Raw genomic sequence first — 72,089 nt, forward strand, 5'->3', positions numbered from 1 at the left:
CGAGCTTATCAGCGTGCAGGTAAGGAGTTTGGGGATTTCAGGCTGGGTAAGGGTTACCCCCATTGCTGGCCTGCCCCGGTTGAGCACCTAGCTGAATTCTGTGTCCTGCTGAAGGGGCGTGGCCTTTCAGTGAGGACTATCAGGGCTAGGTTAGCCGGCCTCGCCTTTCTGTCCAAGGCGGGGGGGTTTGGTGATTTTTCGGGTGATTTTCGCATCCGGAGGATGCTGGAAGGCTGGGTGAGGGAGCGACAGGGGTTCCCCTCCGACACTCGTCAGGCCCTGACGGTTCAGCAGCTGTCTCTGATTAATCAGACGTTTGACAGTCTGTGTGCCTCTCTTTACGAGGCTCGTCTGTTTAGGGCAGCGACTTGTGTTATGTTTTTTGGGGCCCTCAGGGTCAGCGAGGCAATGGCCTCCTCGCAGTCTGACTTGTCGCTCCGCGCCTTCCAGCTCGCTGATCTGACCTTTAGACAGGGGGGTGTCTCTCTTTTGGTGAGACACTCCAAGACAGATCAGTTACACAGAGGGGTTAGACTTGAACTTAGCGCAGCCACCGATAAGTCTGTTTGCCCGGTGGCTGCTTTGCAGCAATTTTGTGTTTTGCGTGGGTCAGGGCGTGGGTACCTTTTTCTACACCAGGATGGCACCCCCCTGACCCGGTATCAATTCTGGGCGATAGTGTCTAAGGCAATGTCTCAGGTAGGCATGGATCCCGCCGGCTATGGAACGCATTCGTTCCGTATCGGCGCCGCCACTAGCGCGGCACTTTCTGGTTTCCCGGCCCAACGGATTCAGGAGATCGGCCGCTGGCGGTCAGCGGCATATTTGGGTTATGTTAGGCCCGCTGAGGATTCTGGGCAGGGTTTAGGCTAGGTAACCTCTCTGTGTGTGTCCTCTTCCAGGTTCCCAGTCCAGGCAGAAACCGACGGCGCTGCTGTGTGGCCACAGCATGGTCTTCTGGGCCGGCCGCTCCGCAGCCAGAAGCGCCATCGGGACCCAGCTGTCGTTGGGACGGTGGGTCAATGTTGTTTGGATGGGCCGGAGGGGTATGCGGTGGGAGGGGCTCCTACCGACGTTGCTGGGTACTCAGCATCTCAGGGCGGTACCCGGCGCTGCTGGGCGGGTGGCTACCCAGGGTCGCGCCCAGATGGGACTGGGTGGTCGGCAGCCCATAGCCACACCCAGATGGCTGGTCTTGCACCTCGGTGGCAATGACCTGTGCCTGCTTGGCGGTCTACCGTTGATCGTCCAGGCGCGCGAAGACCTGCGGTGGCTTCGCACGGTATGGCCCACCACGCAAGTGGTGTGGTCAGAGATCCTTCCAAGGATCGTTTGGAGGGACGCCATTTCCCTTAGGGCCATACACCGGGTTAGGCGTAGGGTGAATAAGGCCGTGGGAAAAACTGTCAAAGAATTAGGTGGGGTTGTAGTGGCCCATCCCCTCATCACTGTAGATCGGCCGTGGCTTTACCGGGCCGATGGCGTTCACCTGTCAGAACAGGGGAACGCCATTTTCTTACAGGACCTGCAGAGGTCTCTGCGTGAGCTGGCGCAGATAGAGGGGGGAGTCGGGGGGCCAAGATAGAGATCTGACCCCCGCTCCGTGGCAGGTTAGGGGTGGAAATCTGGGTGGTTTCAGCAACTGCGCGTTCTCCCTTGGGCATCTTTGGGGATGATTGACAGGTTCTCTCCAAGCCCATGGTGGGTGCTACCTGCGCACTTGGGGGGAACCTGTCTTTGGGTCCCGCTATTGAAGTCCCAGGGTAGGGGTGAGCCGGCGGGACCCCCCTCATGCGAGTGTATGGCAGGGTCTCAGGTGAGGGAGAGGTCCCTCACCTGGACCAGCATCGACTACGCCCATAGTTGCCCAGGAATGTTGACCTTTTATGTCATTTCCGCCCCGGAAGTGTTTGTTTGACCCTGCAGGTCCACTGTTTCCGGGTCATAGTTGTGTATGTTGATTTATGCAAATTTATGCTAATTCATGCTAATTTAATTAATAAATTATGCAAATTTATTATAATAAAAATGACCCAAGTTTAAATCCAGCTCTTGTGTCCGAGTCGTTACTCCGTCTCTTCTGCAATATCGCCGGCTGACTTACCGGCCCCACGGCGCTGTTGCGGAAGGGCCGGGCAGACTCGGACCCTTCCGATGGCGGCCGCCATCTTGTTTTCGGCCGAAATCTCGCGAGGCGAGATTTCGGCCGAGAATGCCCTGCCCACGTGGCTGGGCATGACGTCGGGTCCGGGCGGGGCCTGCTGGCCCTATTTAAGGGACAGCAGGCCGGGAAGAAAGCCTTTTCGCCCGGACCTGGTGCTAAGAGCAGACACCCACCCGCCCTTCCCTATTTTGCAGTGTGCCTAGTGGGTCGCCTTCGGGGGCCGAATGGGAATTTTTTGCAGCCTCGCCCATTAGGCCAGGCTGTTTTTTCGCCCATTCCACACTGGGGAGATGGATGTGCGGTTAGGGGGTGTTTGCATTTAATTAGGTTAATTGGCTTACCTCTGGTCATTGGGTAGGCAGGTTAGGGGCGGAAATCTGGGTGGTTTCAGCAACTGCGCGTTCTCCCTTGGGCATCTTTGGGGATGATTGACAGGTTCTCTCCAAGCCCATGGTGGGTGCTACCTGCGCACTTCAGGGGAACCTGTCTTTGGGTCCCGCTATTGAAGTCCCAGGGTAGGGGTGAGCCGGCGGGACCCCCCTCATGCGAGTGTATGGCAGGGTCTCAGGTGAGGGAGAGGTCCCTCACCTGGACCAGCATCGACTACGCCCATAGTTGCCCAGGAATGTTGACCTTTTACGTCATTTCCGCCCCGGAAGTGTTTGTTTGACCCTGCAGGTCCACTGTTTCCGGGTCATAGTTGAGTATGTTGATTTATGCAAATTTATGCTAATTCATGCTAATTTAATTAATAAATTATGCAAATTTATTATAATAAAAATGACCCAAGTTTAAATCCAGCTCTTGTGTCCGAGTCGTTACTCCGTCTCTTCTGCAATATATGTGCAGATATGTTTTTTCTGTTGGATCACCCTGGTATATTGAAGGAACTCCATCCTTTTGATTTCATTTTTCTTCACCATGTTTTTAGAGAAATCCAGGCTATTTGTTAATCAGAAATTAAATAATAAGTTATTTCAACATTTTGAAGCTGCTCAGATCTTATTCCAGTTAGGAATTCAGAGGTTAAGAATAGATTCATGTGATATGATTATGATCTCTGACATTAGATACTACTGGTATATAATAACTATATTAATTTTTAAAAGATAAAACTGAAACACACTCAAGTTTTAAATACTTATTTCCCCATCATTTAAAATTCTAAATGGTCTCTTCACCTATAAAATGTGCTTGTTTATTTATTCATTAAATGTGTATAACATCCACCTCCCAGAAACTCTGGGTGGTTTACAATGATTTAAAACATAAAAAAGAAGAAAAGAAGAATACAAAGAAACAAAAGAAGGTAGAGATTGCAAGTCAATTGGATACAGAAAGAAAAAATTAGAAGGTTAAAAGGAGGCTTCAATATTCCTCACCAAATATCTTGGTAAAGAGCAAGGTCTTCAGGCTCCTTCAAAAAGCCAGTTTTGTATGTTATTAGGTAATAGCTCACAGTGACTTCCACTTTACATTTCCAAATTCTAGTGTGCCTATTCCTTGATGTACAAGGAATTATATTTAGTTATCTGAAATACCACGAAATTGTTATTATAATAGAGAAGACTGAATATGATTTATATTGCAAATCTGTTGCATGGACAAGCAGAAAAGAGGAGAACTCAGAAGACAGTAATCAGGAAAGACTTCCTAAGTATCGTTATCTAAGGAACATTCAGTTGTGCTTAATCCCCCAAACTACAGAAAATCAAGACCATTCTTTGCAACTAGAGGGCAATAGCAAAGGCAATTATATGAAACAGCAATATTGAACAAACTTCCATAGGATTCTTCTTAGAAGTGGGAATCATCAGTACTTTCTGCAGGATTTTGTCATAGTTTAATGACACAAATAGAAAGAAAATCATGATGTTCTTTCAATGTCTTATGTCTGGTGTAATAGAAGTAATATTAAATAGCAAAGATTAAGAATAAATTTGTTGGATCAGGTAATATATCTTTTCCAGCCTGGTAATATGTAATTTTCTTTTTCCACTAGAAAGTTCTGTAGTTCTTCTCTATAGTAATAGTAGATTTATAAACATTCAAAATACTTTATATAATCATATCAAGAGGGTGATAATAATGAGGATGATTGCAATCACATTTAACACCTTTTCTGCCCTTGCTTGGCATCCCTTACTAAGTGGACTACATGCCCTGTTCTTATTCATCATGAATGTTCACAGAATCTTGCTTTTTCAAAATGACCAAAACTGGCATTAGATTTCGTCACAACTTTTGCCTTTTTCACACATCCATGTGATGTCATTACATACATAAAACTGAGTGTCACTGGGAATTATATCGCAATTGTCATTCTGGTTGCTGACCTCTATCAATGAATGCTACTGGTCTTCAGCCTAATCTTTTGGTCAAATCTAGAAGATGATGATTTAGAACTTCTGGCAAAAGTATTTGGGTTCATTTCTAGAAGATTACTAAATAGGGCGCGAGAGAGAAATAGAAAAAGCTGCTTGTTTCAGTGTCTCCACTGCCTTCTGTCTTTTGCAGAAGGCAAAAGAAATTGCCATTCTCCATAGTGGCTGGAGACATCAGCCAGTGTAGGTTCACTTTCTTCATGATTTTTCTTGCCTTGGTCACTATGCCCGCTTTTGGCTCAGTTTTGGCTACAGTTAGGACATGTGGTCAACTCTCCTGAGTGATATATTCAACTCATCCTCTCCTTGCTCATCTTCTATCTCCTCACCAGATCTTCTCCTCCTGTTCATGAGTCATTCCTGCATTCCCAGCCCTATTAAAAAAAAACCACATGGTTTGCAGATCTGGTGATTCTATCAGTCTGCCTTCCCTAGTGCATTCCCAGGTCCACATCTAGCCTCAGCCAAGGAGCGATTTCCCATCCTGATCCCAACTGGATGAAACTGACTGCCTGGAAGTTAAGCAGTGTACACTAATCAACTGTCAGGTTTCCCTTGGAGCCATTGACCTCATCCTAGGCAGAAGACATCCTTCCACCAAGCACATTTATGCAACTATCTGGAGGACATTCTGCACCTGCTGTAGGGGTGCCCAATGCTCTCCAACAAACCTGTCAGTGGGACAGCTACTGGGTTTTGTCAGGGCGAGATTTAGTAAGGGACTATCACCCAATACCCTCAAGAGACAAGTGGCAGCCTTATCTTCCATCCTGGCTTGTGGTGATCTTCCCTTCCTCTCCCAGCCTCCCTCATCAAATGACTACTACAAGGGGCCGCACTCCGATGCCCTCCAGTAGTTCATCGTTTCCCAACTTGCGATTTAAATAAGGTCCTAGACTCATTGACCGGGGCTCCTTATGAGCCTCTCAGTGAATGCTGCTTCACAGAAAAAGTGGCCTTCCTGATGGCCATTACTTCAGCCCCCATGTTTTCAGAGCTGGCGGCTCTGTTAATCCATAAAGACCTGTGCCTGTTCTTCCCAGATAGGGTAGTACTTCGCCTTGACCCTACCTTCCTTCCCAAAATTAACTGCTGATACCACAGAGCTCAGAGGCTTAATTTGCCTAGTTTCTATGCCTGTCCCTCCCATTCTCTGGAACATCCCCTAGAAGTTGGGGAAGCTTTGCACATCTACCTGAAGCACTCTGAAGAGTGGCAAAAGTCAGAGGTTCTCTTCATCTCTTACTTTCCCTCCTCCATGGGGAAGAAGGTGTCCTCAGCCACAATTGGGAAGTGGATCCAGGACATCATAGCTAAAATGTATGACATCACAAATACTCCCCACCCTACAGGCATCACCGCCCGTTTCACTAGGAGTGCTGCGGTCTCTATGACTTGGTCCACTCCGGCCTCCCTGGAGGTGGTTTGTAGGGCTGCCACCTAGGCGTCTCTCTCAACCTTCATTAAGATGCCTTCACATCTACCGATGCAGCCTTTGGGCACAGGATCATCCAACATATTTTTCTTCAGTCAGAAACAGGATCCTAAGCATCTTCCCATGGGATTTCCAGCTTTGGCAGGTCCCAAACTGGCAGATGTCTCTACCCACTATGGAGAATCAAATGGTGTTCTTACCTGATACAATGATTCTTATACGGGGGAGACATCAGCCAGCCCTCCCGTTTAGACTTAGGCCCATGTTTACTTCCTACCAGGGGCGGGGAGAGGTGTGGAGTGTTCCTGTACTAATTCATTGCTGGGAGACCTACTCTTACAGATCTGTACATGACCCCAATCTATATTTGAATTCCTGTCCGATATTTTTTAACTTCCATACCAAGTCTACCACATATGATAAAAGAAACCAGCTGTATGGTTACATTTCCAGCAATTTCATCGATTTATTCTGAAAACATTTTTATTCTGTTGTTAAATGAGGGTCCAGGTCAATGGTTCCCAACCTTTTTTTGGCAATGCCCAACTTAAGCATGTATAAAATCCTGATGTCCCTCACTGTGACATATAATTCATACTATTCAAAAAGTGAACTCTTACTCATTTGGAGGAAGCCTAAAAAGCCATTGGTTTAAACAAGATTGTTGGAGGCAATATGCTGACTTTGTAAATTGCTTAGAGAGAGCTGTAAAAGCACTATGAAGCAGTATATAAGTCTAAGTGCTATTGCTATATTGATGACTGGACTTGGAAGACCAGTTTAGAGACAGACTATAATGGAGAAGATTTCAAAGTAGACTTGATAACACAGACTCAATTGTCATGTATATCTTTATTCACCTAGGTTATGGATTGCAATTTAATTACATTCAGGGTACCATCATGTAATGTCCTGACACTTCCTATCCACCCAATTCCACAAACCCACCAAAGTATTTTGACACTTTTGCATGAAAATTCACAAGTGTTAGAACTTGTGATATTTTGGTCTTCTCACATCGGATCCCATGAGGTCTTGGGAAAAAGCAACATAATCTCAGCAGACTAGCCAATGACATGTTGGCTATTTTAATCTTTTAAAACTTTAATTTAAAATTCCACTTCCAGTGCATGTAGCCAAAAAACAAAAGCAAACATCTGTTACCAAATATTTTATAGCACTTAATATGCTGGATATACAGTGCTATTTTTATAAATGCAAAATGTCAGTATCTTTTATAAAATGTAGCTTATTTTATTTTATTTATAATTTTAAAAAACATACACATACATACATATCAACAGCAGAGAGAGAAAGCACACAAATGTTACTGAATAAACAAACTTTATTTAAAAAGCTATTTTTAAAACATTATGTGTTACAGAGCTGGTAAATGAAGCTAATAAAACACATCTTGTCTCTGCAAGAAAGGAGATATTTCTGGATGTAAAATAATTCTTGAAGAACCTTGTAGAATTTTAACCCACATAGAATACAGATCATATATTGCAACCTATTAGATGTTGAGAATAAATCTCATGTCCTTTGTCATCTGTTAAATAAGCAAAAAGAGTAAGAGTTTTCTTCCTGTGTGATAAGACATGGTTATGGTCAAGCAACACCACATATTCTATTTAACAATTAATATGTTAACACCTGTCTCTTTTTGTTCATCAGCCATCACTGCTTTTATGTAATTAAGTCACAATCACCTCTATGGGGAGAATGGGGCCATCTGATTGGTTCAACCTTTGTTCTACTGTTCCTCATCCTAGTGGAACTATGCAATTTGCACAGGATACTTGTGGACTTTACCAAGGTGTTATGGGCAGTTCCATCAAGTCTTTTATTTTTTTGGAACAGGGAGGCAGCATTAGCCATAGACCCAATTGGTCCTGAATGATCTTTCCTGATTCATTTAACTTTAGATCTTGGAGGTTCCTGGGGTTGAACGAATGAAGCAATCCAAAAGATTCATTCCCTGAATTAGAACACTATGGCCTAATATGATGGATGATTCTGACCACATTTAAGTAACTGCTTATATTCAGCATTAAACCTTGACAATAAAAGTGGTGAAATATCACTATTTCTCTGCTCTTACTACGGTATATGCACAGATTTCCACCAGAGGCCCTGTTTAAAGTGATCCAGACTTTATTGCGTAAGTATAGTTAGAAAGAACCCATAGGAGTGGTGGGAATTTTGTAATGTAATCCATTTTTTCATAATCATTGGCTGGGGCCTGCATAATATGTAACAAGGTTGACTGGCAAGTCTCTCAAAGGCTCTAATAAAGGGCCTTCTTACTTGGCCTCAAACAGGTGTTCTTGCTGTCCAGCCCTTATTTTGATTGCTGATTGAGAGGGCTGCCACGCTTTGCTTTGAAGCCAGTGGGATCACTCTACAGCTGACTGCCAAATTGCAGAGTGTGTGTGTGTGCCAAAAAGCAGAGTCTGCAATAGAGCCTGTCAACAGCAGCTTCTCCTATCAGCAGCAGCTTTTTCTAAATGCCAAACAGCGAGTGAGCTCCTAATCTTCTCTGCTGTTCTCCTGTTAGCCACTGTCAGTGCTCATAGGCCTTCCCACATGGGCTGCTGGGCGAGTGAAGCCCTTATCCACTCTGCTGATTGTTCTGCTGTTTGAAGAAACTGATTGATCCATGGAGATCAGCAGCATCCGGCACACAAGCTCTTTAACTTCTGGTACCTTCCCTCTCGTTTATTCACGGTAGACTTCTGGTAGCTGAGAGGATTTGTCCCTCAATACTTCCAGACCCAGGTCTCTCCTCACAGAGGCCTGTCACCCATTTTGAATAAGGGCCTCATTTCTGGTCACCATTTTGAGTCACTAGATTGCCGTCCTATCACTTTACTTACTGATTCCAATGGCAGATAAGCTGCAGAAATCAGGGAAGGCCAAGGTCCAAGGACAACAGGCCTGTCCCCAGTGAAGAGGAGGTGCTTCCTAGGACTGAGTCCCTCTCAAAGGTTAGGGACCACACTCTTATTGGACCCCATTCACCAGCCCCACCATCCAGGCCTAAGGTCCATAAAACCAAGCAGGACCCAAAGGCTGTATCCAAGGCTGCCTCCACATCTAGTAAGCCCCAGGTGGATCATTCCCTACCAAGGTCTTCATCAAAAAATCAAGGGGCCTCCCAAGCAGCTATTGAACACAGACAGAGGCCAGGGTGCTCCTCAGATTCTGTTTCACTTGACAACCTGTATCTTTGATTACAAAAGGCAGATGTTCAGGGCTCACATGTCCTTGCTAGTGAACCAGAGGATAGCCAGGAGAGTGAGGTTGAGGGGGTTCCCTCTGATCCACTTTAGTTTTGAGGGGTTCAGGATAAAATGAATGAGGCCATCAGAAAGGGGGATTGATGCAGGCATTAGAGCTATGGCTGCTCCTTCCTCTTCATCTTCTCATCAGCAACAACTATCATCTGCTCATCCATCCTCTCAATATGTTGCTGATTACTATGTGTATGCCAAGAAGGAAGCAACCAGTTATGGGTCTGAAGGAGACTGGGGTTCCCTGGGGAAACTGAAGGAGGGACAGTTGTGGGAGAATCAATCACTGGAAGAGCAGCTGGGAGCCGGACAGGCTGGTCGCACCCTGCCTGATGACAAGGCTTTGGTTCCTGAAACCCCACCTGTTCTAGCCAGTGCTCTTTAGATTTCTGCTCCACAAGGCTAGGGTCACTGCCAATTTGCCTCCCTCTTCTAGGGATGCACAACAGCCTTCAGGAGCAGACTCTCTGTTTGAGACTGCCATGTCTCAGGTTGAGGTCAGTCCAGTTCCTAATGTGTTCATAGATGCCATCCTGAAACAATGGCATTTGCCTGCAGCTGGACCACTGCCCTCGATAAGAATTTTTTTTAATGTAGATACCAATCTGGCAAAGCATCTTCCTGTTCTGGCCTTATATACAGTGACCCCAAGGACCTGCTCCGGCCAGAGAACAGATGCACAGAGACAGTGCTTCAGCGTGCCCACCAGTTGGCTGAATGGGCAGTGAGGGAGTTGACAATAGCATTCTTCTTTTAGGAGTTACCAATCCAACATGCTTTTCGAAGAGCCAATGGTTGCCCCTTCTGCCAGAACAAGTAAATTACGGGCCGATCCTCCCATAGGCGGTCACCTGACATAGCTGATGGGAGGAAATCACAAAAGATGCATGGATTCGTGAGATCCTGTCATCCCTTGACAGCAAATTCCAAAAAGTGGGTCCTTATGAATGAAGCTATTCAGCACTTGTTGGATATTCGAGCCATCCAGCAGAAGCTTAAGGACCAACAGGGACAGGGCTTCTATCAGTTTTGTTCATAGTGCCCAAATCCTCAGGTAGGTGGAGAGCTATTCTCTACCTTAAATGTCTGAATAGGTTCATAGTGTATAAGAAATTCAAACTGCATACCCTGCAATCAAGCTAGCAAGTATGAGGAAGGGAGATCTGCTTACATCAATTGATCTCTTGGAGGCTTATCTCTTCCCATTCAGCCATCTCATCGCCAATACTTAAGGTTTTGTTATGCAGGGATGCATTAAGAATACTGGGCCCTTCCCTTCAGCCTGTTTTCAGCACCAAGGGTTTTTACCAAAGTCCTGTCTGTCTTGTCTGCACATTTATGCTCCATACCCATATGTGTCCAGTGTTATCTGGAAGACATTCTCATCCAATCTTCTTCTGTCTTCAGCAGAGAAGGATGTCCAGATAACCCTCTCCATCCTTAGACACCACAGGTTTCTAGTGAATCTGGGTAAGAACCAGCTGATCCCTTCCACCAGGATTACTCATCAGTAATCTATTGGAACTAGTCCAGCAAATTCTGTCTCAAACATTGGTTCTTCTGAATCTTTTGTCTTCCCTCCTAGGCAGGATTATATCTGCCATCCATATCACCCCATGAGCTCACCAGCACTCCAGAGACCTTCAATGGTTTCTCCTACCTTTTCAGTGGTCAGGACATAGCATCTCACCAGCCAGGGTCAGGATCCTATGGTCAGTCCAAAAGTCCCCCCAGTGATGGACCTCTCCTTCCATCAGCAGGGGCATTTGCTTCATGGAACCCCATAGGATTACGGTAACTACCAATGCCAGCACAATGGAGTGGGTTGCCCATGTGGGATCAGAAGTGGCCCAAGGGACCTGGTCACAAGCAGAGTCTGACCTCTGCAGAAACTGATAGGAACTGAAGGCTGTCATCCTAGTGCTGAGGCACTTTACATCCCTCCTGTCAAACAAGCATGTGCTGGTGCTCATGGGCAATGTGACCACCAAGGCTTACATAAATGGACAGGGGGTACAATTTCCCAACTTCTGATGAGGGAAGCCATGACATTGGGACTCTGGGTAGAAAGGAACCTATTGTCCCTTGCAGCAGAGCATGTCTCCAGGGTGAGCTATACGATGGCAGACTGGCTTGGCTGACATCACATCAACCCGGTGGAGTGTAGCCTACACCCACAGTCGGTGTTAGTGGGGGTCAGAGGTCATCCTTTAAGTCTCTCCCTTGTGGGGTGCCTCAGGGGTCGGTCCTCTCCCCCCTGCTTTCAATATCTACATGAAACCACTGGGTGAGATCATCCTAAGACATGGGGTGAGGTACCATCAGTATGCTGATGATACCCAGTTGTACAATCAGCGAAGCAGTGGAAGTGATGTGCCAGTGCCTGGAGGCTGTTGGGGTCTGGATGGGTGTCAACAGGCTCAAACACAACCCTGACAAGATGGAGTGACTGTGGGTTTTGCCTCCCAAGGACAATTCCATCTGTCTGTCCATTACCCGGGGGGGGAAGTATTGACCCCCTCAGAAAGGGTCCACACCATGGGCATCCTCCTCGATCCACAGCTAAGATTAGAGAATCATCTTTCAGCTGTGGTGAGGAGGACATTTGCCTAGGTTTGCCTGGTGCACCAATTGCAGCCCTATTTGGACAGGGAGTCTGTGCTCACAGTCATTCATGCCCTCATCACCTCGAGGTTCAACTACTGCAATGCTTTCTATGTGGGGCTACCTCTGAAGAAACTTCAGAAACTTCAGATTGCCCATGTCTCATTAACACTCCGCAGCCTGCATTGGCTACCGATCAGGTTCTGGTCACAATTCAAAGTGTTGGTTATGACCTATAAAGCCCTACATGGCATCAGACCAGAATACCTCCGGGACCATCTTCTGCTGATAGGTCCCACAGAGTAGGCCTTCTCTTGGCCCCATCGACTAAGCAATGTCATCTGGCGGGGCTTAGGGGAAAAGCCTTCTCTGTGATGGCTCCAGCCCTCTGGAACCAACTCCCCCGGATATCAGAACTGCCCCCATCCCCCTTGCCTTTCGTAAGTTGTTGAAAACTCACCTTTGCCGTCAGGCATGGGGAAATTGACACCTCCCCTAACTATTGCTTTATGTATGGTTTGATTGGGTTGTGTGATTATTTTATTAATAAGGGTTTTTAAATTGTGTTTTTAAATATTGGATTTGTACATTGTTTATTATTGTTGTGAGCTGCTCCGAGTTCTCGGAGAGGGACGGCATACAAATCTAATAAATTATTATTATTATTATTATTATTATTATTATTATTATTATTCAGCAAGTGGGAGATCAGACAGATTCCTAACCAACTTAGCTGTTACCTTGTCATCCAAAAGGTAGAGGAGAGAACTAGAGGAAAAGCTATACTGTATCTAATTCTTACTAATAGAGAAGAAGTAATAGAGGAAGTTGGAGTTGCCAAACCTTAGGCAAAGGTCACTATGTCATATTGGAATTCAGTAAAAATGCAAACAAGAAAATATAGCAATAGAATATAATTCAACCAGAGTGCTTCTAGGGACCAGGGAGGGCAAAAATAAATGTGTGGAGGGTTCGGGAGGCAAAAACCACCTGTATTCGTTTAACAGGCTCACGGTTGACTAAGCTGTCCATCCTTCCAAGGTCGGTAAAATGAGGACCCAGATTATTGGGGACAATATGCTTAATCCCTGTAAACTGCATAGATATGGCTGTAAAGAACTGTGAAGTGGTATATAAACAGGGGTGGGCTACTGCCTGGATGGGAGAATGCAGTGGTGTAGAGAAAATGGAGCTCCACTCTAGAGCACCCAATTTGCACTGAAAGATGTTGAAAGAAAATGCAGGGCGTCCTGCATAAGCCATGCCCACAGTGTGGTAGTAAAAAATTTGGTAGCCCTTCACTGTATATAAGTCTAAATGCAATTGCTGTTGTTATTGCTAAGATCTCAAACATTTCAATTCCTTTTTTGAGTTTAACATTTTTTGCATTTTAGCACAAGGCTGAAAAGATTATTAAAAAGTGAAGAATTTGTAAAGCACTTTGCATACAAACATACACAATTATTCTTTTCCCCTTTCTAAAGCATCTGTTTCCATCCTGCAGATAGTCTGCTTCTGCTATCATGAATCACAGCTCAAAATAAATTGGCTGATTCAGGTTTTGAAGTCTCAAGCTGATTGTGATAATGTTTCAAAACACACAATAATTATGGAAGTTGCCAAAGCCCAAATTGCTAGGGGAAAAAAAGTTCACTAAGCCGGAGATGACCAACTGCATGCAACTGTTTGAACGCCAGATGAAGCTAATTACAGTACTTCACTGCTCTCTAGCAAATGAAAACATTTTAACTATTGGTTTTTCAGGTGCCAGATGGAGGGAATGAGTCAGAATAATCTGAACCAAGCAATTACTGATGGGGAAGTTTCAAAATGTGAAATGCTAGGTCCAGAAACTTCATTTTTATGAGCCAAAGGGTACCCAACTCATATACATTCCATTATGCTTATCATTGTCCCTACTAACTCCAACAAAACCCCAGAAACCACTTTGTTCTCATTAGCTCCAATTAAAACCAGGACTTAGGTTAAAATGATCTAATAATCGTCTACATTTCAGACTATTCAATTCTACTAATTGCTCACTTATGCTCACTTCTTTTGTTTCAGCAGTGACATAAATGGAAATCAAATTCTAGTTAGTTGTACTGGCAATGAGCAGAAGAAAAAGACAGCCACAAAGACAGGGCAAACACTGGGCTTCAGAGGTGGGTTCCTACCAGTTCCAACCAGTTCTTTAGAACAGTTAGTAAAGTGGTGATGACGTCATGGAACCAGTTCTGTTGATGCTGCCATCTTGGATTTTGCTTCTGCAGATGAGCAGAAGCTATATTTTTATTGCTGCGGGTGTGCACATGTGTGCAAAGCTTATCAGTGCACCCAGCATGACCCTGAACGAAGCAGCAGCAAAATGATCCACCCTTGCTGGGCTTCTTATCATTTTAATATCATTCATTTTTCTAGCAGGTTTGGGGTAATGGTTAGGATACCTGTAAGAAATTGGGAGACTAAAATTCAAGTCCTGCCTTAGGTCCAAAGCCACCTGCATGAGTCATTTTGTCCCAGCCCCAGGACACAGGCAATAGCAAACCATTTCTAAGAAACCTTGCCAAGAAAATTGTAGGAACTACTTCAGGTAGTCATCAGGAGTCAACAAGTTGGGGAGATATGGCATCAACCTCGACCCCAGGGAAGGGGGCTCAGGTTGCTGCTACTCAATGCCAGGTCGGTGGTAAATAAAGCTCTCCTCATCTGGGATTTGATCCTGGATGAGGAGGCTGACCTGTCATGTGTGACTGAAACCTGGATGGGCCCAGAAGGAGGAGTTCCTCTTTCTAAAATTTGCCCAGCCGAGTTTCAGGTATGGCATCAGCCTCGACCCTAGGGAAGGGGGGGAGGAGTGGCTATAATAGCCAAGGAGAGTCTTTGCCTGCGTAGACTCATTGCTCCGGAAATTGCGGGTTGCGAGTCTCTCTTGATGAAGTTGGACTTAGGGGTTCAGGTGGGCTTATTTCTCACGTACCTGCCTCCCAGCTGCGTGTCAAAAGCCCTGCCTGTGCTACTCGAGGAGGTAGACGGGTTGGCGGTGGAGTTCCCCGGACTCATCGTCAACGGACTCATCGGACTCAACCTGCCGTCACTCGGCGAAACCTCTGGGTTGGCACAGGAGTTCATGGCCACCATGACAGCCGTGGACCTGACTCAAGTAGTACAGGGTCCGACTCACGAGGGAGGGCACGCACCTGACATGGTATTCCTTTCCGAGCAATTGAGTAATGGTCTGAGACTAAGGGGCTTAGAAGTATTGCCTTTGTCATGGTCAGACCATTTTCTACTATGGCTTGACTTCCTGGCTCCAATCCTCCCCCGCAGGGAGGCGGAACCAATGAAGATGTTCCGCCCCAGACGCCTGATGGACCCAGAGGGCTTTCAAACGGCGCTTGGGGTTATTCCAGAGGCACTCGTCCACAGTTCGGCGGAGTCTCTCGCAGAGGCCTGGAACAGGGCTGCGGCGGGGGCTCTTGACCGATTGCGCCTTTGCGACCTCTCCATGGCGCTAGACCCCATAGAGCCCCATGGTTCAACGAGGAGCTCCGGGAGTTGAAACGCCAAAAGAGACGTCTAGAGAAGCGATGGAGGAAGAGTAGGTCTGAATCCGACCAAACACTTGTAAGAGCTTTTATTAAGACTTACAAAGTGGCGCTCAAGGCGGCAAGATGCGCGTATCATGCCACCTTGATTGCATCAGCAGAATCCCGCCCGGCTGCTCTGTTTAGGGTGACCCGCTCCCTTCTTAACCAGGGGGGAGTTGGGGAGCCCTTACAGAGTAGTGCCGAGGATTTTAACACGTTTTTCACTGATAAAGTCGCTCGGATCCGGGCCGACCTCAACTCCAATTGTAAAACAGAGTCGACTGACAACGAGTCAGTCGAGGTGACTGGGGCACGTACTTGTCCACCTGTCTGGGAAGAGTTTGATCTGGTGACACCTGATGAAGTGGACAAGGCCATTGGAGCTGTGAGTTCTGCCACCTGTTTACTGGATCCGTGTCCCTCCTGGCTGGTTTCGGCCAGCAGGGAGGTGACGCGGAGCTGGGCCCAGGAGATTACCAACGCTTCCTTGGGGAGGGGAGTTTTTCCATCACTCTATAAAGAAGCGCTCATGCGCCCCCTCCTCAAGAAACCCTCCCTGGACCCAGCTGTGCTTAACAACTATCATCCAGTCTCCAACCTTCCCTTTATGGGGAAGGTTGTCGAGAAGGTGGTGGCGCTCCAGCTCCAGCGGTCCTTGGAAGAAGCCGATTATCTAGGTCCCCAGCAGTCGGGTTTCAGGCCCGGTTACAGCACGAAAACCGCTTTGGTCAGGTGATGGATGATCTCTGGCGGCCCAGGACAGGGGTTTATCCTCTGTCCTGGTGCTCCTTGACCTCTCAGCGGCTTTCGATACCATCGACCATGGTATCCTTCTGCACCGGCTGGAGGGGTTGGGGGTGGGAGGCACTGTTCTTCAGTGGTTCTCCTCCTACCTCTCTGGCCGGTCGCAGTCGGTGTTAATGGGGGGTCAGAGGTCGACTCCTAGGTCTCTCCCTTGTGGGGTGCCTCAGGGGTCGGTCCTCTCCCCCCTGCTATTCAACATCTACATGAAACCGCTGGGCGAGATCATCCAAGGACATGGGGTGAGGTATGACCTTTAAAGCCCTTCATGGCACTGGACCAGAATATCTCCGGGACCGCCTCCTGCCGCACGAATCCCAGCGACCGATCAGGTCCCACAGAGTGGGCCTTCTCCGGGTCCCGTCAACTAAACAATGTCGGTTGGCGGGCCCCAGGGGAAGAGCCTTCTCTGTGGCGGCACCGGCCCTCTGGAACCAACTCCCCCCGGAGATTAGAACTGCCCCTACTCTTCCTGCCTTCCGTAAACTCCTTAAAACCCACCTTTGCCGTCAGGCATGGGGGAACTGAAACATCTTCCCCTGGGCATGTTTAATTTATATATGGTATGCTTGTGTGTATGTCTGTTAGTATAGGGGGTCTTTTAAATCTTTTAATTTTGAATTTGTTAGATTATTTATGATTTGTTTCCACGTGTTGTGAGCCGCCCCGAGTCTTCGGAAAGGGGCGGCATACAAATCTAAGTAATAAAATAAATAAATAAATAAGAGTGGAAAGCATTTTTAGATTCTCCTTCCCTTTTTAAATGGTTTATTTTTGCACAGCCATTCAAACAAACGCCCTACTTGCATAACAAAGTCCGATTAAATGAATCAGGACTTAGAAAAGATACAGGACAAATATAATGTAGTGAAGTACAAGTAACTGAATCCTGCAGATTTTTATCTTACTTTTAAGTAACTCACTTTTCAAGCATGGCCAAAAGTCATTTTCTGAAAAGTGAAATTGTTTCAGTTTAAGGATGACACTTCATTAGAGCAACTGTGAAAGGGCTTGATGAAGCTAGTTTTTTAGAAACCTGAAATGCATAAAATAGAGCCAGCTGCAGATATTTTTGAAAGTCCAGGGTGAGCATACATTCAACCACAAAGCTTGTTTTCATTACCAAAACTGTGGTCTAAATCCGTTCATACAAGTTCACATCTGATTTTCAACAGTTTTCTTTGTTGAAGTAACATAAAAACTTTTTGTTGATGGCTATTATGAAACACTTAGAAATGTAGGCCTCTTATAAGTTACTCAGAGATCTGTTAATTGACTGTAATCTAATATCTATGCATCATAGCAAATTTAAAGAATTATGATAATAATAATACTTGCTGATAATTTTAGGTTTGAAAGTTAAGGTTTCTTGTTGTGAACCCCTCCGAGTCTCTGGAGAGGGGCGGCATACAAATCTATTAAATTGAATTGAATTGAGTTGAGTTGAGTTGAGTTGAGTTAAGTTAAGTTAAGTTAAGTTAAGTTAAATTAAATTAAATTAAATTAAATTAAATTAAATTATTAAATTAAATTCATTCTTTTCTTCTGCTTTCTTTGTTATCCTTGTTCTTTAGTTGTTGTTTTTATTGTTTTTGCATTGACATTTGTTTTAAAATATTTTAACAATTGTAAACTGCACACAATCATTGGTAGGTGCTGGCATTTATATTTATTATGTTAATTAGTCTTACATTGGACAGATGTTTAGACTGGACATAGAAACATAGAAACAGCAGAAAAAGATCTCATGGTCCATCTAGTCTGCCCTATTTCCTATTTCCTGTATTTTATCTTAGGATGGATATATGTTTATCCCAAGCATGTTTAAATTCAGTTACTGTAGATTTAGCAACCATGTCTGCTGGAAGTTTGTTCCAAGCATCTATGACTCTTTCAGTAAAATAATATTTTCTCATGTTGCTTCTGATCTTTCCCCTAACTAACCTCAGATTGTGTCCCCTTGTTCTTGTATTCACTTTCCTATTAAAAACATTTCCATCCTGAACCTTATTTAACCCTTTAACATATTTAAATGTTTCAATCATGTCCCCCCTTTCCCTTTTGTCCTCCAGACTATACAGATTGAGTTCATTAAGTCTTTCCTGATAAATTTTATGCTTAAGACCTTCCACTATTTTTGTAGCCTGTCTTTGGACTCATCCATTTTGTCAATATCTTTTTGTAGGTCAGGTCTCCAGAACTGAACACAGTATTCCAAATGTGGTCTCACGAGCGCTCTAAAAAGTGGGATCACAATCTCCCTCTTCCTGCTTATTATTCCTCTCGCTATGCAGTCAAGCATTCTACTTGCTTTCCCTACCATGTGACTGCAATGTTAACCCATTTTCAGACTGTCAGAAATCACTACTCCTAAATCCTTCTCTTCTGAAGTTTTTGCTAACACAGAACTGCCAATACAATACTGAGATTGAGGATTTCTTTCCCCCAAGTGCATTATTTTACATTTGGAAACATTAAACTGCAGTTTCTATTGCTTTGGTTATTTATCTAGTAAAGCTAAATCATTTATCATATTACAGATGCCTCCAGGACTTGACATTTTTGTCCAATTATCAAGTCGCTCCGATTCTCTGGAGAGGGGCGGCATACAAATTTAATAAATAATAATAATAATACTAAAGTCCTTTCCAAGGATCTGGGATAGGGCGATGTGATTGTTTGATAGTATTGTTGGAAGAAATGCCCTTCTGTTTTCAGTTCTAAGTGGGGAGAAAGAACTGAAAATGTGGAGACTACTTGGAAAGATGGTTTTAAATAGTAGATAGGACCACATGGTTTGAGGTCCTGAACAAAAAGTACATGGGTGTGTGTGACAGAGAGATTTATACTCTCTGTTGGGCTTTGAATTTGAACTTGTATTCTGATTTGTTGTCAGACTCCCATAGGGCCATGTAGGGATAACTTTGTAGGTTGTCTGTATCCCAGGTTTAGTTGAGCCTTGCTGAGTAATGAAAGGCCTTTTGGCAATTCCCCAAATATCTGGAGCACCATTGGCATTGCAAAATTACCATCAGTCAATTGTAAAAGGCAGCTTTACTTTGAATAGCTTATACTGTATTTTTAATACTGTAGGAAGTTAGCACCTACCTTCTCCTAGGAAAATGAGATATTTTAGAAAATATTAAAAGGGCAGAATGTTTCCCCTAAAAGGGAGACTAAAATGGTTCTGTCTGAAGGAGGTAGATATTTGTTATGTAGAATAGACTGCCCAATGCCTTAATGCCCCATTGACAAAGGTAGGGGGTGGCTGAGGTTCTGCCTCCCTTTTAGGGGAAACATTCTGCCCTCTTAATGTTTTCTAAAATATCTCATTTTCCTAGGAGAAGGTAGGTGCTAACTTCCTACAGTATTAAAAATATAAGCTATTCAAAGTAAAGCTGCCTTTTACAATTGACTGATGGTAATTTTGCAATGCCAATGGTGCTCCAGATATTTGGGGAATCTTTACTATTACTATAGGTACTATCTTTACTTTCTTTTTCTACAATCTTTCTTCTGTTTGCAATTTGTGATTTCCTATAGTTCTTTCTCTATTATTAGAGTTAGAAGATAGTACCATGTCTAATAATAATCTAACCTAATCTTCTATTCTGCTGTTTCCAGGTACTATAACATCCACTATCCAGTCTTTTGTTTTTCATACTGACAATTATTACATCTGGTGTGTATGCTTCCTGTTATGAGCCAAGTTTAACTTCAGAACATTTTTATCAGTAAACAGTCTTGTAAGTGTGCTTTCCCTTTCCTGTGTCTTGTTTTGGTATCCCTGAAAAAGCTGAAATATTCAAAACTGGAAAAGATGGAATCTTGTTTGTCTCCAGTATAGATACTGTTGAATATACATAAATATATCCAGCTGAGTACTAGCCCAGATTCCTCATTATTGCTAAGCTAAAGTGCTGCTTCAGGTAAAAACACAGCTATTATGTTAATGCATTTCAGTCTCATTGGCTTCAGTTGAATCAGACCAAGTCAAGTGTAATGATTCCCTTAGGCTGTGGATTAAGCTATTGATAGCACTCTTCCCAAAGATGCACAGTTAGTTGTAACAGAAACATGATGAGATCCATCCAGTATGTACATCTTGGAATTATCTTCTTGTTCATTTCCCAAAGTAAGCAGAACAGACAGTACAGTATTTGTACTGTAATTTGTTTCTTTCTGCCATCTAGTGGTGATTATTTATCACAACATTTCTAAGAAAGTTGGTAGAAATCAAGCACTGGATCTGTATTAGCAATATCTAAAATTTTCTGCTGCTTTTTCACTCCCACAGTTTAGTTGAAACTCTGAGAAGATTATGACAGAAACTCTGTTATTGTTGTTCAGCAAGAGCAACAGAGCAGTTCATCGACATATTTTTGAAGGGAGCGAAGAAAGCTTGGATTCTCATTCAATAAAAGGAATAGGACGGAATTAGTCCTCAACTTAGAAAAATTGACCCCAAAATGTCTGTTGCTAAGTGAGGCATTTGAGTGAATGTTGTCCCATTTCATGACCTTTCTTGTCATAGTTTTAAATGAAGCATTGAAACGTTTAAGTTAATGACACGGTTGCTAAGTGAATTTGGCTTACCTCTTGACTTTGCTTGTCAGAAGGTTGCAAAAGGTGATCACATGACCCCAGTCATAAATGTGAGTCAATTGCCAGGTCTCTGAATGTTAATCATGTGACCAGGGGAAACTGTGTTTCCCCCAAAATAAGACTCTGTCTTATATTTTTTTGAACCCTAAAATAAGTGCTTTGCTTTATTGTCATGCACTCAAAAGCCCAATTGGGTTTATTATCAGGGGACATCTTTTTTAGAAGAAACAGGGTATGTCTGAAAAACAGTAATAAATCATTTTTTTCATTCCTGTTGAAACTTTGATTGGTCAGTAAATGAACTGTCAAGGACTACCTGCAGTGTCAGTCCATGGTAATCAGAGTGGGGTAGCATCTTTTCAGGTGATGAAGTGAACTATAGTTCATCCTAGTTTGTACCTATTGATAAAATAGTTTAATTTTACTACCAGATTTTATTATTGTATCTGACATGTAAAAGTGTAAGAAAACAAACACATGTATGTATCTTCCCTGACTAAATACTTGACTGATTTTAGTAACCAGCCTTAAAAGTTTCCAATCACGATTCCAGGATGGTCCCTAAAGTGGCTGTTTTCCATTTACCCAAAAGTAATTTCATGTCTTAACATTTAGGCGTGTGAAAGAAAATATTTTAATTTTGTTCACTTAAAACATTTATATAATGGCAGGATTATATATTTTAAAAAATTCCCAATTTAACTTTTTTCAGCATAAGGAATTAAATCTCAGTTTTATTTAGTTGTGACATTTTCTTCTTCATATCAAGATAATACAAATGAGAATCTCTAGTATCCATAGCTCATAGAATTTTAAGGTAATTTCCATTAAACGTAGTTCTATTACAATTAATTAATATTAAAAATAAATATCTACTATATAATACAGTGGTACCTCATCTTATGAACTTAATTCGTTCCGTGACGAGGTTCGTAAGTAGAAAAGTTCGTAAGATGAAACAATGTTTCCCATAGGAATCAATGTAAAAGCAAATAATGCGTGCAAACCCAGTAGGAAAATCCAAACTTTAAGGCTTAAAATAAAGCGGCGGGCAGACAAAGTGAAGGCTAACAGAGTGGAGACAGATGGTGAAGGCTAACACCACCCCAAATTGCTCCCAAAATCACCCCTCCAGGCGCTTCCTACGCCACCCCAAATCACTCCCAAAATCACCCCTCCAAAAGCTTCTTACACCACCCCAAATTGCTCCCAAAATCACCCCTCCAAAACCTTCCTATGTTGCCCCAAATCACTCCAAAAATCACCCCTCCAAAAGCTTCTACATTGCCCCAAATCAATCCTAAAATTGCCCCTCCGAAACCTTCCTATGCCACCCAAATCGAGGTCCTAATGAAGGCAAATGGAATGAAGAAAGGCAGCAAGGAGAAACAAGGCATTTTGAAAGGAGAGGTGATTTTGGAAGACTTTGTAAGCGATTTGGGGTGGCATAGGAAGCTTTGGGGGAGCGATTTTGGAGTCAATTTGGGGCGGCATAAGAAGCTTTTGGAGGGGTTATTTTGGGAGCAATTTGGAGCAGTGTAGGAAGCTTTTGGGGGAACTGTTTTGGAGGCGATTTGGGGTGGTGTAGGAAGCGTTTGGAGGGGTTATTTTGGAGGCAAGTTGGGGTGGCATAGGAAGCTTTTGGAGGGGTGATTTTAGCAGTGAGATGGGGCAAAGGAAGTGATAGGTTAGGGGGGATTTTGGCAGCAGGATGGGGCAGCTGCAGGGAGCAGAGGAAGTGGGGTCTAGAGGGGAAAGTGGCAGGGAAATGAGGTAGTTCCAGCATTCCCCACCTCGGGACTTCAGGTGCAAGCAAAAGGAGGTGGGGAATCCCGGCGGGGGTGGCAAGCAAATGGGAAATCCCGGCAGAGGCAGTCACAAGGCAGGGGAATCCCTGTGGCAGTAAGAGAGTGCACGTGCAGTAAGAGCATTTCTGAATAGTATTTCTAATACATTCAGGAATTAATTCTCCAACTCCATCTAACTTTTTTCTGTACTTGATCTGTACAACTGAATCTAACAGATGGTATCCAGGTAATAAAGTGATCATATGCTACAATTCTATACAAAAGTAATGTAGCAAACATGTAGAGGACAGCTGGAATCATCTGCATATATATTATGTATTTTAAAAAATCAGAAAACTCACTATTCTGAAATGATTTAACTCTTCAATTTACCAACACAGGCTTAAATGTGTTTTCCACACTGAAACAATGATTTATATCTTTTAAAACTGGAACATTAAAACTTAAATAGCAACATGCAGCCAAATAATTAAACAGTTACACTATTTTGGAGAAGGGCGGCATAGAAGTCCAACAAAATAAATAAATAAATATTTGTAACGGGCATATAACTTTTAAGAATTCTTGTCTCCTCCCATTTTTTTCCTGAAAGGTCTCACCTTTTAACATCATTCATTTTCTATAATTAAATATTTCAATCTGTAATATGTTGCTTGAAGCATGTTCATTTAAATAAACAATATAGTGAAATAAAGACAAAGAAGCAGAGTAACAAAGTAGAAGGGATAGGAGATCTTCTAGTCCAACCCCCTGTTCAAGCAGGAAAGCCTGTAACATTTCAGACAAATGGCTATTCAATATTTTCTTAAAACCTCCAGTGTTGGGAGCACCCACAAATTCTGGAGGCAAGTTGTTCCACTGATTAATTGATCTGTCAGGAAATTTTCCCTTACAATAGTTCTAGGTTGGTTGTCTCCTTGATTAGTTTGTTTCTTGTTCCACCTTCAGGTACTTTGGAGCAGAGGTCCCCAACCGCCGGTCCGCGGACCGGGACCGGGCCGTTGGGGTTTTCCAGCCGGTCCGCGGCGCCGCTGCCCTCCCGGCAGAGGACATTATGCAGGACAGGGTGGGGCGTCGGGCAGGGCGGGGAGAATCAGGAGGCTCCTTTGGCGGCTGGGGGCTGCCTGGCTTTGTGATTTTGGCTGGGGGGGAGTTAGGAAGGTCTTACTTCTCCCCCCCCCAGCCAAAAACTCAAAGCCTATCTGCTGGATACGGGCGATGAGCGGGACGAGCGGCGCCGAAGCCGGTGGCTGTGGCAGCTGCTGCAAGAGGCTTCCGCGCCGCTCTGTCCCACTCATCGCCCGTATCCAGCAGATAGGCTTTGAGTTTTTGGCTGGGGGGGGGGAAGTAGGACCTTCCTAAGTCCCCCCCCCAGCCAAAAACTCAAAGCCTATCTGCTGGATACGGGCGATGAGTGGGACAGAGCGGCGCGGAAGCCTCTTGCAGCAGCTGCCACAGCCACCGGCTTCGGCGCCGCTCATCCCGCTCATTCCCCGTGTCTGGCAGAAGCTGCTGCCAGAGTGCTCTTGGCTGGCGGGATTCAAAGTGCTGGGGTGGGGGGTGTCCTGACAGCCCCCCCACCCCAGTGCTTCGCCTCCCGCTGGGACACCCCCCACCCCAGCACTTTGAATCCCGCCGGCCAAGAGCACTCGGGCAGCAGCTTCTGCCAGACACGGACAATTAGCGGGACGAGCGGCGCCGAAGCCGGTGGCTGTGGCAGCTGCTGCAAGAGGCTTCCGCGCCGATCGTCCCACCCATTGCCCGTATCCAGCAGAAGCTGCTGCCTGAGTGCTCTTGGCCGGTGGGATTCAAAGTGCTGGGGTGGGGGGTGTCCCAGCAGGAGGCAAAGCACTGGGGTGGGGGGGCTGTCGGGACACCCCCCACCCCAGCACTTTGAATCCCGCCGGCCAAGAGCACTCAGGCAGCAGCTTCTGCTGGATACGGGCGATGGGTGGGACGAGCGGCGCGGAAGCCGGTGGCTGTAGCAGCTGCTGCAAGAGGCTTCCGCGCCGCTCTGTCCCACTCATCGCCCGTATCCAGCAGATAGGCTTTGAATTTTTGGCTGGGGGGTGGAGAAGTAGGACCTTCCTAACTCCCCCCCCCAGCCAAAATCACAAAGCCAGGCAGCCCCCAGCCGCCAAAGGAGCCTCCTGATTCTCCCCGTCCTGTGGAGAAGTGTGGAGGGCTGCGTCACTAAGCTCCACCCCTCCATAACCCCACCCCCATATGACCAAAGCCCCGCCCCCCGGGCCGTGGAAAATTGCTCTAGCTTAAAGCCGGTCCCTGGTGCAAAAAAGGTTGGGGACCTCTGCTTTGGAGAATAGGTTGACTCCTTCCTCTTTATGGCAGACCCATAGATATTGGAACACTGTTTCATGTCAGCCCTTGTCCTTCTTTTCATTAAATCAGATGCACACAATTCCTGCAACCGTTCTTCATATATTTTAGCTTCCAGTCCTCTAATCATCTTTCTCTTCTCCACTCTTTCTAGAATGTCAACATCTTTTTTTATAGTGTGGTGCCAAAACTGGATGCAGTATTCCAGGTGTGGTCTTACCAAGTCATTATAAAGTGGTATTCTCATGATCTTGGATCTATACCTCTGTTAATGCATCTTAGGACTATGATGGCTTTTTTGGCAGTTGCAGCACATTGCTGGCTCATACAGTATTTCCAATGATTGTCCACTAGAACTCCAAGATCCCTCTCGCAATTGCTACTATTGAGGCTGGTGCCCCGTATTCTATACCTGTGCATTTGATTTTTCTTGCTTAAATTGTACAACCTTACTTTTTTCACCATTGGATTACATTTTATTAGGTATGGCCTACTGTTCAAATCTGTCAAAATATTTCTATATCTTCAGCCTATCTTCTGGAGTATTGGCTATTCTTGCCAGCTTGATGTCATCAGCAATTTTGATGAACTTCCCTTCTACACATAGGCACAAAACAATCTGCCAAGCTCCCGAGTTCATCTTCAAATCATGAATTGTAAATAAACATTACTTAAAAATAATAAAAATGAAATATGACTGACCACTGTAAGAATTCAGAGTGATTTCACTCTGGAAATTGTAAAATATAAAAGGTAAAAGATTGTAGCATCCTGTCTTTAATTTTTTATGTCATTTGAAATATTTCCTTGTAAATAATATTTTAGTTGATTTGGTGTAGAAGTTGAATCCTGCTTTAGGCATGAAGCCAGTTGAGTGACCTTGGGCCAATCATTCCCTGTCACCTCTAGGAAGCAGGCAATATAAAGCCACTTCTGAAATCTTAGCAAGAAAATTTCAGTGACTTGTCCAGATAATCATCAGGAGTCAAAATTGATCAAAAGGGACCAAAAGATAATAATAACAACAACAATGTGAGCTGGTCACAACACACAGTGAATACAGTGTGGGATCCTAGACCTAGAGGAATCAGATTGTCTGGTGCTCAGTATAAGTCACTGAAATATTTTAAATAAAGGATTATTCATTAGATTTATATCCTGTATTTCTTCTGAGACGTCAAAGCAATATGCATAGCACTGTCTCCTGCAATGTAGTTGCATTAAGAAATACTGTAGTTGGGCTTTCTGTAGCTCTTTGTCATTATTAATTACTAGCCAGATGGTCTACAAAATGGTTCTCTTTAATAACTGCTATGAATTCTGCATTTTGATGACTTAAACTTGCATGTGCCGCAAACTAAAAATTCAAGGCCATTTCATTGAAACAATAATCTGTAATTGTCTCATTGCCACTTTCATATTTTTATGACAATAATTTATCAACCATAGCAAGATTTGCATCCCAACTATTTGGGTACAATTAGAGGTAATTATGTTTGTTGGAATGCTTTTTAAAAAATAAATAATCTTGACTTCATAAATGAGCCTATAATAGATTTTTCTCTGTAGTCTATCGAAGTGGTCTTAGTGTCGTCTCCTAGTGTTATAGTTTCTAATGCCTTTGAGATTGTTCCAAATACTTAAAGTCCTGCATCTGTCAGGAAGATTTGTACACAGTACAATATGTATGGCTGCATTGTGACCTTCTTCTCCATTTACTCTACATGTTAGGCCAGCAATAGGAAACTTTTGGAGGGTGTGGTTATGGGTTTGGCCTTAATTATTTGGGAAGGGAAAGCCTGCAATTGGCAAAGTAACAATGAGATTACATTGCACAGTACATAGGGACTAGATTTTTTTTCTGTTTCCCTCCACCCAGTTGCAAAGTGGAATTGTCTTTCTTTTTAAATAGCTTTAAAAGTCAATGTAAATCTATTTTAAAGTTAGTTTTCAAAACTTTTTTTCCTAAAATTGTGTGAATAACTTCATAGTAGAAGGGAACTCAAATAGGCATAAAAACAGCTCCATAGGTGCAAAAATAGAAAATCTATAAAAGCAGTACATGTAAAAATAGACTGAGTAAACTAGTGCTCTAGTAATGCTTCATTTTTCTTCATGCCATGTGAATTCAAATATATGTGCTAAAGGACTATTACTATCCTTTGTTAGTATAGCTTGGATAATATATAGAAATAAAATTCACATCCCATTGAAACAAACAGACCATGTTATTGGTACACTGAGTTCAATATTGTAACTGGCAATTGGCAGCAACCTTACAAGGCTCTAGGTAGAGATCTTCTCAGCCTTAGCTACTTAAAAAACTAGGACAATTTTCAATACCAGACTGTGTAGAAGTGGAATTTGTAATCCAATGCATTTGGTATGTTTCAGACTGGGAAAAGACTTGCTATGTGGTTGCCTCTGAAATAATTTGCATGAAAAAATAAATCCCTAAAAGCATCTTGTAGCTCCCTTTTCCTCAGAGAAGTTTCATATTTTGAATAATTCCATAGTTACATGTTCTGCCAGTTCCTGGCACGAGCCTTCAATTAAATGTAAAAGTAGCAAAAACAGACACACACAGGACAAGGCAACAATAGTTTCTTTATCCAAATAAAAATAGAAGAAAACCTGTCTTTTGAATTCAAAGGGCTCACTTGTAAAAACAAACAAACTTGAATGTCGTGAAATAACAAAAACAACAAACTCAAGTCAATTAACCAGTAGCAGTGAAAACACTGCCCATTTAACAGCAGCCCTAATTACTTGAACACCACCCAACCACAGGTGGACTCTATTATCTCCTGTAATACCTCCAAAGCTGTTCTCTTCTATGCATAGCTCTACGCATGCGTGGGTCTATCACAGCTTCATCATCAGAGATAAGGAAGATAAGGAAGATGATGACTGGCTTCTTCTTGGGCTGCCTGCCAGGCCCCCCTCTGAAGGTCCCATCTCACAGTCACTCCCTTCTTCAAAGGATAATTCACTGCCCGAAGCTGTCGGCAGCAAAACAGGCCTGTGACATTTGGATGTTTCACCCACATCCATCCCCACAGTCCTTGGGGCAGGAGCTGGGCCAGAGCCAACCACAGTTACATATTGAAATATTTTATAGAATCAGGAACTGTCTAAAATAGCTATCTGACTGAATGCAATAGACAATCCCCAAGACTATGTAAATAATCTTATCTACCATGTCTTCTTAAAATGATATCTTTGATGTTGGATATTCAAATTTGGCTAGAAAATCTTCTTCCAAAGGATTTAAAAGTCCTGAATATTGACATGTGTTTATCTGAGTATAAACTATTTTACCTTTGATCAGTATCATTTTACAGCAATCAGTCCCTAAACACAATGACTTCAGAATGCTGGTATATAAGTCAGTGTTGTGGTTGGCTTCAGGCCAGCTCCTGTGGTGGCTGATTTTGATGCAGAGGAGTTGGGACTGTCTGTTCACAGAAGACCAGTCTGGCTGCAGGACGAATCAGACAGTGAACCAGAAGCAGAGACAGGGAGGGACAGGGAGCAGGAAGGGACTGGAGAGATAGAGAGGGGAATGGATTCAGTCAGCTCTCCATCCAGAGGTTCATCTGAATCAGAAGGGTCCGGAGAATGCATTATGTGTTAGAATTAAAAATATTTAAAAGTGATTTTTTTTCAATGGATTATATCATTCCTTTATCATGATAAGTAGAAGACAACTATCACAAAGAGTATATGACCTTCTATTTGTTTATTCCTTCAGATTGAAAGACCTGCTAAACAAATCTCAAAAATATTTTTCCGATCCGTATTATATTCAGAAGATGACAATAAAATTCTATGATATTTCTTTTGCATAATTAAAATCTCTAAAATTAGTATTTTACTATAGAAACAATTGTTATCATATTGTGAATTTACTGTATTAAATATATTGCTATGTGCTCAAAATTATATGATGTGAAGTCCAAAAGAAAAAAATTGGTATTGACTAAAAAAAATACAACATTGGAGACAAATTAGATAGTAATAAATAAGTTGATGACAAGCCATCATTTTCAGCTCCAGGTGACCATATAGAAAGATTTGTCTCCATGACAATCTATACCTAATCTGTTCTTTCAGGTGTCCCAATGGCACACTTATGTCAATTGCAGATGAGTTCATCCACCTTGATGAAGTCCATCCACTTCTTTTCTTTCCTTCCACCATTCCAGCACTAAATCCTTCTCCAGATAGTTAGGATTTCCATATAATTTACTTATTTATTTATTTATTTACTTACTTACTTACTTACTTACTTACTTACTTACTTACTTACTTACTTACTTATTTATTTATTAGATTTGTATGCCGCCCCTCTCCATAGACTTGGGACGGCTAACAACAGTAATAAAACAGCGTATGACAAATCTAATATTTAAAATAACTAAAAATCCTTATTAAAACCAAGCATACACACAAACATACCATGCATAAATTGTATAGGCCTAGGGGGAAAGGAGTATCTCAATTCACCCATGCCTAACGACAGAGGTGGGTTTTAAGAAGCTTACGAAAGGCGAGGAGGGTGAGGGCAATTCTGCTCTCTGGGAGGAGCTGGTTCCAGAGGGTCGGGGCCGCCACAGAGAAGACTCTTCCCCTGGGTCCCACCAAACGACATTGTTTGGTTGACAGGACCTGGAGACGGCCAACTCTGTAGGACCTTACTGGTCCCTGGGATTTGTGCGGCAGAAGGCGGTCCTGGAGATATTCTGGTCCAATGCCATGAAAGGCTTTATAGGTCATAACCAACACTTTGAATTGTGACTAGAAACTGATCAGCAACCAATGCAGTCTGCAACCAATTACAGTGTTGGTGTAACATGGCAATATTTAGGGAACCCCATGATTGCTCTCGCAGCTGCATTCTTCACGATCTGAAGTTTCCGAACACTTTTCAAAGGTAGAGAGCATTACAGTAGTCGAGCCTCGAGGTGATGAGGGCATGAGTGACTGTGAGCAGTGACTCCCGGTTCAAGTAGGGCCACAACTGGTGCACCAGGCAAACCTGGGGAAAAGCCCCCTTCGCCACAGCTGAAAGATGTTTCTCTAATGTGAGCTGTGGATTGAGGAGGATGCCCAAGTTGCAAACCCTCTCTGAGGGGGTCAATGATTCCCCCCCCCCCGGGTGATGGATGGACAGATGGAATTGTCCCTGGGAGGGAAAACCCACAGCCACTCCATCTTATCAGGGTTGAGTTTGAGTCTGTTGACACCCATCCAGACCCCAACAGCCTCAAGGCACTGGCATATCACATCCACTGCTTTGTTTACTGGACATGGGGTGAAGATATACAACTGGGCATCATCCGCATACTGATGATACCTCACCCCATGCACTTGGATGATCTCGCCCAGCAGTTTCATGTAGATGTAAAATAGCAGGGGGGAGAGGACCAATGCGAGGCACCCCGCAAGGGAGAAACCTAGAGGTTGACCTCTGACACCCCACTAACACCAACTGTGACCGACCGGAGAGGTAGGAGGAGAACCACTGAAGAACAGTGCCTCCCACTCCCAACCCCTCCAGCCGGCGCAGAAGGATACCATGGTCGAAGGTATCGAAAGCTGCTGAGAGGTTGAGAAGCACCAGGACAGAGGATTAACCCCTGTCCCAGACCCGCCAGAGATCATCCATCAACGCAACTAAAGCAATTTCCATGCTGTAGCCGGGCCTGAATCCTGACTGCTGAGGGCCTAGATAATTGGCTTCTTACAAGAACTGCTGGAGCGCCACCACCTTCTCAACAATCTTCCCCATAAAGGGAAGGTTGGAGACTGGCCAATAGTTGTTAAGAATGGCTGGGTCCAGGCAAGGCTTCGTGAGGAGGGGGTACACAAGTGCCTCCTTGTAAGCATCTGGAAAGGACCCCCTCCTCAAAGAAGCATTGACAATCTCCTGGACCCAGCTCCGTGTCACCTCCCTGCTGGCCGAAACCAGCCAGGAGGGACACAGACCCAGTAAACAGGTGGCGGAACTCACACCTCCAATGGCCTTGTCCACTTCATCAGGTCTCACCAGATCAAACTCTTCCCAGATAGATGGACAAGTACGGACCCCAGTCACCTCGACTGACTCATTGTCAGTCGACTCTGTTATCCAATTGGAGTCAAGGTCCGCCCGGATCCAAGCTATTTTATCAGCAAAAAATGTGTTAAAATCCTCGGCACTACTCTATAAGGGCTCCCCAACTCCCCCCTGGTTAAGAAGGGAGCAGGTCACCATAAACAGAGTGGCCGGGCGGGATTCCGCTGATGCAATCAAGGCGGCATGATACGTGCATCTTGCCGCCTTGAGCGCCACTTTGTAAGTCTTAATATGAACTCTTACAAGTGTTCGATTGGATTCGGACTTACTTTTCCTCGATCACTTCTCTATACCTCTCTTCTGGCATTTCAACTCCCGGAGCTCCTTGTTGAGCCACGGAGCTCTACAGGGTCTAGTGCCACGGAGAGGTCACAATGGCAAAATCCAGTCGAGAGCCTCCACTGCAGCCTTGTTCCAGGCCTCAGCAAGAGACTCTGCAAAACTGTGGACGAGTGCATCTAGAATAACCCCAAGCACCCTTTGAAAGCCCTCTAGGTCCATCAGGCGTCTGGGGTGGAATCACCTAGTCAGTTCCCCCTCCCTGTGGGAAAGGATTGGAGCCAGGAAGTCAAGCCGCAGTAGAAAATGGTCTGAACATGACAAAGGCAACACTTCTAAGCCCCTTAGTCTCAGACCATTACTCAGTTGCTCAGAGAGGAATACCATGTCAGGTGCATGCCCCCTCTCGTGAGTCGGACCCTGTACTACTTGAGTCAGGTCCACGGCTGTCATGGTGGCCATGAATTCCTGTGTTAGCCCAGAGGTTTTGCTGAGTGATGGTAGGTTAAAGTCCCCCAAGACAATAAGACTGGGGAACCCCACCGCCAGCCCGGCTACCTCCTCGAGCAGCACAGGCAGAGCTGTTGACACGCAGCTGGGAGACAGGTACGTGAGTAACAAGCCCACCTGAACCCCTAAGTCCAACTTCACCAGGAGGGGACTCACAGGCCACAATCTCTGGAGCAACGAGTCTAGGCAGGCAAAGACTCTCCTTGGCTATTATAGCCACTCCTCCCCCCCTTCCCTGGGGTCGAGGCTGATGCCATACCTGAAACTCGGCTGGGCAAATTTTAGAAAGAGGAACTCCTCCTTCTGGGCCCATCCAGGTTTCAGTCACACATGACAGGTCAGCCTCCTCATCCAGGATCAAATCCCAGATGAGGAGAGCTTTATTTACCACCGACCTGGCATTGAGTAGCAGCAACCTGAGCCCAGGACCAGAATTACACTCATCACCAGTGCCCAGGGTTGAGCTCATGGAGCCAGAACAAGGGATTGTTATTAAGCAGCGATCCCTCATTCCCCTGGAACGGCTAGCTCTGTGGCTCCCACCATATCTGCCTCTCCCCAGCAACACCAGGATATTCCAACCCTCTGTCACTTCAGAGAAAGATGCCCCTCCCCTCCTGCCTCTCCAGTGTCAGGTGTGCCAAACCTTTCATTCATACCGTATCCATTCACCTCATCCATACCATAATCCCACCCACCCACCCCATCCACCCCATCCATCCCACCTACCCTCAGAGGAAGAAGGGCTGCTCCTTCAAGCCCCAATGCAACAGCCGGCCAGCATTCGAGCCGCCAACCATTATTTCTTTCAAAAAACAATTTGCCCTAGTTACTGGAATATGTTTTTTTGTATGCCTGTTTCCCAAAGCTTTGCAGGTGAGAATTTAAATCGGCATTATCTATGTTTCAGCTAAGTTTATGCAAGCTATAGGAACTATTAATTATTGAAAACATTGGATTATCAGGAATAGCATATATTAAGTATATGGCTAACTAATTGTCTAACTTGAGAGAATTCTCACCTCTCTCAATTAGGTCTGTGAACCAAAATTTATTAGTTTAGTTATATTATTTAGATATATGCATTATAGATCTAAATTAAAGCATTGGTTATGCTATTTACAAATGCATAGTCATGTAACCAAGAAAAAATAAGAATGGATTCCATACAGGTAAGTTGCTTACTTGTTAAACTTTTAATATTTTGACAGACATCTTAAAACTATAATAGAATCACATTACTGATTAAATAGATAATAACACTAATAATAGATAAAATAGTTAAATAGATAATAACACTAATAATAGATAAAATAGTTAATTTGCAACATTGTCAGCTTGAACTGCAAGATGGGGGCAAATAAATTTGATAAATAAAATAAACATTCTGCACCCAGGTTGGTAGAAGTTAACCTGTTTGTGATCAAAATTACTGAATTTCCTATTAGCTTTTTGATGTTCTCAAAAGAAAGCACCAGTTCAATTTCAACACAGATTTCAATTTGTTGTGGAATCATACTACATGAGTACTGGTATTCTACTTTATAGTTGTTATTATAGACCAATCTTTGTCAAGCTGCTATCCCAAAGGTATTGGGTCCTTCAGAATTACAAAACCTTTGAACATTCCATTCTCAAAACATCTATTTCTTGATGGTTTAAGAAATAAACAAAGATCAAATCCTGAAAACATTGAGAACCAAGTAAGACTAACAATAAAAAAGGGAGCTTAGAAAAATAATTACAGAAGCTTTAAAATAATAAAAATATCTTAATATTCAATAGAAAAAATATCAACTGTCACAATCAAACAGCCTGATACAGGCAATAATACACCTTCCTCCATTATTCCTTAATATTATTCCAAATAGCAAGGTATTTGTAATTTGGCAAATCTGGCAAATGAGATTAGTGGGCTCAGTTTGCTTGCATTAGAAATCTGTGTAATTGATATAGACAAAGCACTCAAGCATCCATAACAAAGGTTCCTGCTTGGTAAATTTCCCCTGGGCTATTTTAAGCTACCATTGACCTTGTTTTTCAACTCTGTCCTCTTATCAGTCACATTCACACATCAGCTTGAATTTCCTAAATCAGTTTCCTATTAAATGTCATTCATACTCCTTCCCCATGCAAGATTGTCAAGGTTTCTCAAAGGTTTTTCAAACTTCCAGTGGGGGGTGTATGTGTATGTGTATTTTTTTCCTGAGTGCCAGTTCTAGTTCACTGAAACTTGTTGGTGAGAGGGAAATTAAAGTTCCAGCCTGGCAAGGACACTTGAAGAACTAAGAAGCATATCCACACTTGGTGATAGAATAATTAATTACAATTAGGAAACATACAATTCAGACTGGTAATTGTTCAATTACACCTGCAGAAGACAGGTCACAAATTAATTTTCTCCTAAAGAGTTAGTTAAAAAGATCAGGATAGTTTTCTTTCCATCCATTGAAGGCAATGGATTTGCTAGACCAGAGGTGGCATGACCAGCGCTTGATGCATCTGACCCCAGACTGCAAGTTTGACATGCCTGGTTTAAATAGTCTTGAAAGCTACATTTTCCAGAGACACTTTTTCAATCCTTTCTTCCACAGAAGATTCTGTAGAAGTGATGTCACCTCCCTCTAGTGAATTACAGCTTGACTTAGATTCTCCTGAAGGCACAAATGTACCATGGAAAAAATTTCCCTGGCTCAACACTCATTAGAGAAATCAAGTATCAGAAATACTGAGTGTTTTTTTTTAGTGTCAATTATAATGGTCTTTGGAGAGATTAGATTTAACCTTAGTAATAATGATGACAAAGCTAAACTATAAAGCTATCATACAGGATTTGATCAAATGTTTTCCATACATTCAGGTACATACATGGTGTTTATATTGAATGTATTTTCCCCTGATCTTCAAATAAGCTTTCAAAATATTCCATAAGCACATTAAAATTAACAAATGATAAAAAGACAAGCCCAAATTATTTACATATTTTTGCTGATAATGAAAAGAAAGGGACATTACTATAGATCTATTTCAGGCTTGTTTGCCCTCATCAGGTAGGCACACCCTTACTGGGATTTGAACCTGGGGCTCTGCCTTAGAAGGTCGTCTCCTGTATCAGCTTGTACCAGAGAAGGGTTATGAGTGATATTTTTTATCAAGTCATCCTGATATATGGAAGGAGCATATAGCTTCTTTTTTGCCTCTCGGCCCCACTAGGGGCCATATTCCAAGGCAGATAAGGTTTTTTATTATTATTATAGCCAACAACTATAATCTATAAGTGTAACATATTTTTGCTGATAATGAAAAGGAAGGGAGACTACTATAGATCTGTTTCAGGCTTTTTTACCTCATCAGGTAGCCACACCCTTACTGGGATTTGAACCTGGGGCTCTGCCTTGTAAGACAGGCTAGGCTACAGGATGGTCTCCTGTATTAGCCTGCACCCGTGTATATTTAACATTTATGAAATGATGAATATGGTTTTAATGTTGAAGGGAGAGATGTTTGTTTGTTTGTTTGTTTGTTTGTTCGTTCGTTCGTTCATTTGTTTTCTATGCTGCTCAATCCCTTGGGACTCAGGGCAGCTTACAACAATATAAAAGCACAATATAATACAATATAGTAGAATAAGTTAATATTATACTAAACACATTAAAATAAAAACAATAAAATCTTGTTATAAACCCACAACAATCCAATCAACCAAAACATACATACCTATCCTATTAACACAATTCGATCATTACAGATAGTAGTATTCATGACCCCCAGGCCTGCCAGCAAAGCCAGGTCTTCACAGCCTTTCATAAAGCCATTAGGATGGGAGCAGTACAGACATCAGGGAGGGGAAGGAGTTGATTCCATCAATAACCTATGTTATGCTGATTATATTATCATACTAGCAGAAAACCCAGAGGATCTGTAAACCCTAGTACTGGAGGTGAAAAAAATGAAGTAAAATAAGTAAAATTAAATATAAAGAAGATAATAATGTAATAATACAAATAATGTCAATAGATAGAATAAGCAGTCTTAGAATTGGCAATGAAGATAACATAGTGGTGGGTAGATTCTGTTTAGCATTGAATAGAGCAGCCAAAAAAGCCTTGGAAAACATATGTAAAGTTAAGAATGACTTAATGGAATGCAATCAAACAATTAATATGCATTTTGAACACTGGTTACTTCAACTTTCTATTAAGGTAAAACATAAATCTCTGATTAAGGTAAAAGCTTTTGGATGGCATTGCTCTTGAAAGGAACAATTCTTTAATGTTACAAATAAAATTGGAAACATTCATATGTCCAAAATAAAATATAACCTAAATGCAGTCCATGATTTTGCAGCCATAACATAATACCTAAAACTTCTCAAAACAAAAACATAAGCTACTATACTTTTGGATACTGATTTTTAAAATTCCTAAATGATGAATGGTTTCCCATTTAGAGTTGGTGACTATTTTCTGAAATAGTTTTTAAATGGATTTCTTTGTTCCAGAACATTAGTAGAATGATTCTCAATTTTTAACAAGAAGAACATTACCAACTTTTAAATTGTTCTATATTTCGACTATGTCTAAATTAATCTATTTTTATTAAGGCAGTGATTAGGTGATAAAAGCACAATAATAATATTTAGAAAATAACTCAGGATATTTATATGTCAGTGGTGTGCGTTAAACTGAATTCATAGCTATATCCCGTATCTAAACAATTTGGCTTGTAGCATTTATTTACAAGACTAGGACTAAGGACATTTTTTGCTGAAATATAAAAAAAAACCATATACATTTTTAAGTATAGGGAATATTCATTGACTGCCTTGTTCTGTAGGTTTGCTGAATAGTCTTTTGTGCACTATGACCTTGGTTGTTTCCTTGCAGACATTTCGTTACCCCAACTAAGTAACATGGTCAGTCTAGTCTAGCACTGATGATGTTGCCTAGTTTGGGCAATGAAATATCTGCAAGAAAACCACCGAGTTCAGAGAACATCAAAGAGCCCTCCGTTCAACCTGAACCTACAAATATTCTCTTTTATTGTAGATTTATTGATGATCCTCAAACATTTAAACTGGTCACAGCATCCCAGATCATTGCCATTTGCAATCTTCACAATAGACTTCTGACAAGCAAAGTCAATGGGGAAGCTGGCAGGAAGTTGCAAGTCATGGTTATATGATGTCACATGTAATGACCCATAGTGATTCACTTAAAAGATGCAATAGAACCAACATACGTCTAGCACAGTCACAGGACGTTTTACTTAACAACTGTATTGAATAGCAAATGAGTTGCTAGTCCCAATTGCAGTCAATGAAGAAGGACTATCATTATCAGTTCCACATATCCTCAATTTTGCAAATTAATTAGTTATATATAATCATATTAGTTACTGCCAAATTGTGCTTTACCCCTTTCTAATTTATAGCCAGTATTTCATTTGTGTGCTTTTTGCAGAGTTCTGGCCGACTGTGAAGGAATGTTTCTTCTTTGAATACACATAGTTGGATAATTAAAGTTAGTGAAGAAGCTAATTAAATAAAAAGATGTTGAGATGGAATTAGAGTGAAAATCTTTAAATTCACACAACATCTAAAAATAGATTTTGAAGTCTTTCTTGAAGCTTCACCTCCAACAGGTATTTGCAGATGCTTGATTTTAAAAGCATATAATTAAATTTGCAGTTTCCTATTGTGCTATATTAAATTTACATTTATAAACCAATATTGATAGAGCCTTCATGTTTTTCTACTTCAAAGTTCCAAGAGAGCTATAGGCAAAAAAAAATTGCATTCAAATCACACATTGTCTAATTTAAATTTAAAAATCCATTAATTTCAATGGATTTATTTTAAAAATTTAGCTTGAACCTAGGCTAAAACATCTAAAACAAAAGATTTGCATATATTCCATGTTACTGGTAAAATAATGTGAATAAAATATATAAAATGTTCAGACAGAAATTCATAACTGCTACATTAGACTGGTCATGTGCTGTAACTTGTGGAATCATAGCTATGTTTGCACTAAATACCGTATTTTTTGGTGTATAAGATGCACCTTTTTACTTCAAACAAAGGGCATCAAAAAGGGGGTGCGTCTTATACACCAAATGCTGCCCAGGCTGCCTGGCAGCCCTCGGCGGGAAGCTGATATCTTGGCTCCGGTGATGCCCCTGAAGATGGGAGATTGGGGTGGGGGCTGATGGAGCTGATCCCCCTCCCACCTGGAGTGTGGACATGACCCTCCCAAAGGGAAGCCGCCGGAGCCACCTCAGCAGTTGCCACCGCCACTGCCTTGTTCCTCCAGGGAATGTCACGTCCACACCCCAGGCACCCACCACCACCATGGAATCGTGAGGCTGAGGAGGTTGGCAAACAGGTCCTGAAGGGGCAGAGCCATCACTCGCACCAGCGCCATATTCTTGGGGGTCCCTGTAGCAGTGGCTGAAACCTTGTTCCTCTAGCTGGCAGGAACAAGGTAGGTGTGCCACCCAAGTTAGCCAGTCCCAGCAGATCTCTGGCCGAGCTCCACCCCATGACTCCGGTTTCAGCCGCTCCTCCAAAAGAACCCCCAAGAACATGGTGCTGGTGCGGGCAACAGCTCTGCCCCTTTAGGGCCTGTTCACCAACATCCTCAGCCTCACAATTCGGCAGCAGTGGTGGCAGTGGGTGCCTGGGGCATGGATATGACATTCCCAGTGCTGCTGCTTCTCTAAGAAAAGCCACCGGGCCGCCTCAGCAGTTGTTGCCACTGCCTTGTTCCTTTGGGGAATGTCATCTCCAGAGCTTTTTGGCCTGCCAGGAGGGTACCTCGACCAATGCCTGCCGGTTGCCCCCTTGCCTCTCCCTCCCTACTTCCCTGGCCCTAAGGGGGCTTTATAGAAGTGGTGAATTGTGCCCCATTGCCTGCCTGCCGCACATGGATGGGCTCAGTAAAGCCCCCTCCCTCGCAAGCCCACTGCCCGGCTGGGTCTCTAGCTTACAGCACACAGCCCGATCCATCTGCCACTGCAGCGGGCAATGCTTGGCTAAGGCAGGGACCGCTTGGCTGAGGGGGGAATGTTTCTGGGCAAGCAGGCCACTGCTGCTACACCCCAAGCCTCCTCCTCAGCCTCTAGGTAGATTCCTCCTGGGATGGGGAAGGCAGAGTCCACTCATGGCTGCCTGGAACAACCATCTGCCGGCTCTCATTTTCCTTTGCCAGGAATGCTGCTTTCTCAAGAAGGCAGGGATTCCGGAATCGAACCGACTCCAGATTAAAATGAAGCTGGACTGTGGCCTTCAAAGTGAGGGCAGTTGGCATCTGCATTGCTCATTTGGCATTCTTGAAGAGAAGATGAGCTCTTGAGAAAGGGTCCCCAGCAGACGGGGTTGCTGAAATGTGGAGTGACACGATCCCTGCAAGTTCAGAGAAGGATTCAGTATATCCTCTCGGATTCAGCAAAAGTTGCCTCCCTCTTCAGTTCTGATTCAGGGGTTGCTGAACTGAATGGACTTGCAGCTTTTATCTGGGAGGAGGGCTTCTCATGGCATAGGCTGGCCGGGGGATTCTGAGAGTTGAAGTCTACATAGCTTACAGTGGCTAAGATTAAGAAGCAAGGGTCTCTAACTCCCAGAGTTCCTCAGCCAGCAAAGGTGGCTGAGGAACTCTGGGAGTTGTAATCCACAAGTCTTAAAAGTTGCAAGATTGGAGATCCCTGCTGTAGAAACACTCCTTTTAAGGAGTATTTCAGGTTTATCATCATCACCATGTATTTCCATGCACTTCAGTTGTAAAAATTGGAGTAGTCAAGAGAGGGGTCTTTGAAAACCTCAAGGTATAGTAGTAATATTCCATCCTTCCATCCTTCCGAAGTGGGTAAAATGAGGACCCGGATTGTGGGGGCAATATGCTGGCTCTGTTAAAAAGTGCTATTGCTAACTTGTTGTAAGCCGCCCTGAGTCTAAGGAAAAGGGCGGCATTAAAAAAATGAATAAATAAATAATTAAGGCAACCTCAGCAGGGAAGTGTAATTGTAAATGATTCTACCACTAGCCATTTCTGTAACTAAAGGAACAACTAACAAAATTAATTGTCCTCGTCTGTTTGGTTTGTTTGTCGGTTTGTTTGTTGGTTTGTTAGTTTGTTTGAGTTAGGGGTGCAAGGGTCTTCAAACCTGGCAAGTTTAAGGCTTGTGGATTTCAATTCCTATTTCTGAACTAGCATGACTGGTGGAGGAATTCTGGGAGTTGAAGTCCACAAGTCTTGAAGCTGTCAAGTTTGAATTTTGTAAAATGTTTACATGGTTTTAAAAAGTATACATGGTTGTAAAAGTATTCTGCTACACTGGTATTTTATTAAACAATATAATACTACACCATTTGGTTCAGAATACTTTTTTCCTTGTTTTCCCCTTCTAAAATCTAGTTGTGTCTTATACACCAGTGCGTCTTATACACCGAAAAATATGGTACATGTTGGACAGAGGTAAAAAATAAACAAGATTTCCCCCCCAAAAAATGAAATATGGTAGTTACAATATATTACTGTGTTTCCCCGAAAATAAGTCCAGGTCTTATTTTATTCTATTTTTGGACCAAAAGACCCCTTATTTTCAGGTTCTTATTTTGTGCCTACCTACACACTCCTTCCCACCATCTCCCACTATCTGCTCGCCTGTGGCCACAACCATCTACAGGGCTTCCCAGGGCAAATGCACTTTTTGCCCTGATGGAGAAATGACAGAGACACAAGCCTCCTGCAAACCTCCCATGAGCCAGGCAGCCATGCAGCACATCTGGATAGTCTGTCTTCTCCCACTATGCATCTGCCTCCACGCTCAGACTTATTTAGATTTACTGAGACTTATTATGCTATGTCTGTTCCGGTAATTTCACATTACCAACCAGAGCATAAAAAACTTTCGCCAGACCAATCCTTGAATACTGTCTGGAACCCACACCGCATTTCAGACATAAACACTCTAGAAAATGCCCAGATATACTTTACTAGAAGAGCCCTCCACTCCTCCACTCGCAACAGTATACCCTATGCAACCAGACTTACAATCCTAGGTTTAGAAAGCTTAGAACTACGTTGCCTTGAACACGACCTAAGCATAACCCATAAAATCATCTGCTACAAAGTCCTTCCTGTCAATGACTACTTCAGCTTCAACCACAATAACACACAAGCACACAATATATAGAAACTTAAAGTAAACTGCTCCAAACTCGACTGCAGGAAATACGACTTTATTAACCAAGTAGTTAATGCATGGAACTCACTACCTGACTCTGTAGTATCATCACCTAACCTCCAAAACTTTACCCTTAGACTATCCACTGTTGACCTCTCCCAATTCCTAAGGGGTGTGCATAAGTGCACCAGCGTGTCTACACAATATAACTCCAAGTAAATCAAACTTCTGTGAAATCAAACTGTCCACTTAGGAAGTAACACTGATTGACAATCAATTTCAAATGCTGTTGTGCACATTCAACTTTGTACAGAACAAAGTAATCAATGAGAATATTTCATTCATTCAGATCTAGGATGTATTATTTGAGTCTTCCCTATATTTTTAAAATACAGTGATCCCTCGATTATCGCGATGGTTCCGTTCCAAGACCCCTCGCGATAATCGATTTTTCACGATATAGTGGTGCGGAAGTAAAAACACCATCTGCGCATGCGCGCCCTTTTTTTCCATGGCCGCACATGCGCAGATGGTGTTTTTACTTCCGCACCTGGGAAGACCCAGCAGCGCCGCAGCAGCGAGGAGCCGAAGATCGGGGTTTCCCCTTTGCGTGGGCGGCGGGGAAGACCCAGGGAAGGTTCCTTCGGCCGCCCAGCAGCTGATCTGCTCGGCAGCGCCGCAGCAGCGAGGAGTCAAAGATCCGGGTTTCCCCGCCGCCCACGCAAAGGGGAAACCTGGATCTTCGGCTCCTCGCTGCTGCCCGCCCGCCGCTCGCCCGCCCGCCCGCCCGCCGCTCGAGAGCAAGAGGGGGAGAGATAGAGAAAGAGAGAGAAGGAAAGAAAGAGATGAGAGAGGGAGGAAGAGAGTGTGAGAGAGGAAGAAGCAAGATAGAGAAAGAGAGAGAGAAAGAAATATGAGAAAGGAAGAGAGTGACGTCATCGGGTGGGAAAATATTTTTAATTAATATTTTTTGAAAAATCGCGATATAGCGTTTCACGAAGATCGAGATCGCGAAAATCGAGGGATCACTGTATATATATAATATTTTTGCTGCGCCAAGGGGCCGGCAGGCTGGGGCTGCTGCCAGATACTATCAGCCCCAGTGTACTCGTCTCTTGCGCTGGCCACACCCATCCCCCAGGCTTATTTTTGAGGTATGGATTATATTAGGCCCACCTAAAAAATGAAGCTAGCTATTATTATTTTCAGGGTGGGTTTTATTTTTAGGGCAACACAGTGGTTGATGACAGCAGAATAATTTGAATCAAAGTTGGGAACTTATTTCCCTTTAGATATTGATGAATCACCATTGTCAAAAATCATTACTCTTTACCTCCCTGTCTGGGCCTTTGTAAGATTTACTTTAGCAATATAATCTGTGGGTACAAAGGTCACATTCACTTTTTAACTATTCTTAAGACTATATTAAAAACTGAATATAACTGAGGGAACGAGATAAAGCTACACCAAAAAAGGTATAAGTAAATGTTTACCATATTAACAAATTACCATATTAACAAAATATATTTTTGCTGCTACTACCAGACCTACATCTTAAGACTTCTATTTTAATAAGTAAGCAGGCAAGATAATAAATCATTGGATAAGTTCACAGAAAGCATAACATCTTTGAAATTATTGATTTCATACAGAGCAAACCCCACAATTTCTTCAGGTACAGTAATTGTGTAATTATGTGGAGTTTTCCTTTCAGGTACTAATTTATTTTGACATTTGTGATTTAAACTCAAATGCAAATACTGATGAATTCAAGCTATTGAGTATTTAAATAATCTTGTTCTCAAGTGATAGAATACATTTTGTACATATTCCAAGTTCATATTTAAATTTTCTATATTACAAATTGCACTCAGTAAGATTAATTCAGTTTAAATAGATCTGCCACTTGTAATGTCACAGATGGATTTTTTTCCTATAATACTTTTCAAATTAATTCAGCCTTTCCCACAAAAAAACATAAGTTTTTATCAAGAGAATACCTTGTCAGTATATGCTTAAATTTTGATAGCCTGCTTAAATATAAATTGTATCTTTTTCCTAACCAACACAAGCTTCTACATCTGTTGGTTTAAGGGCAAATAAAGCTAAGATTTCTACAAATAAAATGAAAGTGCCATGTAAATAAGGTTGTCTCTAAGCACTGAAGTATCTTTTTGGAATCAATTCCAGAACACACTTCAGCCCTAATATAAAGCCTGTTAAGAACCCTGCATGAAAAATCACATGTATTACTTGGTATTATTTCAAATATGAACATATTTCATGGAGAATTCCTTAATGCATTTACATGTATTGCATAATCTTGCATATAATTTTATCCATAAGTTGATAACAGCACTGCATAATAAAAAGTGCAGAATTTCAAACATAAAGCATATATAACATAAAGTATACAACAAAATGTTTTCTCTCTACTATTCTGAAACTTATGTTTCTAGTGTCTAGTTGAGTTATTAACTTATGTTATCCTTAATTGTGAAGCAATAATTTGGTTACAGCAAAAGATAAATGTTAGCCTTCATTTTTTATAAAATATGTATTTATCTTTATTTTGTACATATTGCTATGTGAAAACATGAATTGATTGTTTTACACTTGGTAGATTTTACTAATGCAGTTAACATAATTGGTCAACTACAGTATGTGATGTTATTCTGACCTAGATAATTATGGTTTATCAGGTTTACAAAAGACTTAACAATAAATAGACATCAATAAATAGACAAAAATATGCAGTGCAAATCTGAGAATAATTTTAATTCAGTATGCAGAATTCAGATTATACAAACACCAACTTCCCAAAGGTGCTTTTCCAAAAGGCAACTGGATTTTTGGAGGTGAGGGTCTTTGAAAATGTTTTATTTCTGAACCAAGAAGCTTCTTCAGTTCAGTTTGATTCAAAGAAAAATGTGTCAACGAGTTTATTGGTTATGCATATTGTTTGAAACAAATGGATCATTTATATTTCAAAAGGTCTGTTATTTATTACTATAATAAGCAACATACTAATCTAGATGAACTTTTGGGTTGATCCAGTAGAGATCTCTGTACATTCTTACACCTGGAATCCCATTGGAAATAAAGCATGCCAAGGGAGCTTATCATTTCAAGTTCTACAGAATCAAGTTTAATGAGATGTACAGTATATTGGTGTAATAACAGAATAACAAAGTTGGAAGGGACTTTGGAAGTCATCTAGTCCAACCTCCCCTCCCTCAGGCAGAAAACCCTATGCCAGTGATGGCGAACCTATGGCACGGGTGCCACAAGTGGCAAGTGGAGCCATATCTGCTGGCACCCAATCTGTTGCCCTAGCTCAGATCCAACGTGCATGTGGGTGCTGGTCAGCTGATTTTTGGCTTGCACAGAGGCTCTGGGAGGGCATTTTTGGCTTCCAGAGAGCCTCCAGGAAAATGGGGGATTGTGTTTTCACCCTCCCCCGGCTCCAGGAAAGCATTTGGAGCTTGGGGAGGGTGAAACACAAGCCTTCTAGGCCCATCACAAGTTTGGAAACAGGCCATGTCTGGCATCCAGAGGGCCTCTAGGTGGATGGGGGAATCTGTTTTCGCCCACCCCAGGCATTAAATTATGGGTGTGGGCACTCACACATATGCGATAGCATACACAAACGCTCTTTTGGCACCGGAAGGAAAAAAGGTTTGCCATCACTGCCCTATACAATTTCAGACAAATGGTTCTCCAATCTCTAATGGTAGTGCCACATGTTGTATATTAACACTTTCCTTCATTATGTCAGGGGTCATAACCTTAAATACTCAAAGAGCCATTTGGACCCATTTTTCACAGAAAACCAAATGTGAAGCCATAAAACCTAAGTGGGCATGGCCAATTCCCACCCAGTCACATGACCTCCCTTCACATCCTTAGACCTCCCTTCCTTCCTCCCATTCTCCCTCCTCTGATTTTACCTACCTTCCTTCTCTCCCCTTCTTTCCTCTTCTAATTTCACCATCCATCCTTCCACCCTCTTGATTTTACCTTCCTTTCCCCCTCCATTCACCTTCCTTCCCTACTCTGATGTTACCTTCTTCCCCCATTCTTTCACCTTCCTTCCTTTCCCCCTCCTCTAATTTCACCTTTCTTCATTCCTTCTGATTTCACCTTCCTTCCTTCCTTCCTTCCCTTCCCTCCTTACTGGAAAATTACCCTGTCATCTCTGTAGAGGCCACTCCACCTCAAATACATACCCCTCCCCAGTGATGGGCTTCTACAGGTACGGTCAGGTACGCAGAACCAGTAGAAACTTTTGAATTTTTTTATTTTTTTCAATTCTGGGCTCTGGGCATGTTTTTCCTCCCACCCAGTTTTCAATTGATTTCCTTTCTGATCCTCTGATGAACAGACCCCAATTCCCTTTTGGAACTCTGGATCACCAGGCCTTTATTTTCCCCATTTATTGGAGGAAATTGGATTTTTATTGGTTCTTCTCTATGCACCATGCCAAAAGGAAAGCCATCCAGGCTTCTCCTCCAAGCTGAAACCCAAGCTCTTCCCTCTGCTCCCTTCTTTCTATCCCCCAATCAATTTCACGGCTGGCGCCAGCATGGCAAACCTAAAACTGCAGAGAGCCACAACAGGAGGAGTGAATAAAATATACAGATCAATTCTGTGATCCAGTAAGTCATGCACTGAATATTGTGGATGGTTATAAGGACAGATCTTTATAAAAACTGTTTCAGACCCTTCGTTTTAAAAATTGATAACCCCGTTAAGAGATCAGGAATAAAATACAAAATACAAAATGTTTGGAAAAATACTCATAGATGGCTTATAGAAAATAGAAAAGAAAAGATAGAGTTTACATCAGAAGGTATGCTTCTAGGAATTTAGAAAAAACAATACCCCCAAAAAATGTTATATCTCACGACACATATAATTACCACGGCAAGAATCTCTATCGCACAAATGTGGAAAAAAGATCAGATTCCTCCTGAAAATTTAATTATAGAAAAAATATATAGATGTGTGGAAATGAACCAAATGATGAATGCAATTAAAGGAATGAAAAGTAAAGATACCAACGAGACTTGGCAAAAATGGCATGAATGGATCCGCAACAAAAATCAAATCTAACAATACAGAGTATCAGTGTACACAAACAGAAAGAAAATCAGTATAAAAGTATAAAGTCACATAGAGATATGAAATAACTACCTATGTTTAATCATTGATTGCTATAAAACAAAGAGTATCTTTGCTTGTCTCACACATGTAAGTGCATAGAGCTTAATTTAAGATAACATGAAAATGTAACAGATATGGAGTATGAACTGTTTAGAAATGTATATATGCTGTTCTTTTTTAAAATTTCTTCATTTTCAAAATCAATTTTTTTAAAAAAAAATTTTAAAGAAACTCGGAGATCATGAGTTGCAGTCCTGCCATGGAGCCAGCTGCGTGACCTTGGGCAACTCTCTCTTTCTATCTCTCAGCTACAGTAAGGAGACAATGGCAAACCACTTCTGAAATTTTGCCAAGAAGTCTACAGGGATTAGTTCAGGCAGTAGCCAGGAGTCAACACTGAGTCGAAGGGACATACACACAAAACATAATATTGTATCAAAGTAGATAATATCCTGTAAGAAGAATACTGTAAGAAGTGTTGCATTGATCTTTATTCTACTGGTATTCCTCTCTGTATTACTTTAAAATTCCTATCACATAAAAAGTTAGCCAGCTTGGCACAAATATTGCCTTTTCGTCATGTTTGCAGAACAGGAAGCATTTCCATTTCCTTTATTTTCCTCTTTTGTTCTACCAATTTAGTTCAGAGAAAAAAACACTAAACTCTCTGCATATATCATTCAAATGATGTATGGAATTTGATTACAAGCTGCCTCTAATCTTCCTCAACAATACAATACCCATATAGTAGGACACAAAGATATGGTAAGTGCAGATTGCAACAAATCTTTATCACCTCTATTAAGTAAGACAATTAGGGTTATTGTTCTTCCTTTAAATGTCAGCACTTTAAAAGATCATCATTATACATATGTGATTTAGTGTCACTGATTTTAGGTTTGTTTTTTTTAACTTTTCTCACTTTAATATAATTATATCTGGAACTTTCTAGTATTGTGTTTTCTAGCTATAAGAGGCTATATATGCAGCATTCTTCCACCAGTATTTCTTAGTTCTATTAGGTTTCAATTTTGTATGGGAGTTAAATAGTAGTACAATCTCAGAAACCCTCAAGTAAGATATGCCCATGTTTCACCTACAAAAAGATATTGACAAAATTGAACGGGTCCAAAGACGGGCTACAAGAATGGTGGAAGGTCTGAAGTATAAAACGTATCAGGAAAGACTTAATGAACTCAATCTGTATAGTCTGGAGGACAGAAGGAAAAGGGGGGACATGATCGAAACATTTAAATATGTTAAAGGGTTAAATAGGGTTCAGGAGGGAAGTGTTTTTAACAGGAAAGTGAACACAAGAACAAGGGGACACAATCTGAAGTTAGTTGGGGGAAAGATCAAAGGCAACATGAGAAAGTATTATTTTACTGAAAGAGTAGTAGATCCTTGGAACAAACTTCCAGCAGACGTGGTTGGTAAATCCACAGTAACCGAATTTAAACATGCCTGGGATAAACATATATCCATTGTAAGATAAAATACAGGAAATAGTAAAAGGGCAGACTAGATGGACCATGGGGTCTTTTTCTGCCGTCAGTCTTCTATGTTTCTATGTTTCTATGTTTCTTCAGCACTCCAGACCCAATTCAAAATGTTGTTTATGACCTATAAAGTCCTACATGGCATAGAACCAGATTACCTGCTGGACCGCCTTCTGCCACATGAATTCCAGTGCCCAATCAGGTCCCACAGAGTTGGCCTGTCCCGTCAACTAAACAATGTCATTTGCGGGTCCTAGGGGAAGAGCCTTCTCTGTGGGGAGGGGCTCTGGAATCAACTCCCCCCCAGAGATTCGCACTGCCCCCACCCTCCTTGCCTTCCGTAAGAACTTGAAAACGCACCTATGTCGGCAGGCCTGGGCTCCCTAGACCCCAGCCTCTGCCCAGTAAATGTATTGAATGTGTCAGTATGGATGTGATTGTTCGTTTTTAAATGACTAGTTTTTAAGACATATTTTAAAAAGTAATTATTCTATTAATTGGCTTAGGAATGTTTTATATTGTATATTTTTATTGGAATGTTGTGAGCCGTCCCAAGTCCACAGGGAGGGGCGGCATATAAGCCCAATAAATAAATAAATAAGAGATGATTGGTGTATATGCGCTGATTATTCTAGCCCGGTGTCACAAGTTTTTGATGTTAGAATGCTTGTACAGTAAACTGGATGAGTACCAAGCCAAACAAATGCTGACATTATCCCTGTTTTTTTTCTTCAAAACTGTTCCAGAAACTTAGCAAAAAGAGACGGGTATGTTCCACAGTATGACCAGAAACATAATTCACCTAGACCAAAAGAGACTTTTTCAAGTTGGGGGCTATATACTTCAGAGAAAAAAACGATATAGATGTTATAATTACACTGATCTTCTTGCATTTATCATTGTAACAGAGCCCCCAAATGATATTTCATAGTATCCAGATGTGTGTTTCAATGGAGTTTGTAACTGTACAGTCCATGACAGCATCTCCACACAAGTATAGTTCCTCGAAAATAAGACCTACCCCCAAAATAAATCCTAGTGAAGGAAGGTGGGTCAGCACAGGAGGTCAGCACAGAAGGCAGTGAGCATGGGGAGGCCAATGGTGTCAGGCAGGAGTTACAGCCCATGAAGTGCAAGTAAGTTGATTACCTGTCCAAGCAGCAGTCAGAGGCAGAGGAGGGGGCGGCATTTGATCTAGGTGTGCCATGTGGGCCATGGGAAAACAGAGTCAGTGGGCCAGAGCAGATGGGCAGCAACAGGAGGCTCATCTTCACATCTCTTAGCTTGTCTGGGGCTTATGTAACACATCAGGATCACCTGCCTTTTGCCCTGTGCTTCTCCCTCCATCTGCTGCCAATGTTACCACTCAAAGACAAGCCTCCTGTGTCTGCCTACCCACTTCAGCCCTCGTTACAAATCCAGATCTCCTGCCTTCCCCCTTCCACCTCTTCCTTTCTCTACTACTTGGGACAAAGAATCAACTCATTTGTATTGTGCAGGCTGCATAGCCCTAGAGTGCACCAATGAAGGGACTAGCAGGCTATAGCTGCTACCACATATCATTGGTCCCTGTGCACTTGCTGCCTCTTGTGCACATTCTGGAGGAGTTCCCTACCAAGCTGATCACCCAGAAATTGTGTTTCCCCAAAAACAAGTCCTAGTGCTTATTTTAGAGGTTCCCCCCTCAAATAAAACTGGGTCTTATTTTCAGGAAAACACGGTATATAAACAATTGTGTGCTTGCTTGCTTGCTTGCTTGTTTGCATATTTTTTATTTTTATTTTATTTTACTTTATTTTATTATTTTTACCATCCAGCTCTTTCATACAGGCACTCTGAGTGGTGCACAAATATTAAAACATAAAAACAATATCTGAAATGTACTATTTGAAAAGGAAGGATGCATTAAAAATTAATGTTTTGGAGTACGTTTCAGAGTGAGCGGCATATAAATGCAATAAATAAATAAATGTTGAAAGTTAATTAAAAGGTAGGGAGGGTTTTCAGGGCTCTATGGCTGTGTGCTCTTCTGTGACAAACAAACAAAGCTGCAGAGCTATGTTTTTACACCTTTCCGAAAAACCAGGAGAGTGGGGACCTACTTCACCTCAAGGGAAGAACGATCCACAGAGGGATGACAGAGAAAGGTATCTACCTGGACCCTCCCAGCTTTTTATTTTTCATATTACATAAGTATTAAAAAATGCAAAACCTCTTTTAGTTTGTCAGTTCTTACATGAATATTTTTGAAGTTGCTGAGTTTTGTTTTGTTTTGATGCTTTTAGAGAGAGAGAAATAAGAAGGGAATGCATTTCATTTCAAAGTCTGCTTGACAAGTTACTTTCTTGTTGATTCCAAGCTGATAACGTTGCTTTCTCCTGAAATTCTAATTAAAAGTAGAAAAGAGTGGATCAAGCGCTTACAGTGGAAAAGTGGTGAAGGTTTTCTAAGGAATAGTGTGAAAGAAGCCTCTTTGATCATAGCCCTAGAATAGAACTATTTTAGTAGAATTGGATTAGACAACTTAACCACATTTTCGGGCCACTTAAGTCAATGCAAGCTAGGTAAGATTAATCATTAATGATCTATTATTTGAATTGCATTGTATTTTGTGAGTTACAATTTAGATACCCAGAATGCCTAAAATGATTAAACTGGAATGAGGTGGGGGGAAAGAAGCAAAAATTAAATTGATTATGCAGGTGCATGAGTAGTTAGAAGTACTTTATCAATTAACAATTTTGTTATACTTTTTAGACTATATTTTCTCTTTGTTTGGAATCTTGATGTCAAATTTCTATCTATTAATTCTTTGGGGCAAATTTGTCTCATCGTGTCCCCTCTGTACTCTCCTTCTATCTTTTGTAAATCATAGATATAAGAACAGGAACAGTGGTGAGATGCTCCCGATTTGCCCTGGTACTAAGAACTGGTAGCGCTAGTAGTGGGTGGCTCTGCCCACCTGCCCAGGATGCTTCTGTGCATGCACAGAAGCATCACAAGCAAGCCCGCAAACCTAAAGGGTTTTGGAACCCACTACTGAACAAGAATATACACTAGATTACAAATTATCCAGCAAAGAGACTATAGAATGTCAGCCCAAAGGTATTTTTTTCAAGTCCAATAGATTACTACCTGCCAAAAACCAGAGCTGCTGCATAAATTTTGAGATTTTCCCATTATAACTTTCTGTGTACTGAAAGCTTTTTGATAACTAAACCTTGAATTGGAGCATTGCTTCCAAAATGAAGAGCAGAATAAACTAAATTATGCATGTTTCTCAAAGAGGCATGAAAACACAGTGAAAAGCATCCTGCACAAACCCCAATGACAAAAAAATTGATAAAACATACACTATAAAATCAAAATGCAAACTCACACTCATTGTACTTGTGTCCCAATTTCAGTCACAATTATATCCTGTAAGTCGCATGGTTTGTCATTTGCTCTCCCCATCCTCTGCAGACATAATTACTCTGACGTGTTTTGGAAAATAAACTTCAACACGATCCTTCCAAAAATTGCCTGATTTGTCTCTTCAAAAAGAGTCAAAAGAAGTTAGCTTGTTATTAAATCTTAGAAAAAAATTTAGTTGATATAAAATATATTTAAAAAACGAAAATAATACAAACACTGGTAACAGGTAAACAAAAGGTTAGAATATTTTGAGTTTTTTTTAATTACCAGAAATCATTATGGGTTTGTTAAGAATAAATATTGCCAGACTAATTTCATCTCATTTAACTCCTAACTCCATTCTCTTCAGATGAATAACTGAAAACCATCAGCAGGTGGCATCTTTTTAACATTAGTTTCATATATTGAAGGCACTTTATATACAGCAAAAGTATTCCACAGCTACAATAAATCTATTTATCTGCTATCATCTATTTATACACACACACACACACACACACACACACCAATACAATACAACAGATAAAATATTAAATTATGATAAAACCATAATAAAATCACCATAATATGAAGCCATAGAATTACAATGGGATAAATGTTATAATTCGATATCTAAGCAGCTAATGGTCTAATGCTTCTTGTGTGGCTGCAATGAGATTATCCCAGATGCCTTGATGGTTCCTGAGGGACTATATGTGTTATAGTTTGTTTATTTAAAATATCTCATTGCTTTAAAGTAAATTTGTATATCAGTGATTGCATGACCCCAATAGATGCCATACAGTAAATTTTAAAGATCTGTTTATTAGATGCAAGAGAGGGGCGGCGTACAAATCCAATAAATAAATAAATAATTTAGCATATTTTACATCCAGGTAACTGCCTATAGGAAAAAAACTTCTAATTACCTCTAGTGAATCATACAGTGCAATATTGTCTTTTAATATCAGAAAGACATTCATGTAAGAACTGAATGCAATGAAAGTAACATTAGGTTCATTAAAATGGAAAAATCCCACCAGCAATTATCCAGTTGCCTATTTTTTCTTCATGTAGCCTCAAATTTGTTACACTGTGAGCTATATGTCTTTTAAACAGAAGTTCCAAAATTACTTAGAGATTTACAAAGCGCAGCACAGATTAAAGATATAAAGCAGATTGAAGATATAAAAAGCAAATGTCCACTCTGGAATACAAGTGTTCTTTTTCTGTCCATTAGTTTCTTTCTATGTCTATGTACAGATTGATGGATTGATTCCATTTAGAAAAGCATTATGGATCTCACTGATTTCAGCAAAGGTTTTAGGCTTGGTAACAGATATGACTTCTGGTGACTCAAAGTTGAACAATGGTTATGCACATTTAATATTTCAAAGTAGCACAAGAGTAAGCAGTCTCAGGGTTGGGTGGGGTGGGGATTTTTTCTTGGCTATTTCCTTCCCTGGTCTTTTCTCCTATTTTCTATAAGATTGTAGACGACCAACCAAGATAGAAAGTGGGTAAAAGCTGACCAGGGGAAACCTCAACTGACTTATCTTATGCTTCCTTGCTTTAAAACTAGTAATTCTAATAATAATAATAATAATAATAATAATAATAATAATAATAATAATAATAATACGGAGTGGCTGTGGGTTTTGCCTCCCAAGGACAATTCCATCTGTCCATCCATTACCCTGGGGGGGGAGTCATTGACCCCCTCAGACAGGGTCCGCAACTTGGGCATCCTCCTCGATCCACAGCTCACATTAGAGAAACATCTTTCAGCTGTGGCGAGGGGGGTGTTTGCCCAGGTTCGCCTGGTGCACCAGTTGCGGCCCTATTTGGACCAGGAGTCACTGCTCACAGTCACTCATGCCCTCATCACCTCGAGGCTCAACTACTGTAATGCTCTCTACATGGGGTTACCTTTGAAAAGTGTTCGGAAACTTCAGATTGTGCAGAATGCAGCTGCGAGAGCAATCATGGGCTTCCCTAAATATGCCCATGTCACACCAACACTCCGCAGTCTGCATTGGTTGCCGATCAGTTTCCGGTCACAATTCAAAGTGTTGGTTATGACCTATAAAGCCCTTCATGGCACTGGGCCAGATTATCTCAGGGACCGCCTTCTGCCGCACGAATCCCAGTCACCAGTTAGGTCCCACAGGGTGGGCCTTCTCCGGGCCCCGTCAACTAAACAATGTCAGTTGGCGGGACCCAGGGGAAGAGCCTTCTCTGTGGCGGCCCCGGCCCTCTGGAACCAACTCCCCCCAGAGATTAGAATAGCCCCCACCCTCCTTGCCTTTCGTAAGCTCCTCAAAACCCACCTCTGCCATCAGGCATGGGGGAACTAAGATAATCTTTCCCCCTAGGCTTCTACAATTTATGCATGGTATGTTTGTATGTATGATTGGTTTATAACAAGGGTTTTTAGCTGTTTTATTATTGGATTTTTACGTTCTGTTTTTATCACTGTTGTTAGTGATAAAGTCCACGGAGAGGGGCGGCATATAAATCCAATAAATAAATAAATGAATGAATGAATGAATGAATGAATGAATGAATAAACAAACAAACAAACAAACAAATATTATTGTTGTTATTATCATTATCATTATCATTATCATCATCATCATCATCATCATCATTATCATTATCATTATTATTAATTAGGTTAGTATGCTGCCCTTCTCTGAAAACTCGAGGTGGCTCACAGAATAAATATAGAAACAAAGCGTACATAACAAATCTAATGCATTTAAAAACTACAGCTAAAAACTACAGCAAAAACTACAGCAACTGGTGCACTATGCGAACCTGGACAAACGTTCCCCTTGCAACAGCCGAAAGGTGATGTGCTAGAGTCAGCTGTGGATCAATGAGGACACCCAAGCTGTGACCCTCTCTGAGGGCATCAGTGATTTTCCCCCCCCCAGAGTAATGGACGGACAGATGGAATTGTCCTTTGGTGGCAAAACCCACAGCCACTCCGTCTTGTCAGGGTTGAGTTTGAGCCTATTGGCACCCATCCAGACCCTAACAGCCTTCAGGCACCAGCTCATCACTTCCACTGCTTCACTGAGTGGACACAGGGTGGAGATGTAAAACTGGGTGTAATCAGCATACTGACAACAACTCATCCTGTGTCCTTGGATGATCTCACCCAACGGTTTCATGTAGATATTAAAAAGCAGGGGGGAGAGGACCGACCCCTGAGGAACCCCACAAGGGAGGAACCTAGGGGTCGACCTCTGACACCCCACTAATACTGACTGTGACCCACCAGAGAAGTAGGAAGAGAATCACTGTAGAACGGATGGATCCCACTCCTAGCCCCTCCAGTTGGCGCAGAAGGATGCCATGATCGATGGTATTGAAAACCGCTGAGAGGCCAAGGAGCACCAGGATAGAGGGGAAAAAACCCATCTCTGGCCCACCAGAGATCATCCATCAGCGCTACCAAAGCAGTTTCTGTGCTGTAGCCAGGACTGAATCCTGACTGCTGAGGGCCTAGATAATCGCCTTCTTCCAAAGATCTTTCTTTTTCAGACTAATAAATACAATTAGACAAGAAAATCCTTCTATATATATTTCATTATTTTTTACAATATGTGAAAGAAATTACAATGTATGGGGTAAATGAACATTATGAGGCTAGAGCAAATACATAGTATTTAAGTATTCATAGCTTAATAAAACTGAAATTGATAAGAAAGTTGCTGGATAATCTTCTTTATACAACAAAGGATCTACTTTTGTACTATTTATATTCACTTTTACCATAGAAACATATGTCTACAAAACATACTTACAGAGAACAATGAATTGCTCTCCTAAATGAGATGTAGACATGTACATTAACTTGGCTCAGGAAAATAAAATGTAATTTTATGATTATTTGGGTCTCGAGCAGAAATTGATTGTAATAGTCATCTACAGTGATACAGCCGGAGAATATTGTGTTCCAATCAAGAGATGAGAGGTCAGAGTCTATGTTGTCATAGTTGGCCTTCTTAAAGTTGAAATTGGTTGTTTTATCTATAACATGGAATTATATGAATAGAGCCAGGAGTTCTTATAACAGAGGTCCCTAATCTTTTTGATTCTGTAGACCAGCAGTTGCACTAGTGGCTTCAGCCGTTACGGCATTTTCAACGGTGGGGAGGAATGTGTGTGATCCCATGCATGCACAAATGAAGCTTTGCACACATATCACACCACTTTGGTGGCCCAATTCTCAACAGACCGCAGCTCAGTAGCAGTCCATGGCCCAGGGGTTGGACCGCTGCCTTATAATATCTCGTATAAACCTCAAAAGAGCAAATGCTGTAGAATGAATAGAACAGAGCTATTGAATAAAGAAAAATCACATTAACTGACTTCAATAGGATTTGGCTTCTAAAGTTTCTTTTGTATTAATGAGAGCTAAATACTTTCTAAAAAAATTAATACTTTTTAAAAGCTTTTCTATATATAATGCTAACTGAATCATATATAGTTAAAATCAGTGTTGTGTTAGTTCACCATTTGTCTATTTGTCAAAACCTTTTTTTCAGAAAATGCTTCTGTGCATCTGAAGAATGTGAAGTTTTATCATCATTCACAAGCTTTCCTACATCATACATCAGCTATAACAGCTCAAGTCTAGCATTGCAAAAATGCCTCAGGCTTCAGGAAACCTTTTCCCTTTCATGGATTAAAGGAAAAGTATATGTATAAAATGTCAACATCAAAGCTGCCAAAAAAATACCCCACAGACTTTCAGTGGTTTAGGAGATACTTCCTGACTTCTACTACTTTCTCTAGCTAAAGAATAATAAAAATTATAGTTGTACATGCCTTACCTTTTTAATATCCGAAAGCAAGAGTAATGACAAAAGAAGACAATCTGATCTGGCGTTAAACACCAAAGAAATATTGCTTTCTGAATATGTAGGGGGAGGAAATGATATAATTAGAGAACCATCTTTCAGCTGTGGAGAGGAGGGCGTTTGCTCAGGTTCACCAGGTGCACCAGTTGCAGCTCTATTTGGACCGGGAGTCACTCCTCACAGTCACTCATGCCCTCATCACCTTGAGGTTCGACTACTGCAACGCTCTCTACATGAGGCTACCTTTGAAGAGTGTTCGGAAACTTCAGAACATGCAGAGCGCAGTCGCGAGAGCTATCATAGAGCTACCTAGATTTACCCATGTCTCTCCAACCCTCCGCGGCCTGTATTGGCTCCTGATCAGTTTCCGGTCACAATTCAAAGTGTCGGTAATGACCTATAAAGCATCGGCATGGCATGGCATTGGACCAGAATACTTCTGGAACCATCTTCTGCCGCATGAATCCCAGCGACCAATTAGGTCCCACAGAGTTGGCCTTCTCCGGGTCCCGTCAACTAAACAATGTCAGTTAGCGGGCCCCAGGGGGAGAGCCTTCTTTGTGGGTTTTAAATGTTTTTTAATATTAGATTTGTTATACTGGATTATTTTGTTGTGAGCCACTCCGAGTCCACAGAGAGGGGTGGCAAACAAATCTAATAAATTAAATTAAATTAAATTACCATATATACTCGAGTATAGTCGCTCCGACTATAAGTCGAGGTGCCTACTTTTGCCACAAAAACTGGGAAAATTTATAAACCCCTGTATAAGTCGAGGGTGGAAATTGCAGTGGCTACTGGTAACTTATAAAAATGGAAACCAATAAAATTACATCAATTGAGGCATCAGTAGATTAAATATTTTAGAATATTTATTTCAAAGAAAGCCAGTAAACTAGCTCTGTAAGTTTAAAAGAGGGTAAACAGGTATATATCCCCCAAGGCAGGTACTGTATAGGCAAAAAAAATGCAAGTACCTAGGTACTTACCTCAATCCCCTGCTCCTGCTGGTTTGGGTTAGGGTTAGGATACTTGACCTCTCCTTGCCTCAAAGAGATACAATTTCCCTCTATATTTACAATTACTGAACATTCAAAATATACTTAATTCTATGTATATATGCCATATGTGTAAATAAATATTACACACAGGCACACAAAAATATACTGTACATTATCTACTATATAAACTGTATGTGTATATACAGAGAGAGAAAGAGAGAGAGCTCTTGTAAAATTATATATGGTACATTCAACCTCACTTACTGTAATAGGAAAACAAACCCAGAGTCCACTTTCTGCCACACAGTTAACCATAACTAGAACATTACACATGTCTTCAGATACTTCCCTAGCTTGCACATCACTGTTAGAGCTAGGAAATGTCATGGATTGAGTAAAATGTGGTGATTTTCACTTAACAATGCTTTTGCTTAAAAACAAATTTTGAGCTCAATTGTGGTCATAGGTCTCTGTCTGTCTGTCTGTCTGTCTGTCTGTCTTCCTTTCCTGTCTGTCTGTGCCCCCCTCCTGTCTCCTCCTGGGTAAATTACAGAGTCAATACTGTATTGTTTTTTTATTTAAGGTTACAAAGCAAATGAAGAATCATTTTGAGTATTCTTTAAAATTTCTTCAGTGAGATCCATAGCTAATCTGGCAAAAAAAAATTTATTGTTGACATTAGGCACAGCCAGAGAGATGTCTTAAAAGGCAAACAAACTGTCAAAAAAGTATGTTTTTTAAAAATATAATATTTTGGTTGCTGAATTTAATTCTGCCTTGGCGCGGGGCAGACCCCGCAGATGGGTGGCTGGCGAGGACCACGCATTCCCATCTTTGTGTCCGCTGGGGTTAAAGGAAAGTTTAGGGACCCCCGCCCCTTGGAGAAATGCCTCGTTTGTGACATTCTGAGCGTTTTTGCCTCCCCACTCCGAAAACCCCACTTCTCGGCAGCTTGCCGAGGCTGAGAGGAGAGTGATTTTAAAAGGCACTCTCAGCTTGGGGTTTTCTCCCCGCTGAAATGTTGCTCGCCCGCCGCCCTCAACACCCGCTTTGTCCTCGACCCGGCAGAAGAAAACCGCATCCTTTCCTGTTGCTCTCTTCCCAAGAGGTGGGGTGAGGGGGTGTTGAGAAGACAGGAGCAAGAATCCACCCCCCCACACACACACACCTCATCGGCTTTTTCCCCCTCTAGCGCGGCATTGGAGTGTTTGGCTGGCTCCTTTTCTTGTGGGGAGAGGGGGAAAAAGCTGGGGGGGGTGGATTCTTGCTTCTATCTTCTCGCCACCCCACCACCACACCTCACCGGCTTAGGAATGTCGTTGCCTCCCACAGCCACTTCCCCACGCGCTTCGGATGTGCCTGCCTTTCCTACAGCGAAGACAGGCGGCACCTTCCCGAAGGGCTCAGCTAAGCAGGTGGGGGAAGGGCTGGCCATTTGCCGCCTCTCTCCGCTGTAGGAGGGGCAGGCGCAAGCAAAGCAACGTTCCAAAGAGGTCTCCGGGAAGCAACCGAGGGAAAGGCAGTTGTCTGCCTTTCCTTCAGCTCAAAAGAGGAGGCAAATGCCCTGCCTTCCCCCAACCGGTTAACCAAGCGCTTCAAGTTAACCGGCTGGGGGAAGGCGGGGTATTTGCCTCCTCTTTCGGGCTGAAGGAAAGGCAGACAATTGCCTTTCCCTCGGTCGCTTCCCAGAGACCGCTTTGGGACATCGCTTTGGGAGAGGGGGCAACTGCTCCCGGTTTAAGAAGCAAGAATCCCCCCCCCAGCGAAACAGCTTTTTTCTTGTTTAGCGCGGCGTTCGAGTGGTTGGCAGGTTCCTTTGCTTGCACGCAAGAGCCAACCACTCGAACACCACGCTAAACAAGAAAAAAGCCGTTTGGCTAGGGGGGGGATTCTTGCTTCTTAACTGGGAGCAGTTGCCCCCTCTCCCAAAGCGATGTCCCAAAGCGGTCTCCGGGAAGCAACCGAGGGAAAGGCAATCGTCTGCCTTTCCTTCAGCCCGAAAGAGGAGGCAAATGCCCCGCCTTCCCCCAGCCGGTTAACTTGAAGCGCTCGGTTAACCGGCTGGGGGAAGGCAGGGCATTTGCCTCCTCTTTTGAGCTGAAGGAAAGGCAGACGACTGCCTTTCCCTCGGTCGCTTCCCGGAGACCGCTTTGGGACATCGCTTTGGGAGAGGGGGCAACTGCTCCCGGTTTAAGAAGCAAGAATCCCCCCCCCTAGCCAAACGGCTTTTTTCTTGTTTAGTGCGGCGTTCGAGTGGTTGGCAGGTTCCTTTGCTTGCATGCAAGAGCCAACCACTCGAACGCCGCGCTAAACAAGAAAAAAGCCGTTTGGCTGGGGGGGGGGATTCTTGCTTCTTAACCGGGCAGTTGCCCCCTCTCCCAGAGCGATATCTTTAGCGGTCTCCAGGAAGCGGCTTAGGGAAAGACAGCCGTCTGCCTTTGCTTCAGCTCCAAAGAAGCTCTGGGAGAGGGGGCAACTGCCCGGTTAAGAAGCAAGAATCTACCCCCTAGCCAAACGGCTTTTTTCTTGTTTAACGTGGCGTTCGAGTGGTTGGCTCTTGCGTGCAAGCAAAGGAACCTGCCAACCACTCGAACGCCGCGCTAAACAAGAAAAAAGCCGTTTGGCTAGGGGGTGGATTCTTGCTTCTTGACCGGGCAGTTGCCGCTTCTTTCTAGCTGAAGCAAAGGCCGGCTGTCTTTCCCTCAGCCGCTTGCGCCCTCTTGTGGTGACATGTCAGTCACCCGAGTATAAGTCGAGGTCGGGTTTTTCAGCCCATTTTTTGGGCTGAAAAACTCGACTTATACTCGAGTATATACGGTAAATTAAATTAAATTAAATTAAATTATGGATTTTAAGATGGCAGATTCTGGTTGAAAGTTGTGGAAATGGTTTCTAATAGAAGAAACAATTATTAAATTATCATTTTTAACAGTTATCAAAATACTGTAGTTTAACAGTTGAACAATCCAGGCAAGAATGGCTATCTTATACAAAATATATCGCAAAGTAAGGTAAATTTTAAATACCAGAAATATATATTTTAAGGACTTAAAACAGAAACTGTTTTAAACAACTATTTTTCAAATCCTCTTTCTCTTTTTTTTCAATAACATAGGAGTCAGCAGGCAGATAAAGTTCCTTCCTTTTCCGATTTTTGGGATGTTGGGAAGTGTAGAACTGATATTTTTGTTGTTGTTACAAACATACATAACATTCAGTATTTCAAGACAGAATATGTCAAGACCAGGATAGAACTATGGAGGAATCTGACTGGAGCTGGGAACATAATGGTTTTCTTCCCATTGGTTTAAAAAACTGATCTTGGGCTCTATATGGGAGCTATTGTAGAATAGCAAATAAAATATATATATTGGCTAGGGAACTCTAGTACTGGAATTTATTTATTTATTTATTTGTCATACAAATATAGTATTGTAGTATGTTTAACATAATATAAGTATAAGGTAGAGTTAGAGAAGACAAAAAAACATTAGGACAGGGACGGTAGGCATGAAGGTGCACTTATGCACGCACCTTACAGACCTCTTGGAAAAGGGGAGAGGTTTATTGCAGATAATGTAAGGTTGAAGGTTTTGGGATTGGGGGAGGGAACAAAAGAGTCCAGTAGTGAATTCAAATAGCTTAAAATTGCTAAGGTTGAGAAACACTGCTCCAGACTCTTATACTATACCAATCAGAATATTTGTTCTTCAGAATCACGTTTAGCTTAACTTTAACTTAGATGAGACATTATTCACATTTATGAGTCTTACAGTGAACTTTTTGAGAAAGACAGATACAACGTATACAATTTTTATGTTTCAGAATTATGACTTTATCCCTGAAACATGCTGTCACAGCCCTATAATGTCATTCAGAATATGATAGTGCCTGGTAACTAGCCCATCAATTTCTTATTTGACTTCAAAGTTGTTAAATGATAGATTATGTTTCCATCAGGCTCTGAGCAATTTCCCTAACCTCTGAACAAAAATAGAATTCTAGTATCAGATTTCTCACACCAAAGCATAAGAACTTCATTTTCTAATATCCATAATGGCTACAAAGACTCCTTAAACAACTATCACCAGTCTAATGGATTCTCAGTAATATTTAATACATGAAATTTTTTGGATGCTACATACAACTTTTTAGTAGTGAGGAAACAATATGAAATGACAGCCTATACTGTAGATCCAAGTTTAAAACAAATAGTACAAATTATATTAAGTTCTTTTTGCTAATATCTTAATAACCTAATAAATATATTTGGAAGAAGAAAAGGGAAAGGGTGGCAGAATAGATGTTGCAAAGTTATTTCAGGTTCTTTGAGTTAATATCTAGACTCCAGGGGAAAATAAAATAGTTTTGGATTAGAAACAGTTAAACTTGTTTCTCAGATCTCCCTGCTGTGATTTTCGCTCACAGCACTATGTGATACTTGTTCTCAATATAACACAACATTGGTTGACCTTTTATTGCTTTAAATACCATGAAGCCTTCCTACAAGGCTTTCTTGCAAGCTGAAATTGCAAAAGTATCAAATAGTTTGGTGAGATAACATTTTTCCCATTCATCACAACCCTTTGCATTTATGTACATTTAGATACAGTAATTATACATTTACAAAACACCTGTTTTATCATGGTTGCCTGGTGGGATTTTCTATCTGAAAGAGGAAATAATTGCTATCTTTTCAGGATGGATCAACATAATTGTACTTACATGGTTACCATATTTAATACTCACAAAAACAAAATGAAAGACAATTTTAAATGTCTTTAGCAAACACACAGGGGGAAAAATCAAAAGAAACCACTATGTTAATTTTTTTGTATGTATGTTTATTATTGAACAAAATGTTATATTGCCCTTTATAGAAATAAACAGACTGATTAACAATAATACTATATAATAAAAACAGTTTACCAAAAAAATTCAAAATATATTAATTTAAAAGAAATCATAATATTGACATCTTGATGTAAATAAATAAATAAATAAATAAATAAATAATAAATAATAAATAAATAAATAATAACAAACAAACAAACAAACAAATAAAAAACCTAACTAAAAGTCCAATACATAATATGAACCTCCATCACGATGCAAACTGGTGGGGAAGGTAAGTAGAATCCACCCCTGATGCTCATCCTAATTTTGGTAGTTGTAGAAGCAACCATAATATCTCAAGAAGGCATCCTTACCTTTTCTCAAAGATATTCTGACCACCTGAAAGGTAAAAGGAGAACTATGGTAATGGTTATTTGACATTTGTGATATCATCCAAAAACATAAATACTGTATACATATTGCAGAACCGGAGGGACATCAATCTGCATCCGTTACTATATTTAAATCTCTCTCTCTCTTTCAATGTTGATATTAAATTAACATGTTTTATGGTGTACTAATTTTAGATATCTTTAATTACATCTGTTATGGAAGTTTTGGTTTTTTTCATATTTTATAAATTCCTACCAGCCCTTTTTTACTGTGGCAAGATACAAATTGAATGCATGAATGAATAAAACAAGCCTTTTACTAACTGCAGTTCTAAATCAAGCCTTTTTATAAATGTCAATTAATGAAACTGATTTGCGACAACTGATGGGACAATGGGACAAGGTAAGACGATATATGGCGAGTAGGATCCGAGACCAAGCTATAAGAAACCAGTTGGAATTACTTTATAATATGTAAATAAATATTTTGCTCTTGGGTTAAAATGTTTCATACAAGAAACACCCCCGATTGGTGGTGGGGTACGAATGTTTGTCTGGTGGTGGGCACAATCACTGAGCACTTGTTATATGTTGTGTGTGTGGTTTTTTAATATTATAAAATCAATAAAAAATATTTATTTAAAAAAAAGCCTTTTTATAAATGTGGCTTTCATTCATTTTATTGAATGACTGCTAATGAAAGTTTTTAAAGTTAGAATTTTTAAAATTTATTTTTACGATTATTTTTATGGATATTAATTGGATTACCATGCTATTGTGTCTTTGTATATGTTGTGAGCCACCCCGAGTACTCGGAGATGGGCGGCATACAAATCCAATTAAATAAGTAAGTAAGTAAGTAAGTAAGTAAGTAAGTAAGTAAATAAGTAAGTAAGTAAGTAAGTAAGTAAGTAAGTAAATAAATAAATAAATAAACTTATTTACATATTTACTTCCCTGTTTGTTTTTTAATGTATAAGAACAATGTTTTTTAACTCTATAAGAAGACATGATACAGATATATATACAGATAAAAATTTGTCTAGAACATAAGAGATTAAGACTTTTATGGAATTTTTATTTTCTGCATATATAATAAAGAATAAAATATGTATTTTAGCTCAGTTGTCAGTTTTCTCATTTGTCCACAGTTTACATTTATCTTAGTAACAGTTTGCTTGAGGCATAAAATAGTATAAGCTTGATGCATTTAATATCTTGCTCAGTCAAGGAAAGAATACATACAGCTGCTTCTCCTTCATCTTTAATTCAACTGCAGGAACTAAGTGGAAATCTAAGAAGGATGATGATATTTATGAACACTTCCTGAACAGCTGATATTCAGTCCTGGGTTTTATTACACAGTCTTAATTTATTCATTTCATGCACATTGACTTTATAAACTGAGAGTCACTTGCTGTTTACCAAAACATGGAATTAATTCTTTGGTGTCCTATACATTTAACCTATAAAATTTTATTTAAAGTGTTATGATACTATTTTGGGTACTGACATTAAGAATAATTGGTAGTCATCTATATCTTGAAATATTTACTCTTCTGTGATAAATATACATCAATCAATGTAATATAATCAATGTAATTTTATTAATATACTATACAGTCTGCCATCTCTTTCCTAACACAGTAGGCTTCAGCAGGTGACACCACCAAATCACCTTCTCTTAGCTTAGTAAGCAGGAACAAGACTAGTCAGGGCAGGAAAGAAAGACGAAAGGCAGGGGTGGGTTGCTACTGTTATGTCCCAGAGCTTCATTCTGGTTTCAGCCCACGGACTGTGAAATTTGCATGTGATGGTTCGGTACAGTCTTCATGCAGTGCCATTTTTTAAAAAAAATATCACTTTATTTTGCTTCCTGTGCATGCACAGAAACAAAATCTCACAAAGGGATGCGTGCATGCATGCAATTTCAACAAATGTTTGCTTCCACACATGCACAGAAGTAAACATTCACCAAAATCGCACATGTGTACACGTCCCCTCACAAAATTTTGGCCCTTTTTTGCTATCTGCATATGCATGAAATATGAAATATGAAAAATCATGAAAAATCTCATGAGGGGACATGCATGAGCACATGCACAAGCATAGCAAGCATGTGTGCATACAACTCATCATGATGCATGTGCAGGGCAATGGTATTCAGATAAGAGCAACCCACTCCTGACTAAAGGTGAATTCTAATACTGCAGACCAAGCTGGGAAATTGAAAAGTATCTATTAAAGAAGTCAGTATTTCCATAATGATGCCATAGGTACCTTTTATATACCACAGTGATGCAAAAAGGATAAAATGTGTATGGGGACATCACAATATAAATACCAGCTTTTAACATTAAACTGGCTGATCTGATATTTTGACACTGATAATCTTGACATTGCATGCAGGTGCATGGCAGTAGTGGGTTCTATTGGCTTCCACACAGACTTGTGCACAACAATACTGTGTCAGTGCTGATGTTTCTTAGAATTGGGCCAAACCTGAGCAACCCACTGCTGGTACATGGGTTAGGGTTAGGGTTAAGGTTAGGGTTTTTAAGGGTTAAGGTTATAGTTTTTTTTAAAGTATTTGTTTTTTTCTAGCTGTATGTGTGTACCATTTGTGTATGTGTGTGTTCCTATTTGTTTTTTGCATTATTCAGCAGCGGAATAACCCAAAATATGAGAACATGTGCAGAAACCTAAAATATTGAAATAATAAGTCCAGGAGTTTCCCCTGCAATGGAAACTGTATGTGGTGACTGTAGTTGTAAAACTGTTACAATTTTATGATTTAGTAAAGTTTAGCATATTTTAAACTTGAAGTATACAAAAGTTAATACTGCATTGTTTTGTTTTTAATTTAACCCTGCTGTTCTGTTTGAGAAAACTCCCTACCTTATGTTCCCGGGTCTATTTGACCCGGACTGCAAATTGATCATTTTAGGTACTTATATTTGGTCTTTTTGAAAGCTTTTTTCACCTGGAAACAAGTTTGAACATTTCTGCACACAATGGAATGAAAATTGAACTGAAAAGAATAATCCTTATTGGTTTATTTTGCACATAAATGTGCCTCCCCCCTCCCCCCGTGTTTGTGGATTTATTTTAGGTTTATTGATAACTTTGCCTGCAAAATGCATTCTATTTTACTAAAGTTGGTGTGGGATTGGTAGCTTGAACATTTCTGAACATAATGATATGAAAATTGAACTGGAAAAATTGATGCATATTCATTTATTTTGCAATTAAAAGTCTCTCCCACCCTATTTCAATTGATATAAAAATTATGCTGTTAATTTCAAACTTATATACTTGGTTTTAGTAAAATGGATTTCTTTCATAAAATTAGTTGTCTGGCTACAATATGCTTGCTTTTCAAAATGATATTGCAAATATTTGTAGCCAAATATATATAAAAAGTGAAAATAATGGCACACAGCAAGGCCGGGGGTGTGTGTGTGGCAAAAATAAACCAATAAGAATCATTTTTTTCAGTTCATTTCTATTTTTCTTATGTTCAGGATTGTTCAATTTAGTATATCAAAACTTTTGGGGGAGTATTCCTTAGAGATTTGTAGCCTTAAAAAAGTATAAATTGAAAAGACATTCAGAAAGTATGGGGGGAGGGGCTTTTTGATAAAAATAAAAATATAAGCCTCAATTTTTTTCAGTTCAATTTTCATATCATTGTGTGCAGAAATGTTCAGACTACTTTCCAAGTGAAAAAAGTATTCAAAAAGACCAAATTCAAGTACTTAAAAAAAATCATTTTGGTCCGGGTCTATATGACCCGAAACAGAGTCAACGTGACTTTTTTTTTTTGCCCAGAAAAAAAAATTTCCCCCACCCCCACAAATATTTGTATGATGATCAGGCATGTTAAAATGAGTAAATGAATTCCTAAGATATTAAAAATATTTCAGATTTGAAGCCTGCGTAAATATAAAGTGAAAATGTTTGCAAGCAGCCAGAGGGGGGGGGCTTATTTATGATTGTAAACAACCAATAAGAAACATTTCTTTCAGTTCATTTATAGTTTTCTTATATTCAGAAATGTTCAAACTACCAATCCCACACCAACTTTAGTAAAATTGAACACATTTTGCAAGCAAAACTATCCATAAATTGAAAAATATTTCACAAAAATGGGGGGGGCACGCATTCTATCAGCAAAATAAACCAATAAGAATTACTTTTTTCATTTCAATTTTCATATCATTGCGTGCAGAAATGTTCAGACTACTTTCCAAGTGAAAAAAAGTATTCAAATTGACCAAACATAAGCACTTCAAAGGAAGAGTTTTCGGTCCAGGTCAGGGTGACCCGTGAACAGAAGAAGTGTGACTTTTTGTTTTTCAGCAAGAAAGAAACCCCCCACCCCACCCCAAAAAAATTCTCATAGAGAGAACCCCTGAAATGATGAAAAGTCATGAAATTTCAAGTTTCAGATATGCAGGGAAATTTTTTTACAGGGACTCAAACTTGGCTTCGGGTCACATACGACCCGAACAGAACAGCAGGGTTTTAATTGGGATAGAATTGTTTTGGAATCTGGAGATAATTCTTTCCATTATATGATAAATACTAACATCACTAAATCAACAGACAATGTATAAACTGAATGATATTAATTAGAAGGAGATTATTTTGGCAGGTTCTCACACAATATGGACCCTGTGTGTGTGCTTGTCGGCAGGGGTGGGCTGCTGCCTGGATGGGGTGGAATGCAGTGGGGTAGCAAAAATGGAGCTCCACCCCAGAGCACCCAATTTGCACTGAAAGATGAAAGAAAATGCAGGGTATCCTGCATAAGCCACACCCACAGTGTGGTAGTGAAAAGTTTGGTAGTCCTTCACTGCTTGTCGGCTATTCACATAAAGTGGGGATGGGCACATGGACTCCCCTGCCACTTCTACTTCTAGGCCTGGTAATGGGTTGCCCTACAGATCAGCTGTGATAAGAGTACAATAGGTTCAGAATGATGAAAGCAATGTCCACACCATCATGATGTAAACACCCTCCACCCCCTTATTTTCAGTGTGCATTGCACACATGATCCAAAGTTACAGAGCTCAATGTGTGGCACCACAGTGCTGCTTTTATCATTCTGGAAGCAGCAAGATTTTGCAGATGCTGCTGATTTTATACATGACTAATTTATACTGCTGAGTCTTCAAAATGTTTATTTTCACTGATGACAACACCAAGGAATGATTGAATCTTTATACAGTTGTTGCAGAAATGGTTTAGAGAAATAAAATCTTTGTATCTTGTATTTGGAGAAAATCCAAACTGAGTGATAATAAATATGTCAGGATATGATAATTTAAACATCTGTAATAGAAAGCACTAATTAGATTCTCACAATAGAAACACAGGGAGTAATACTGAAAATATGCATAATTGTCATATTAGCTCTATGCAAAGCGATTTCAATTCAGTCACTTCAACTGAGATGACAATATTTGTTTCATCCAGTGCATCTCTCATGATGCATCTCAAATGAGGTAGGTCTCTAAAAGCACAGGAAGGCCATTAGAACTAAAAGAACTTCCTCTTTTTGCTTGAGATTAGGATAGCTCCCAATACTGCTGACTCTTTTCCAAAGCCCTAAACCAATGATGGCGAACCTTTTTTTCCTCAGGTGCCAAAAGAGCATGTGCGTGCACTATTGTTCATGTGTGAGTGCCCACACCCATAATTCAATGTCTGGGGAGGGCAAAAACAGCTTTCCCCACCCCTCGGAGGCCCTCTGGAGGCTGGAAATGGCCTATTTCCCAACTTCTAATGGACCCAGTAGGCTCATGTTTTGCCCTCCCCAGGCTCTGAAGGCTCCCCTGCAGCCTCCCCCATTCCTCCCAGAGGCTCTCTGGAAGTCAAAAATGTTCTCCCACTCAGAACCTCTGTTTCAGTAAAAAAAAATCAGCTGGCCAGCACACACATTATTTTTATTATTATTTATTAGACTTGTATGCTGCCCTTCTCTGAAGACTCGTACACGTTAGAGCTGAGCTAGGACAATGGCTCCATGTGCCACCTGTGGCACCCGTGTCATAGGTTCACCATCACTGCCCTAAATGTTTGATTTTGTGCTAGGGCCTAGGGCCCCTGTAATGTGATAGTCAGCTCTTGGCTTTGTTTTATATAGTGTGTTTATACATTTTCAATTAATATACCTATGTGCTTTGTGAAGAGTGTAATGTCCAGGTTGCAAATCTCATATTTGAAAATATTCTGTATTTTCCTTAAGGAAAGACTTAATGAACTCAATCTGTGTAGTTTGGAGGACAGAACGGAGAGGGGGGACATGATCGAAACTTTTAAATATGTTGAAGGTTAAATAAGGTTCAGGAGAAAAGTGTTTTTAATAGGAAAGTGAACACAAGAACAAGGGGGCACAATCTGAGGTTAGTTGGGGGAAAGATCAGAAGCAACGTGAGAAAATATTATTTTACTGAGAGAGTAGTAGATGCTTGGAACAAACTTCCAGCAGACTTGGTTGGTAAATCCACAGTAACTGAATTTAAACATGCCTGGGATAAACATATATCCACCCTAAGATAAAATACAGGAAATAGCATAAGGGCAGACTAGATGGACCATGAGGTCTTTTTCTGCCGTCAATCTTCTATGTTTCTATATTTCTATTTTTCCAATACTATGCAAATACAATTCTTGCTGCTGTCAAGACATAAAATATTAAATATAAATTCCCTTTATTATATTTTTCTGGTACTATCCCTAACAAGAATATTTCTAGTTTATAGGCTATATGTAGCTTTAACATTTTTTTGAACCATGTATGTATTTTTATCCAATAATTCTTTGCTTTCATAAAAGTCCACCACATATGGTAGTACCTGTGTGGTGTCGCATTACATTTAGCGGACAAATTTTTAAACATCTTTTATTTTATATTATATATTTTATGTATGTATTTTATTGTAGGCTGCCAGAAATATGAATTACTAGTCAGTAAATTTGATCACTTCATTCAACGCTTATCCACTACTTTGCTTTCTTTGCTTTCTGAGTTTCTAACATATTTTGGGCAAACTTTGCTCCATTCCTAAGAGAATGTTAATTGCTATGCCAGTTCTATTAACACAATGGGAATACAGCTAGGTTTCAAATCCCTAGCCCTAGTTCACATTGATTGACAACAACTCTTAAAGATCTCAGGCTGAATTCTTTCCCAGATGACAAACTGGGACCTTCCATATGCAAAACATGTTGCTTCACTGATCTATATGTAATGTAAGTTTAGAAGATTCTGGAGCCCTCATTCTACAGCTGCCATAGGGAGAAGAGCAATTTTTATGCAGTTTCCTTTTCTTTAAAAGAAAGTGGACAAAGAACATTTTAATCAGTATTTTGTGCCTCTTTGTGATGTAAGAGTTCTATATATCTTAATAAATTATTCCTAGTCATTTAATATGGTGTTCTATAAATGCAGGATAAAGCTTTTTAAAGAAAGTAATAAAATTACCCAAATGTTATCAAATAATGAATATGTCAAAATAAAAAAAATGTTTCATAATTACAAAGAAAAATATAATTAAGGAATTTTTTTAGCTTTTATGTTAACTTAGACATAAAAAGAGAGTTTAGATAAAATCATCCTCATAAATACATACATTTTACTCTGTGTGAATGGTGAATTTAAAGTACATATCATTTGTTTTTTTATTAGCAAAGCATTCCTTTTTTGCTTGTTTTATCTTCCTTCTTGCAGCTGTTTAATTTATTTCAAACAATATACAGTCTTTAGCTTTTACCATTATTATTTATGTTTATAAAAAGCTGCAGCATGAAATAGGGCTTATATAATCAAAACATAACCACTGTAGAAGGACAATAAATATTTCAGTTAATAAGTTTAATTTATTTTTTCAAATATTCATGAAGCCTCCATTCAGTCACTCTAAGGAATGTAGACTAGCTACAATCATATTCAAATCATTGATTTGATTCAGAACATCATTCCAATCCAGTTAAATCAGTTCAAATGTCAGAATGTGCAAAAGTCTTACTAAATCATTGAACAAATTTGGAGACATCTGATTCAGTTTGATTACTGTATTCCAATTATCAGTCTACATCAAAAAATTAGATCTGATCATTTAATTGAATCAATTGTTTCTAATGTTCGAATCTAATAATCACATAGTCCTAGTTTCTTATATCCTTCTGTTCTCAAGAACTGTCCCCTTCCCTGCAAATATTCAGTATATATATTTAGATTTTTCATTATATCCCTTCAACTTTCCATCTATCTAGAGCAGTGCTGTCAAACTCACATCACAACGGCAACATCACATGGCGTATCATGACTTTTTTCCCTTTACTAAACTGGGCATGGGCATGGCCAGCACATGATGCATGTGGGCTGCAGGACGCAAGTATGACACCCCGATCTAGAGCAGTGTTTCCCAACCAATGTGCCGTGGCACACTAGTGTGCCATGAGACATGGTCAGGTGTGCCGCGAAGAAGGAAGCTCAGCTTCTGGTCTCGCAACTTTTTGCTGAGAGTGTGAAGAGCAAAAAGTTGTGAGACCGGAAGCTGAACTTCCTTCTTTGCACCTTCCAAGTTTTCCGGCAGCTACAGCACCCCGCCCGGCTGGAGCTTCCCTGGTGGCAGCAGCAGGTGAGCTTTGGGGCCTGTCGGGAGGGCGGCGGTAGCGGGAGGGCGGCGGCAGCATCGGCACTGGGCAGTAGCCACTGGGTGGCAGCAGGGCGGTCGCCTATGAGCCAGAACTCCAGGACAGAGGCACCGACGACGACGGCTGGACATGTTGCTGTACGCCGTACATGCTGGCATTGCATGGCTGGCACTTGCCTGCTGGCTGGGCCAGGATGGAGGCTCCAGCCCCATGCCCATGCCCAGCGCAACGCCAGCATGTACAGCGTCTAGCAACACATCCAGCCGCTGCCGTCGGTGCCTCCGTTCTGGAGCTTCGCCTCACAGCTGACCACCCTGCCGCCGCCCCACAGCTACAGACCAATGCCGCTGCTGCAGCATGGTGTATGAGAAAGAGAGAAAGAAAGAAAGAGATAGCAAGAGAGAAAGAGATAGCAAGAGAGGGAGAGAGAGAAAGAGAGAGGGAGAGAGAGAAAGAGAGAGAGAAAGAGAGAGAGAGGGATAGAGAGAAAGAGAGAGGGAGAGAGAGAAAGAGAGAGAAAGAGAGAGATAGCAAGAAAGAGAGAGAGAGAAAGAGAGGAAAGAGATACCAAGAGAGGGAGAGAGAGAAAGAGAGAGAGAGATAGCAAGAGAGGGAGAGAGATAGCAAGAGAGGGAGAGAGATAGCAAGAAAGGGTGAGAGATAAAGAGAGAGGGAGAGGGAGAAAGAGAGAGAGAAAGAGAGTGATAGCAAGAAAGAGAGAGAGAAAGAGAGAGGGAGAGGGGGGGAGAGAGAAAGAGAGAGAAAGACAGTGAGCGAGAGAGAGAAAGCAAGAGAGAGAGAGAGAAAGAGGGGGGAAGGAGGGTGAGGGAAAGACATAGAGGGAAGGAAGGAGGGAGAGAGAAAGAGAGCAAAAAAGAGAGGAAGGAAGGGAGAAACAAAGAGGGATGGAGAGAGAGGGGGAAGGAAGAGAGAGAAAGAGGGAGAGAGAGAGAAATAGAACGAAAGGGAAGAGAGAGATTTTTTGTCCAAACGTTTTTTAGCCCCCACTCCCACCCCGCTCAATGTTCCCCAGGATGTTGTAAATGTGAATAATGTGCCGCAGCTCAAAAAAGGTTGGGAAACACTGATCTAGAGGAAAAAAGACAAAGAACCTGCTAACATCTTCCTTAATGCTACG

This window comes from Erythrolamprus reginae, chromosome 6 (assembly GCF_031021105.1).
Source record: "Erythrolamprus reginae isolate rEryReg1 chromosome 6, rEryReg1.hap1, whole genome shotgun sequence".
NCBI classification, from domain to species: domain Eukaryota; kingdom Metazoa; phylum Chordata; class Lepidosauria; order Squamata; family Dipsadidae; genus Erythrolamprus; species Erythrolamprus reginae.